Here is a 64,571-nt window from a genome sequence, read left to right as displayed (position 1 = left end):
TATGTTTTATTATTAAACCATGATAATGTCACATGGGCCAAGTGGGAGAATGTTACGTTTTTTTTTTAATGTAGCCTACATGCCTTATTTTACTATTAATTATCTTTTATTTAATTTAAAATATAATTATCGTTAGTAATATTATGTGCTAAAATCCTATTGATTAGTCAAGGATATGTTTTCTAAATAATCATTCACGTTGATGGAACATGATAAGATTTAGATTTGGTCCTCTCTTTACCCAATATATATATAGATATACAATTTTCTCTCCATCAAGAAATATACATCCAACTAAAGGGGTCAAGAGAAAGAAACCAAGTTTTCTCGAATTTTTTCTTCTCTGCAAAGAAGTTCTCTTTAAGATCAAGGTATGTTTTATTGATTATATACTTTATCTGTCAAAATCACAAAATTTTAAGACTTGGGAATTAGGGTTATGAATAATTGTTCAGCATAAATTAATGAAACCCTAACAACTCTTATAATCAAGAGTCAATTCTCAATTGTTTAATGTTTCTATTTTATACTTGTATCTTTTTGTGTATGTATCTTTATTTATCTTAAAGGCATCTACACAAAAGTATTTGTAAAATTAAATTCTTATCGCAAAAATAAAACCAAGCCTCCACATTGACCAATTCCTCTCCATACACATAACATCTACTACACATTGTGTTGCTACATAGGCACACAAAAGAGCAGTGCCAAAATATAGTGGGTACACCTTACTCATCTTCACCTATGGGAAAGAGGAGAAAACAAAATATTAGTTCTTAGTGGAGCATATAAAATTTAAAGATTTGGAGATAAAAAGAGAGACATATTGGGTGTTTGATAAACCAAATTAATAACTTAAAGTGACATAATAACTTAATTTAGGTAATTAAGTAAATTAAGTATATTTGGTAAAATAACTTAATGGTGTGACTTAAAGTTAAAAACAACTTTAAGCAATAAGTAAAAACAATTAACTTATCCTTAAGTCCACATCTTTATTTTATTCTACCTTGCTATTCAACAACCTCCATTGTTATTCGACTTCCTTTCCCTTAATTATAATTTATGAGGATAAATATGTCAATTCGATGATTTAAATTAATAAGTTTTAAGTTAATTTTATTAAACAACCTTGATACTAAAATTAAGAATTATGTAATAGGTTTTTAAGTCAAAAACTTAAATATAATTTAACTTAAAGTCAACTTAAGTCATGAAGTAATTAGTATTAAGTTTTACCTAACACCCTATAATCATCACCTGAATTATCAATCAAATTGTATTTGACAAGCCACCAACTGTAGCTAGTAGAGCATCTAATCCTTGATTAACAGAGGTGTGCTATCATGCTGCTACCTTTCCACCATCTTTTAGCACATTGATGTTTGTTGTCCAGACCTTGATTTCTATTCCTTTGTAAAATGTAAGAATTGTGGCAACGCTTATGCTCAATATCAAACCCAACACCTTAACTTTTCCTCCACTTGTTTGAACTGCCAACTTCTCCATCCTAAGATAAGGTTGTTAGGATTAATGATAAATTCCTAGATACATAACATAAATAATTTATACATATATTTTATGGTGTTATTTTATAAAATTAAGTTTTCCTACTAGAAAGTCAAATTTTCAATACATTGATTGATAAAACGAGAGGAACGTTGTTAGAATTGCACCAAAGATAGAGGCTCTCAATAATTGAGTACTGCCCACGTAAGTTATGAAATAAAAATATTACCTCAAGATAATGGTAATTAAGGATAAATGTCATAGTTAGAATAAGGTAAGCCATTGCAGACACACAAATGTTGTGGATCTTAAAGCCATGCTTTCCACATAGAGATTTTGCGTTAATGATCCTCCGAAATCAAATTTTAAATGAGAAATTTTTGTGAACCATATTAAATGTTTTGTAAATGCATGTCACAAGGAGGGTAGAGAGATTGTTTACTAATAATTTGAAACTTAAAAATTAATGAAAGATTTGCTAGTTTAGCTACCTAAAAAGACATTTTCAACAAGAAACAATGAAATGATGTGAAGTGAAAGAAAAACATCACTATTGTTGGCATCTTAGTTCTAAGCAATGGAAGCAATACCATTTTTTTTAATTGATCTTTTAGGGTTAAAGTACTAACCTTTAGGTTTAGATGTTCCCAAACCTTAAAGTCCAAGTGTTGAAAATGACCTTGAAGTTGGAAATCTTGTAAACCCACTTTCGGTAGGGAGAAAAAGAGGGTGAAGGGTGGAGGCTAAGACTCTCTTTCTCTTTGGATGGTAGAAGACAAAAATGATGGAAACCTTAACCCTTATGGGGTATTTATAGGGTTCCTAACTAGGTTTAAGTGACTGGAGCCCATATGGGCTTAGGTCACTTAATCTAATCCAAATTGGGTCCTAATTGATTAATTAACTGTTAGGAAAATTAGGCTAATCCAACCTATGGTAATCACCCTAGGGGGGGGGGGGGGGGGTGAATAGGGTGATGGTCTCTTTTTTCAAATTTAAACTATGTGAATGTAAGAGACAATTATATGCAAGTATATAATAAGCAATATAAAGACAATTGCATATAAATTAAAGAGTAGGGAAGAGAGAATGCAAACACAAGAGTTTATAGTGGTTCGGCGCAACCCGGCCTACATCCACTCTCCTCTAGCTTCAATCCCAAGCTTGAGGTTCCACTAATTCCAGGCTTCCAAACCAAGCCTTCAAGTAATACAATTGGATTATGGTTCCAATTCACCTTCTTGGACTTTTGGCTCCAAGCACCCTTTACACTTCTCAAGAGATACCACACTCTTGAGAAACTTCTTCTCAAAGGTTTACAAATGAATGATCTCACAAAAATCCTAGCACAAGAACTTTAAGCTCAAATGATACAAGAAAACTAGGATTGAAAGGTGTATTAAAGATATGCAAGTTTTAGAACAATGGTGCACTAAAAAATACTATTCCAAGGCTCAAATATATTCAAGAAAGGTTTGGGAAGGTTAAGCTTTTAAAAAAAATGAAGATTGGAGCCTTTTTATAGAAGAGAAAAGCCAAACTAGCCGTTTGGGCGTTCGACTGGTCAAGCTAGGGGTCGACCAGTTGACTAGCCGTTAGCATTAAATGCTTGGCAGGTGACCGTTGGACCTCAACCGGACCTCGACCGGTCCTCGACCGGTCCTCGACCGAACCTCGACCAGGAAGAGAATCACCTCGACCGGGAAGAGAAGGCCATTGGGAGAGAGAGAAACTTTTTGGCCTCCCTCGATCTGACCTCGATCGGACGAGCACAACCGGTCGACCGGTTGTGCCATTTTTTGGCTCAACACCCAACTTTTTCAACTTAAAACCTTTTAAAACAAGTTTGAAAAATATTTAATACAACGTTTTAGTTGAAAACATGAAATCATCCAATTCTTAAGATATTTAAAACAAAATAACTATTGGATGATTTTGGTGCATAAGTAAAGAATGTAATGCATGAAAATCCTAGTGCACCAACAACCTTACAAAGAGATCTTATGAAGCTTGGATCTTGAAAAACACTTCTCTTTGAGGTGGTCTTCTTCTTCATGATTTCTCCTTGGCTTGATTTGTCTTTGTGATTGCCACTTTGGAAATCATCTTGCCTAAACACACTTGAAATATGATCATTAGTTCTAAACCTTGTTTTGTTATCATCAAAATCAATATTAACCAAACCTTGGTTTCACATTAACCTAACAAGGCTTACTAATTAATCAATTAGCACAATCTAGGAGCCTTGTTCACTTACCCCTGTGCAACCTACGTAATTACTAAAACGCCTTTATGCACAAAAGTGAACCTAGAGCTAAATTGATCTTCATAACTCGTGCTAACAAGGTATATGAGCTCAGAGTAGGGACCAATGGGACACATAGGTGTATTAGCTTCCTCAAAATCCAATTCTGAAGTTGATTCAATATCTCACTATAGAGAATCAATTGAACTCCAATATCGTATGTAAATAACAATGAGACATTATGTGCTCAAGTTCGTGACCTACTATTCATTCAATCTCCCTATGAATTGGTGTCTATAGTCTAATAAGGTGAAAACTATCAGTTTTTCAAAACTATGTCTATTATCCTTGAGTTACAAATCATCCTATTGTATGTTCAACTGACATGTCTTAGCTCTCAAAGAACTTATGTCAAATTTCACTTAAAGAACAACTATGACCATAGTTTTCATGAACACACCACCTTAGGATCACCTAAGGGGACACGTTATTTCAATCCCATGAGATATCATAATGCCTCTATTGAAAATACCTATTGTTATTGGATTTCATCAATAGTAACCCAATCCATAGGGAATATATGATTAACTTATGATCTCACCCATAAGTCAAAACCATTGCTAATTTTAGCACAAACTCAATATTCTCTCAAGGTTGATAGACAACATAATGGAGCAGCTTGGTGAGACAATAACCACTTGATAGCCTTAAGTCATGACTCACTATAGATCTTGTCCAATGTGTAACCATACACACTAGTGCACTCATTATGGAAAACTCATCCTGATAGCCAAGACTAATTGTCCCTTTAATTAGGTGGTGCACTACAACTTCTAATGGGTTATCTAGACCCACAAATCGGCTATGAACAAATCATCTATTTGTAAGGAACTCGTGACTTGAATCTTCCATGTAACTCCTAATGCACCTAAGTTAAGTACAATGCAAAAGATGTAGGCAAAAATGGTCATAAAGTATAATACATGGAATAAGGATAGATAAAAATGAAATTGAAACATTATTAAATAAATAACGAATTCGAAATTTATTACATCATGTCATACATGCTTTTAAGGGTTCTATCCTAATAATTATTTCTTCATAAACTCTTTAAATCGTTCTTAGGACAAATCCACCACTTTAATGTCATCACTAAACAAAATAAATAAATAAATAAATAAATAATTGGCATGTTTGGTTAGTGAGATATAACATGAGATAAGATAAGATATGAGATAATATATATTTTATCTCAAGTTTAGTTGGTACATATCCTATTGCCAACCAAATGTAGAATATGAATTAAATGGTGGGATAGATTATTCCCTTATCCATGGAATATAGAAACCTTAAGTTGAGACATAAAATATACATATCCCAAGAATCATAACACTTCTTATTAGTTTTCTTCAATTTTATTTTTATAAATTTTTTGTATTGCTCATTTTTTAAAACAAATAATTTTAATTTAAAAAATTGAATTTATAGTTTAAAAAAAAAGAACTAAAAAATATGTAAAAATATATAGTTAAATAATTCTAATGTATGTATTATTTAATATAATATTAATATTTACAAATTATTTTTTATTTTTAACTATATAATAATATTTTATTTATAAATTTTAAATATTTTACTCATAAATATCACCAATAAAGAAATAAAAAATTACTTACTAAACTATAAATTATAGAATAGTTTTCAAATAATACTAATTATATAAGAGATTTCGTATTTTCTTAATATCAAATACTGGGATGCAATAATTTTCATTTGATATAAATATCAAACATAGAAATAAATATGTTTTCCATTTTTTATTTTTTATTTTTATAAATCAAATATAAATATGACATAATATATTCCATTCAATATAATAGTTGGAATATAACTCAGATATAATATTTAAAGATTCCATTGAAAATAATAAGAAGGATATACATATCTAGCAAACCAAATATAGCTAAAATGTTAATCAATTCCTACCCAATCACCTGGAACAAGAGCATCCATGTCATCCTTGGTCTACTATTCCTGTTCAAAAAAGGAAGAGAAAAGACAATATTACAATGCTATTGGTGAAGGGTATTTTTCTGGTCACACAGAAGAAATTAAAAGCCCAGAAATTTTCAAAGAAAATTTGAATTTAATTTATATCACATAATTTCATGTAGCAATCTCTCATAATAAAAATTCAAACCCCATTTGGTAGTATTTTTGGCCAAGAAAAAACTAATGGCTACTTTGATACAATAAATCAAATGGGAACATTTTCTCTAAAATACAAAAAGGAAGATGCATGACCAGAAAAAAAATGTATATATCTTTGCTATGCACTTTAACAGAGAAATATCAATTTTTTGTTCTCTAACATTTTAGAACAGAGATAGCTTCAAGACTTCAGTTACAAAAAAGGAAAATACTTAAGTTACAACCTTATACTACAGATATCTAATTGTATCTACACTGAAGACATCGAATGTTCGAAAGAAACACCAGCTTTAGCCCTCAAACAGAAGCAAATAATAAGATATACCGTTCAAGGATTAGAGCATGAGGAACCACAACAGCTACAGCAAAGATATATCTGTAAGCCACCATAATCACGGTGTTCATGCCATCATTCTTAGCTAGTTTATAAAAAGCATTAACTCCTGAAATCATTGCCTGAAGCATCACCATTACTATGGCTGGCTTTAGACCTTCAACAACGTGGCTCAACTTCCCATCCATTTAGAAGTGATGTCTGGATATTACAGCCTTTTCAGAATGACTCTGATTTGTAAGCATTGAGGAAAAAAAAAAAAGGGGAATCCATCCACCTTCTCTATTTAAAAGAACCCATTATTGCTTTTTCTCGAACATCTGATCTTACGCGATTATCAGGATCCAGCATGATTTGAGTAGATTGCGAACCTCATCATAATGGATTTAAGGGCAATAGGATGATAAATGATAACATACGCATGTCTCTAGTCGTGTGTGAGTAAATTACATAAAAAAAAAGGAATTAAAGTTTGACTGGTTTTTTTTTTTTTTTTTAAACATTCTTAAGGTCAAATCTTTTTATTTTGGGTTAACTAAAAAAGGAAATTATATATATAAAATTAGAATTTTAAAAGACAATATTAATATTATAGAAGTTTGATGACTGATCTAAGTGTGGATTTTTTTTTCTCAAATTAGCGTTGTAATGTCTTTGGAATCTTTCTCCCATATGCATCATGAATTGGTTTTCCAAAGCTTGTGGCTCGATAAATAAGTCTAAATCCTTTCACTAAAGAGATAGAGTGGTTTTAGGCAATTTAGTGTGGAGAAAACTCTTTCAACTAATAGCCTCCTGGTTTGAATTTGTAATTTTTTATTTATTTGAAGATTAGTAGATTGATCATCATTGCTCATGGATGCAAGTAAGACATTTTTACCGAATTTTGTAAGTATAATGTCCCCTCTTTTATCTCTATTAATCTTTCTATTTCTCAAGGTTAGTTTAATTTCTATATATATATATATATAAAACCAATTATGCAAAGTTCAACTAAACAGGGTCAAATGATCCAAATAGTGGTATGAGACACCAATGACCTTTTGTATTTCCTTACAAGGAATCCGTATGTTATAGATGTGGAGTTCGAAGTTGTCACTTCCTCTTCAAGATCAATCTTTGCTTGATAAGCCAACTCCATGATCTTATCCTTTAACACAAAGCATTGTTTAATAGGGTGATTAACCAGTTGGTGGTATTTGCAATACTTTGGATCATCAACTTGTCTTGCCTCCTCAGTGCATGTGCTTCATTTTTTGGAGCTCAAGTAGCTCCATTTTGAGAAAATCACCAAGCATCTTGGGAATGTCAAAGTCAAGAAACAAATACTTCTTATCTTGTAAACTCTTTCAAGTTAGGCTTTATTTTTCCTTTGTCTTGTGAGGTGTCAATCTTTTTGAACTCTTTCTTGTTTCTCGTACTTGGGAGTCTGGCAAGAACAATATTAGTAGTCATAATGACCTTATTACTTGTCTTGAAAGAAAATTTGACTCCTTTGCAAGCATGTTGCTTACACTTTCCTAAGTTCCATGTCATGAGCTCATGTTGCTAATCCTTCAAAGGCTCTTGGATTTATTCCTTGTAGAATGTGGTATAGGTTCTAATGCATTTTTTTTGTGCACACATCTCAATAGCTGAAGCTTCAGTTAATTTGTCTTTGCATTCAAGACTTAAGTTTGTCCATCTATTGATGTAGTCAATGACAGGTTCATCGTTTCATTGGTAAGTACTTGTGAGTTTTATCATGCTTATGGTGCATTAAGTATGTGCGAGTTTTAATGGAATGTAATTTAGAATATTAACAAAAAAAGCCTACAAATGCCTCAAATTTGTTCTAAAAAATATCATGATTTTAGGTTAATTTATCATAAAAATATTTTGTTAGCTTACGAGTTCTCCTAATCAAGTTTTGATGATTTAAAAACAAGGTTAAGTCTATTAGCAAGTTAAATCAAGTGAAGTTTTCAATTTTAAATGAAAAAAATCTAAAGAAAGCTTAAACAAATATGGAAGAAAGTCAGTATTATAAAGACCTGGATATTTTAAATACTTGAACTGACCTTAGACAATTTGTAAGATGATATTTGTTGGCGCACTTAGGTTTAAAACTTTTCTCATGCACTTAAAGGTTGGATTTCATCTTTTCTTAAGCTTAAAAAATGTTGTTTTTATCATAAAAAGGATGAATCTTTGTTTTAATTCAAAACCTTGAGTCAAATTCTTTTTAAGAAGGGTTACACAAGTTGTTAGAAGTTTTAGATCTTAAACCATGTTTTTTAGGGCACTTTTTAGCACAACTAGTTGAGGAAGCTAGAAATTGGCTGAATCACTTCAAGAACCAACTCAACAAGTCGGGCTTGGCCAACTAAGGCCGATAATGGGTGCTAAAAATCTTCTTCCTCTTCTAGTGGTTGGTGTATAGCTGGTTGAGGTTTTGCCTTAATTGGTTAAAGGTCGATTGAACCTCTAGCTTAGCTTAGAAACCCTAAGGGTCATCTATAAAGCATTTAAATGCTCAATGACCAGTCAACCAATTGAGCTTGAGCTCAATGATTGAGTTGAAAACCTACAAGTTGAAAAACTCCATTGCATTTGTGAATATGAGAACAACTGTATGCAATTAGAAAAATCCACTTTCTTTCATTCAAAGCTCTTCATCTAAGTGCGTTGATTTCTAACTTACGAATTCCATTAAGTGCATTGTTCAAATCCACCCTACCTTCCTTTGTGTTATGAGTCAAACTTGTATCTAGGATTAGAAGCATTAAACCTTCATCATCTACTTATTTTGTGTTTAGAGACTTCAAGTGGAGTACTTGAAGAGATTGTGAGTGCCTATTGAAACTTGTGAATCCAATTATAAAGCTAGAAAGCTTATGTTGGAAGCCTTTAAAGTAGACCCCTCACTTGGTCACTTGGTCAGGAAGTTGAGGAAAGTGAAGGTAAGCGGATTGTCAAACCACTATAAAAAAGTTTGTACATTTATTCTCCTTATGCTTTAATTTTTATCTTGCTAATTATTTCTTGTATTTTTGTTTTTGGTTGATTATAATCTAAGTAGTTATTTTTCACATATTTTTTGCTAAAAAATTGTCAAACATATTTTTTAAGGTAGAAAACTACTTTTTTTTTTACTTTAAAGAATAGAAATATATATTTTTTTAAAAATAGTTTCATATAACATTTTTACCCTTAAATTATGAAATTTTGGTCTTTACATATTTATTTCCCCCTTTTAAATTTGAGAAGTTTTGATTCACTAATATGAAAATATATTTAAAAAGGAACCTCAAATTTTTTAAATCAGTATTATCTTCATCTATTTAAAAATAATTTGAAATACATATATTTTTTTTTATGAGTCATCTAATTATTCCCTAAAATGCCCCTTTTACTTGTCATGTCATCAACATCAATTGAACACTAGACTCCTTTACATAAATATTTTCTTTCCTTCTAGATTTATTATTATTATTTTATTCAATTTTTTTTAATACTTCTAATGTCCACACTCTTCAAATTACCTCACTTTTGCTATGAGATGTTTGTTCATGGAGAAAAAAATGTCTAAACTTTTCTTCTTCTTCTTCTAATAGTAATCATAATAATAATAATAATAATATGAATGGTCTACCTTGTATTTTAATACTTTAACTTTATTATATCATGTCTTGCTTTTGGATATACATACCAAGTTACTTTAATTAGATCAAGGTGATATGTCTAGTAAGTTTGATTCTTTTCATTGGAGCACAGGATTATTCCTCAATTATGTGCACTAGGGCCTCTATTGCAAAATGGAGAGGTGGAAAGAAGATATCAAACTTGGATGGATTTAGTAAGATCGTGGATAGGTTTCTTATCTTTTCCTAGATTCTTTTGGGGATATGCCTAATAGATTATGTAATACCTCTTTTTCTTAAGAGGTATATCAGTTTAAAAAATATATGAGAGGATTTTTGGGTTATTACCTTTATAGTTAAGATCATTAGAAGATATTTGTTGACACAAATATCAGTTTTTTTTTTAAGAATATATAAGGAATATGATAAAGAGTGATATTCATTGGAGGATATATTAGAAGATAGTCCCACATTGCATAGGATATTATGGATCCAAAGGGTTAAAGACATACCATTCTTATAATTTCTGGCACACTAGTGCCTCATCATAGTGAGAGGTTTATATCTCATAGATTATGATGAAGCGGTGAGTAATGTTTAAGCTCACTTAAGGCAAGGAGCTATGAAAAAGTAGTTAGAATATTTGTATTCTAACATAGTTTAGGTTCCTGTAGAAGCACTTAAAGGGATAAAACCCATAGGTATAAGTTGGTCTACAAGAGGAACACATGAGTAGTTGGAAAGTTTGAGTTTTATGTGGCTAAAACTATAGCTAAAGGTTATAATTTGAAACTTTATTTCAACTATGAAAACATTTTCAATAGTGGTCATACTCAAATTCATTAGATTACTTCTATTTATTGCAGTATGTCTTATTTATGATATATAGCAACCAAACATTTTTATAGCAAAAGGGCTTGTGTGTACAAGAAGGCATAGGGAAGCATGGTGATGCTCTAAGATCCTGTAGGCAGATGACAATCTACTCATTGGATATGATTTAGGGATATTGTCATCAATCAAGATCTAGTAGCCTACTTAGCTCTAGATGAAAATATAAAGGAAGGTGTAATATATTCTTGGGATTAAGGTCCTTTAAGACTGCAAAAATATGAAAATTGTGCCATGTCACCTACATTGATGATCATTTGGTCAAGTACATGATGCAAAACTCCAAGAAAGGTTTATTACTCTTTGGATTTGGAGTTGTCTTTCTTAGGATCAATTTTCTTGGACATCTGTGGAGAGAGATCACATTAAGGTGGTACCTCTGCAATGGATAGTCTTAAGTATGTGATGCTATGTGCTAGACTAGTTGTAGGGATCCTTAGATCACTATGGTCCCATGCCCTGGATCTCATAGGATGTATGAAAATCTGTCATAGGCTCTCTAAATCTATCATAGTGGAAAACCAGGTATTCAAAAATCACTATTGATACCATAGAAATCATAGATCTAGAGAGTAAAGCCACATACCTTTAATCTGGATGTTCCTGAATTCCAATCGATGTAGATAACTCCAAAGTCATAACGGATGTCGTAAACACCATGATCTTCCACCCAATGACTCTTCCTTATGTCTTGGCATTGAGATGATGAAGATCTCAAAGGTGGAGACTAGGATTCTTTCTATGGACTATAGGGAAAAAATGACAAGACATGGAAACCCTAACCCCTAAAAGGGTATTTATAGGCTTCTTACCGGGCTTAAGTCACTTATGCCCACCATGGGCTTGGGTCACTTAATTTAGCCTAAAACGGTTACTAATGGATTAACTATACGGAGCTCTAATTAATCAATTAACCTAATCCAAAGATACCACTCACTTATCCTTGTGCAACCTTGCGTAATTATCAAAATGTCATTATGCACAAAAGTGAACTAAAAACTCATCCAACCCTCATAAGTCATGTTATAAAAGAATATGAACTCAAAGTGAGGACCATTGGGACTCATAGGAGTATTGGCTCTTTCAGAATCAAAATTTGAAAATGTCTCAATATCTTACTACAAAGAGTCAATTGCACTCCAGTACCCTATGTATATTACAATGAGATACAAAGTGTTCGAGCCCATGACCTACTATCCACTATATGCAGACTCTCCATGAACTGGTATCTGTAATATAATAAGGTAGTGCTATCACCTATCAAGATTACCTTTCCAATTGGATACATATTATTGTCTACTTGTGTTTGTAAATGTTTCAATTGGTATGTACACCCAACTATACCCTTTTTATTATATACTATTATTACTATTTTATTTTTGTTGTTGTTGTTCCTTTAGATCTTCAAAATCCTTAGGTAATGAAGTATAATCATAGAAAGCTACAAAAACATGGCTTAATAACAACATTATGACTTTATTAACTCCACATATCAAATTGCTCGTACCGTATATCAAGAGATTACTAAGGTTGATATATGTTGGGTAATAATGAGAAATAAGGAAAGAGAAGGAAATAACAAATGAAAGATGTACAAATAAGTAATATTATGTGTTGTCATTGTGAGAAGTTCATCAAGAAAAATAACATTAGATACAAAGTTTGAGAAATTATTAAAGAGATAAAAGAATAAAGAGGTTTACAATTGGTGTAGTTGGATATGTTTAGGATGCAGTTAGGGTTACTATTTCTCACCCAAAGAAGCCTTGGAAAAAACCTTGGAAGAAGATCATCCATGTCAATGTTGGTCTAGTTTTCCTGTTTTACAAAAAAACAAAACAAACAAGATTTCATATATATATATATATATATATATATTGGAACAATGCATTTGATTTAAAATTTTAAAAAAAAATCAAGACAAAAAGCATGATTATTTAACATATTTGGATTAGAAAATATATATGGGGATAAAGAGAAAAAATAATAAAACAAACTAATTTATATTATTTGGTTGTTATGGAACATCAAGTGAGAAAAGAAGCCCCATGATGGAACATGAGGAAAAGATTATAAAGTTTAGCATCTTCGTATACAAATTCTCTCTACTCGTGAATTATTGATGTTTTTATTTTCTTAGAATGATCAGTTGGGTACGTGGGTGTTTACATGTGGTGTGATATCATATTTTTCTTTGTGAATTAGGTTATTTCCATTTGTTTGTGGAACCATGCATCAAAGCTGCAGCAAACATAAATCTATAGGCGATCATAATCTTGAGACTCATACCACCAATGTTTTTACATATGCTTAAAAGATAGATTTTTCCAAAGCTTTGAGTACAATCATTACCATTGAACTTAAATAGATGCTAAGTTCTAAAACAAGTATTAACGTGTCTACCTAGTGAAAATACAACTAAAAGAAGAGAAAAAGAACACACTATGCAAGTCTAAAAGGGAAGACGAAGAAGCTGACTCATGAATTGGAGGTTGAGATGGTTGGAAAAGGTCCTAGGAAAGTTGAAGGAAGGTTCAAGATTAGAGAACTAGGCACGGAGAGATGCAAAAATAAGGGAAAGGAAGAAAAAACTCATTTTGACATAGAAAAGGATGTCTCCAAATGATATTCGATACCAGGTGGTAATCGATAAATGAGGACTTTGTCCAAGCTATTGTCTACAAATTTTGATATTGCTTAGGGCTTATGAATGTTATAATTTTGAAGTCTGAAGCCCTTTATCAAAACAAATTGATACCAGAAACAAGTTTATTGAAATTGTGATAGAGCACCTAGAGAAGTCAAACCCCAGTTCTGTGTATCAATTACAGTCAACAGTCTTTAATAGGGAATTGATACCAGAAAGACTCGGTATAAAAATTTTTGACACTGAAGCAACAGCATATCTCCTTATTGATTTTTGGTAGAGAACTCCTCAAATGAAGATTCCATTATATAAATGGATCGATACCAATCCGATATCTCACTTAGTTTTCAATAAATACCTTTAAGAATTCATTTTCAGTTCCATTTCATGAAAATGGTATTTGTGGGGATCGATTTGTGTTCATTTGGATGTGTTTGAGGTCATCACAAATGGGGAAGAACAAGAGGAATGGTGTTTTTGAAGAGGCAAATTTTCGATAGGAGGAAGGATCTTGATATCAGTTTTGAGAGCAACCCAATGGATTTTGTTAATTACTTGAAGAGAGGTCCTTTGTCGAATTTTCGATTCCACAGTGATTAATCTACATAAAAATTAATATTTCTGTTAATGTCTTGTAAATTACGTTCCTTTCATGGTTAAATTCAATTTTTGGAATCTCACTTTAGAAATTTGTTGTGATGAAATTTCAACCCATCAACTTTTGACAAATTTTACTAAAATGTGCCCTACTGCCTAGTGACATGTCAGATTTTGAGTAATCAACTGACAGTTTAGTGAAAATTTCATAGTGACATGTCAGATTTTGAGTAATCAATTGAAGGTTTACTGAAAATTTCTGATATAGAAAATTTGAAATGGCATGAATGAACTGGATGTTACAACAGGTCAATATGCTGTAAAGTATGGCACTCATTTTAATTTGGAGACCTATTTTTGTAGATAGTTTATATGGATATAATCAGAAAACTAGGACAACAATTGGATGAAACATTTGCAATGTCCTCCTGAAAAATATATAGGCAAAAGAAGTTCATGACATCGTCCACAAGAAACTTATCATAAAAATAACTTTGAACATAATTGAAAAGTTCATAAGAAAGAAGCAACATTAGACGCATATTATCTTAATTTCTGTGACACAAAATCTAGCTATTGCATCCAGTGTGGTTGCTTTATCTACATATTGTGCTAAACATATCAATATAACACTGTCTATGTACCATGATAGTTGTAGACAGCACATGCACCAGGTCCTTGGCTATCCTATTGGCTGAAAAAATAAAGGTAGCGGCCTAGGATCACCAAATTAAGGTTCTACAGCAGCAATATCTCTGGATTCTGATTCTTTAGAGCTTTTAAATGCATTGAGTTGGGTCGTTGTCATCATCTCCTTGCTTTTTCCCCATAGCACGCTGTATAAGCCCAGGATGATAAACACAGCTCCTAACATGCTATTGCATGTGCATACAATGAATTAATATAAAAACAGACAAAATTTTCGTTAACGGTAAAATTGAGTAGGTATTTATTCAAACCTTCCCACATGTAGCTTCTCATCTAGCATCAGTGAGCCAGCAATGGCGACTACAACAAGCAATAATGGGTAAAAAGAAGATATAAACAATGCTCCCCTTCTGCGTGCAACCCAGGTCATTAGTGCAACCATCAACCCAGAGCCTACCACTCCCTGTAATATAACCACTAGTTACATCTCAGAAACATCTGCTTAAAATCAGCATGTGATGGGGACCATATTAGAATGAGATTTTGGTTTTTATATTAATATTTGTTCTCAAATATTAGAGCACAACATATCAACTTAATCTTGCTTTTCATAATTCGAATATAAATGCTTCCTTAATAAAATTAAAAATTATATATAAGCATTTCATACAGTTAACGAATGTGTATAATTTATTTGAAAAACTTATGCTAATATATGTATAGATATGATAAGTTCGATGAATTGCTTAGTTGAAATAGTGTTGGGGTATACACAATGCTATGTCAAGTAATATATATGAATTATTTGCTTTGAAGAAGCCATTGAAGAGGGGTCTGACCACAAAATCTTTATTCCTCTAGTGATCCGCATTCCTTAAATTTTAAAACATAGCATTAACTTAACATAATCGATATGTTTAAATTGCTTATTTTCATTCTTTGTGCATGTGAACCTATCTCATCTATACTATTTATAAGCAAACATGTATTCTTCAACTCTATCTCATACTTTAAAACTAATGCAACATCTTGCATGAATAACCTTATTCAGGATTAAAATTTTGAAATTTCTCATGAAGTGTAGGCATAAACAACCTTCTACTTTTCACCTAAGAATCAATACGTTTTATAATGTTTTATGTTAGTAAATACCTATTTACTTGTATTACCTTACAAATTAATAATATTTGAAGGAAGGATCTTACAGTATAAACAACAGTGACAAGTCTGATATTCCAACCAAGCTTCCATGCAGACCAATCCCTTTCAGTGCAAAGGGCATATACAACTGATTGGATGGACGCACAAATGGACATAAGAGCAGTAGCAGAGTAAGATGGATATACCATACTCAACTTAGCCTGTTAAGATACAAAAGACAAAAAGGAAAAATAAAAATGGTCTTTCTAAGTGGGTAAAGGGTAATTTTAGTGTTTAAAGATTAAAATTAATCTCAAAACAAGATCACCTGAAGTATCATCCAGATTGCCATAGACACAGCACTGGCAACACCTAAAAATCCGCCCAATGCTTGATTGCCAGAAGACGACTGCTGTGAAACTGTCATGTCATGATGATGATGATGCAGCAAGTTGATGTTTGTTGACCATATATTCATCTCTACTCCTTTGTAAAATGTGAGAATCATTGCACCACCTATGCTTAATATCGTGCCCAACACCTTAGCTTTTCCTACATTTGTTCTAATTGCCAAACTCTCCATCCTAAAAATAAGATTGTCATAACTTAGGCTTTATTTCTTAGTAAGCACTAAGACAAACTTGTACGTGAAGCCAATATTTAATAAAATTAAAATCTTGATATCAAAAATTAAAAATTTTTAAAAAACATTAACAAAGTCACTAAAGTTGCATCCAAACAATAGAGTTTTTATTCCAAAATCTACAAGTTCTTTTATTTTGAAACCCAATAGGGGAAAATTAACATAGAAATTTTAGTAAACTCTTACACCTTTAAAATACGTTTACATGGTTAACAAAAATCCTTACATATGTAGTGTGAAGAACTTTTTCTTGATTAAGGAAACTCATCCATATATAGTGTCAAAAACTTTTTCCTTTATTTCCTTCCCCTCATAGAGACACGACATCCTCATTGTATTCCACAATAACAGACAAAAACACACATTAAGGTCGGAGATTGACTTTGATATCGTTTGTAACAATTCATTCCCCCCCATGTATATATTATTCGTCCTAAGCTTAACATGCCATTACAACTTAAAATTATGTCTACAAGGTTGAGAGAAATCCATGTATATATACTTTTCCTCTTATTTGATGTAGGATATCGAATTATATCAAAAGGGAAAAATGTTGAAGTTTTTAATACTAGTTTTTAGTATTCGATTAATATTTATTTATTTTGGATATGACCAAGTAATCAATCTATGATAATTGCAAATATGTTTTTACACATCATCTCCAAGATATCAAAGATTTAGTCATTGCAATATAGACTCTCCTTATGGTTATGGGAATTAGTGTTACAACCATGATTCATTCTTCTTATGGTTACATTTGGTTGACAAGATATGATGAAATAAAATATGTATACCCTACAATATCATATCTCATTGGATAGAAAATGCATATCATTAGATATTATATCTAATACACATAATATTTTAAGATATCATATCAAATGAGATATGTTATGTTATATTTATATTTAGTTTATAAAACAAACAAAATAAAAGATGTATTATTTTTCAATATTTAAAATAAATATTATATTGAATTCTAACATTTTCTATTTAAAAAAATAAAAAAATTGCTTCCATTTAACAATATTCATGATTAAAATATTTAAACTTTATAAATAATTTTTTTATATTATGTTATTTAATATATATATATATATATATATATATATATATCCTATATGATACACATATTAATATTATTTTATAATATATTTTTTAGTTCTTCTTTTTAAAACTATAAATTTAATTTTATAATAAAAATTTGTATTTTACAAAATAAGTAATAAAAATTGATAAAAGAAAATAAACTTAAGATACATGAGATATGTATATTCTATCTCTTAGCTTAAGATTAACATATTCAATACAAAAAAAATGATGGATAATACATTCTACCACTTATTTTATCTCATATTTGGTTAAACATCAAATAAGATTAGTAATGAAATAACTTATCCTATTCCATAATTACCCAAACATGAGATATGATATTTTATTTCATTTCTTATTGTATACCATACTATATCCAACCAACCAGACATAGCCTATGATAAATATTAGGGAGAGCCCTTTATTGAGAAATGGATTTAATTGATTCCTCAAATCAATAATAATTTTTATACTAGATTTTGATGGATGAAGGATTAGGCCAGTTATTATTCTTCTCAATCTAATACTAGCTGTAGGTGGTCTTAATTTTTTCCCTATCTTATTGATCCATAACCAATTTTTCTTGGCACAACTGTATAGTAATTTTTCTTTCATTCATAACCAATTTCTCATTCCCATAACAAGTGTTGTCTATATATATATATATATATATATATATATGATGAAGAAAGGGAAGAGATGGAAAGGGAAGTAAAGACAAGGAAAAAGTATATTTCATACATAGATGACTTAGGCTCTTGGTCAAAACATTTGCCTTCCCATCAAACTACAAGTGGTTGAGGTTGTTGCCTATGAATGTATGTACTTATTAAGTCATTATTGATTTTGCTTATAAAAAGCACACTAATCTTCTTTTAAGTAATATGTAAAAATTAGTTCAAATTAATTATGCTAATTTTTAAAATTTTAAATAAAAACATGAAAGAATATTTGTTAGAACAAAGAAAAAAAGAAAAGAAAATACCTTAAGATAATAGCCATAACAAATGTCATAGCAGGAATAAGATTACTCATTGCTGCTACAAATGTTGCAGATGTTAAAGCCAAACTCTCAGCATATAAATTGTGGCTTAATGATCCTCTGAAAAGTAAAATAATAAATTGTAAGTAATGTTTTTATACATCCCAAGCAGTAAAATATAATAAATTAAAGAATACTCTGGTATGGAAATTATTATTCTATGCTTGATTGCCATAAGAAAGAGATCATAGTAAAAGAGATAGCCACTCTATATGTTATCATTATTTAAATTTTATTTGATATCTAGAATCATTCTTTAGATTTAGAAGAAGTTTCATAATATATATATAGGCAAATTGAGCATATGCATGTAAATTATTATTTCTTACCCAAATATGCCTAAGAAGAAACTTAGAATGAAAATCCTTCTTGTCAATTTCGGTCTACTCTTCCTGTTAAAGAAAAATAAATAAAAAATATATCAGAAATAGAATACATATCCATCACCCAAAATTGTGATGATCCTGAGAATTTTTAATTCTAACCTCTTAGGTCTTACTTTTAATTTATAAATATGTTGCTCTTGGTCCTTTTGAAGACATCCAGTAAGTTATAACCATTCTAAAGGAAGAGGGAAATAAAAACTTTAAAGTAAATTTAAATTTATGAACCCTGATGAAAAATGTTAAAATAAAGAAAAACATTAAAATATATATATAATAAAAGTTAATTACCATTCTAATATTAGAGCAAGGGGAACCATTGAAGCGGCAGCAAACATCATTCGATAGGCGACCATAATCTTCACGCTCATGCCATCATTCGTAGCCAATTTATAGAAAATATTTATTCCACCAAATGCGATCTGAATTATCACCATTACCATGACTGGTTTCAGCCCTTCCAAAAGGTTACTGAACGTCCCGGCCATGCAATATCTCAACACTGGGTACTTGTGTATTGCAAGAGCTTTAGATAGTTGGGTTGTCTATAACTGAAGCCAAATGACTCTATTTATAGACGGAGACTCTTTGTTTAGAGTGGTGGAACAGAACATGGAATCACTCATGCTGCTTGTGGACTAGATATAGACATGGCACAATAAAGTATTGAGTAGCTGACATGGAGTGAAGTGGAGAGTTATATATTTTGATATTTCGGAGAACATTCCAAATTGTTAGATTATAGGGAATCAACCCAGATGCTTTAGGATTTGCTTCATCACTCCTTCCCTCACATGTAACACAGATGTGTTCAATTGAGTAAGATAAGTGACACATGTTGAAGTCCTTACTAGTCACGCCACCAATTACGAAATCATGAAAGGCAATCACTTTGGCCTCTGAAGTTACTTAGAACATGCCTTCGTTTCAGACGGCAATAACCACACTTTCATGGGTTGGATTGCCAATTCGATTACGGGCCTTAGAGGTGACAAAAAGGAGGTGGGCAAAAAAGAAGGAGAAAAAGCGGTTTGATGTTAGGAAATTATTAAATGAACCTAGCCCATCAAGTGAAGGTGGCTTCAAATTTCCAATCTCCTTTTAGACCTAATTGCATCATATGCCCACGTGCTATTGTGGAACTTCTTTGGGCGTAACGTTGCTTGATGGAGAGATGGGTAGGATGGTAGGTCCAAATAGCTTTGTTTGGTGGGAGACATGGGCAGGGGGAGTAGGTCCAATATGCAATGGAGTACCCAATCCATTTTGATCTTGTGCTTTCTAACATAAACCCATAAAATTGGTTTTATTTATTTATTTGTTTATTTGTTTTTGTATATATGGTGGGACATTGTCAAATAATTTTTTATTAAATTGTCTAGTATTTTGAATTACCGCCAAATTCCCCCAACTAGTATTAATGAATCACACTAATGAGAAAAGTATAACCATCATATAAGACCCTTCTTTCAATGAATAAAACGCTTCATTTGAATGTGAAGCAAACCCAACCTTGTAGCAGTAGTCACCTATTCACTCACAACTCCCTCTCAAATCCATTCTTTGAATGTCAAATGCTGCCAACATCCTAGCGCCTATTCACTCGCACCGTTAAAAACCACACCATTCTTATGGTAGTCAGTCAAATACATTGTTGTCAGCGAGGACAAAAAAGAGCCCGACCATCAGGTTGGGCTGGGGGGCCACTTCACTAGCCAAGAATGCATTTGAACTCTTTCGGGTCTTTCAACTGCACCTACCTTTTAGATCACTACCAGCGCCTGAATAAAGGAGGCTTCTGTACATCCTTGGACCTATCTATCACCCAAATACAATACTAATGCAGCACTCAGGTTTATAACACAAGACCACTATAACTATGGGAGATAAAAACTAAAAATTTTGGTCAGTTCTCCATAGCTGGCTGGTCTCTTTCCATTAATTCTCTCTTGCTCAATTCTATTAACTTGAGCTAATTAAGCCTTTGGAATACTCACCCCAACTACATTTATGGTTCTATTTTTGTAGGCCCTCAAACCTCGCATCCCGAGGGCTGAACCCATCAATTTTGGCTTTTTCATTAGGGAACCCAAGAAAAAAAGTTGGTATCTTAATGGTCCTTATAGTCCACCACCAATGCTCTAGGTCATTTCTTGATGAATTGCATCCTCCCCCCCTTCTCTGTCTTAAATACCTTTCTGGGTAACCAAACAAATGTGAAAACCATCTACCAGTCAGTCCTTGCCATCAACTAGCTATTGTTAGCCCTGCTCCCGAATCCAAAAATGAGTTCAGCCTCCTTGCATCATCTTTCTAATCTTGGTAATTGAAGACAACTATGAAAATAGCACATAAGATGTTATCCCAAACTAAACCCCTAGAAGCCACTTCATTACCAAGATGCATGGCAAGATGTGACACGACAAACTCACATAATGTGCAATCCCTACTTAACCACAAAAAGCTAAAATGAATTTTTGACACTTGAGAATAGATTTTTCCTTTTTCCTTTAATTTTATTTTTGTGGTTTACCAAAAATAGATTGACAAATATTCCTTGTTTTATTTTTTTTTTGGGTGATGTGAGAAGGTAGAATTTGGTCCAAGGCATCTTGACGATTATCATGAACAAGGCTTGTCATTGATAAAGTAACAATGACTTATGAGCAGGTTCTTCATACGCTTCCAAATGCCTAAGAATCTCTTTCCTTGGATCATCTTCTAAACTTGAAATTGAGAAGAATCCAGAAAAGTAAAAGCATAGGGTAGGTTAAAAGAATACTACAAAGAAAGGAGAGTCATCCACCACCTTCCTCCTTTCTCCCCACCTTTATTATTGCTGCGCTTTTTCTACTTAAACCTCTCTATCAACTTTCTTTTTTACAAAGTTTCCATCAACTCTCTTAGGATTGTCCCACACGCCACTGTTGTGGGTTTTCATTGGTCCAAGATTTTTAATTTCCATGATGAATAAGAGGAAATTAACTTATTTCGGGAAAGCACAGACACATCTGAAAAGAAATATTAAGTTGATATGTGACTTCAAGGAGCATCTTTAACCTTCTAAAGTCTTCAAACTTGAAAAACTTTATAGAAATATCATCATTTTGATCATGAGACTTTACAAATTTTTTAATTACACTTTCTTTTTTTGTAATGAACTATCTAATAAAATGTTATCTTATATGATGAACTTATTTCAATCACTGAAAACTAAAGTTTTTTGACAGTGCAATTGTTGAGTTATTGTAACATAGATTTCTGTTGGTCCCTTCTATGGTAAATTAATTAATCTCTTTCAACAAAATTTTGAGCCAAATTGCATCCTAATTAGCACTGAAAATCAGTGATTTTCCATATATTAAACCAGGTTTTGGAAAAGATTTTGAGTGCAAATGATATAATTTTCAACTTTAAAATATGCTTAGACCATATTCGACTAACAAGATTATTTAGTGAAGATTGCAGCAAAAAAAAAAAAAAAGAGTAAGAAGCATAAGTAAATGAAGTTTCCAAGGATGTCAAAGTCCCGGGAATGTGGGGGAATGAGAGAAGAAACTTAGAGATGCAAAGCAAAGTTGAAAAGGGAAGAACAATGAATGTATCAAAATTGGAGAACTAAATTTGATAATTGGAAATGAAAGGGAGTTTAAATCCATTTCGATTCATCATGACTTGTATTGGAAATTGCCATGCCCAATCCAACAGAAGGACCGACACAAAAATTTCAGCAGGAAAAAGCAACCTTTGTCAAAATGCATTTTGATTCAGGCAGGTTAAGGGGAAACTCAAATGAATACAGGATTCAATATGGATTCCGGACAGAAGAAAAGAGCTTTGTCAGAATGCATTCTGATAGAAGACTATGCAGTTTGATAAACAATTTGAGACACGAAGGAACTGTTGAGAAATTCGACACCAAGGCGCAGAGGTATTGAAATCATCCATGTGAAATTTCGATACACCTCTAATGCAATGAACACTGCAAAATTCAAGCCCAACACCCTTTGTCAAAATCAACCTGATACAAGCAAAGGGGTATCAAATTTTCGATACATGACTGTAACATGAAGCTCTTGGTCCCTTCTTTCGAAATCCTTTTCAACATAAATTTGACAGATCAACTATAGCTAAGACAAACACAAAAGGAATTGATATTTAATCTTATACATTCCGATACATGAAGCAATCCATTCCCACAGACAAGGTAGAGGAGTTTAAAAAGCTACCAAAAGTTTTAAGACTTTGTTAAAATTGAATTCAATACAATTCCATACACAAGGTAAAGGGCATTACAAAGGTGCAGAAAGGATAAGCCTTTGTCAAAATCCAATTCAACACAACAAACGATGTATTGAATTTTTTATATGATCTGTGCAATTCAGAATTTCATTCTAAGACTTACCCCATTCAGTTCTTTAGCATATTTTAGGTATTTCAATTATGCTTTTAGGTGATTGAAATTAATGCCTAGACTGGGGGGTGTGATATAGTGATACAAAGAGAGATAGAGAGAGAGAGGGAGAGAAACATCTTGTGTTATTTTGAATTTTCTCAATGGGATCAATCAAGATTCAGTTTAATTTAATGCATGACATTAATATGAACATGAATGACTAAACCCTCTCATTGGAGATGTAGCGATAAAGGTGGAAGAACTAGGAGAATGGAAGAACAAAGAAAAGGTGACATCTTTTGATGGTAACCAAATTTTAATCTTTATTATTCATGTGCAAGTTAAGTTATTTGCTAGTTTATCCCTATAAGAGATACATAGGATTCATGTTAGGGTTCATTGATGTGTAAAGGTTATGATCAATGAATTGCCCAATGAGTGTGATCTTATATGATTAACAACTAAGGAATGCTTGTGATGCTATAAATTTTGGGAAAAGAATGAAAAGGTAAAAATTGTAATCACACTAATAAATAGGAATGTGATGTCCCACATTGGATAGGGGAAAAAGTTTCTAACACTATATAAGTATGAACTCTTCTTAATCATATAGACGCGTTTTAAAGCCGTGAGGACCCTTTGGATCCAAAGCGGACAATATCTACACGATTGGGTGTGGGTCATTATAGAATGGTATCAGAATCAATCATCGACCCTGGTGTGGGGGTTTGTTTAGCTTTGTGAAGGGTGTCTATTTATTTGAGCCCATAATCCTATAAGACATAATGAGGACATTGTGTTTGCATGGTGGGGTGATTGTGATATCCCACATCAAATTGGGGAGAAAATTTCTGGCACTATATAAGTATGAACTCTTAACTATGTAGATGAGTTTTAAAGTCGTAAAGACCTCTTTGGGTCCAAAGTAGACTATCTACACAATTGGGTGCGGGTTGTTATAGGAAAGGAGCTAGAAGCACCAAAACCAAAGGATGATGATAAAGCTAAACAAAAAAATGATTCAATTATTCAATACCCAATTCAATCTAATTTAATAGAAACGAAACCAAGTATGAAAGAAGAGAAATGGTTGAAGCCCAAAGGAGAAGATGTGAATTAAAGTCACCTCCCTTCCCTTTAGCATTCAAAAACCCAAGATTAATGAACAAATTTCTGACATCATTGAAGTGCTAATAGTTAAGGTGAATAAGTACCTAGCTTAGACATGATCAAGCATGAACCAACTTATGCGAAGTTTTTGAAGGATCTTTCCACACTCAAAAGGAAGATGAATATCAATACAAAGGCTTTCCTAACAACATAGGTGAGTATGATAATAGAAAATAAGGCCATGGTAAAGTATAAAGATCCTAGCCACCACACTATCTTTTTGCAAATTGGACATTCTTAAGTGGAGTAGGCATTGCTTAACTCGAGAGCAAGTAATAACCTCTTGCCTCACTCTATTTATCAGAAATTGGGAATGAGAAAACTAAAAACCGCAGCTATCACTTTATCTATGGCTAATAGATCCATCAAGGTACCTAGAGGATTGCTAGAGGAAATGTTAGTACAAGTGGCTAAGTTTTACTACCAATTCAGTTACAAAACCTTTGAGAAAAAAAGGCAATTTCAGTTCCAATTATTTTGGGATGACAATTCTTAGCTACTACCAATGCACCCCTTAATTTCTAGAACAAAGCGATGCAATTTTCATTTGGGAACATGACCTTGGAGCTGAATGTGTTTCACCTATGCAAGAAACTAGTTAATTATGAAGAGTTTAAACCTAAAGAGGTATGCTTGAATGACACTTTAGTTCAAGAACATGTTGATCAACTCATGTAGAGTGAGTTGGAGGAACAAGTAGCTAACTTTCCAATGGGAGAAGATTATGTGCATGCCCTTGAAAAGGAAGGTATGTTGAAGGAAAATGCTTGTTGGAATAAGAATGAAGTTTTAATTATTGATAATATTGGAAGAGAAAATAATAAGCAAGAAGAATTAGAAATATTTTTAGAGAAGCGACAAATAAACTACACAACAACTGCTTCAATCCAAAATGCTTTAGACATTTTTGCCATTTTCAACTTATTATGGGCAATATTAAGATTAGCTCTAATTTTTCTTTTAACTACTCCATATTTTGTTATGGAGAATGTAAAATCGCTAAGGGCCAATTACTACCATGGTTTTCACAATCTTTGTCAAATTCTTTTGATGTGAATTCATTTTTTTTCCTTAAAAAAATACACTTTAGTTTTTCTACTAAAATCATCAATAAAAAGTAAATAAATATTTATTCTTACTAAGAGAATTTGAATGAATTGGGTTGCTTACACCCACATGAAAAAACTCTAGAGACTTCTTTACTCTTGTAGTTGTTTCATTAAAAACTTTTTCAGACATGTTTTTGAAGTAAGAATCATTCACATAATCAATGGGGTTGATCTATACAGAGTAATCTTTCCACCTTTTTTTTTCTTGCTCAATAATTTCAATCTTTTAAAATAAAAATGTTCAAATCTTAACTGTCAAATCCAAGAGGAATCATTGATACAAGATTTAGTCATTTTACAACAATTATTTTGAATATTCTACAAAATCAATCTATTTATTATCATGACCATATTTGCAATCAATTGATATATTTATCTTTTATTGAGCAACTTAGATTTTTCATGTGGCTCCTCGTAGCCTTTTTCCACAACCTCCCATGCATCTTGTGAGCCAACCAATGCGTTCATCATAATACTTCAGTTTTTCTTGTGACTCTCATACCAATTTCTTGAAGTCTAGTCTCACTATGGAGGTACATGAAGATCACCACTGTACATTCATTTTTCCAAGAAGAACACACCAATTACTTTTACTAAAGAAGGTAAAGCAAAAGCAAGAGTCAAACTAAGAGCTAAAAGTATGTATACCATAAGTTAAGATCTACTGACAATCATTTAAGAGGAAAGAAAAGATGCATAGAATGAGACAAAAAAAAAAAAAAAAAAACTTCTAATAAAAAAATATAAAAATCTTGTAGGACGCAACTACTTAAATATAGAAACTAAATTAATCACTCTAAAAATACATTCTAATTGACTTTTAGAATCCAAATGAAATTCCAATTTTTGAAAACTTTCTAAAATCAGGTTTATTTTCCAACTTTAAGAATATACAACATAATTCACCTTTGAAGTTCTCTATTTGAAACTTCTTGTGATTTTTCAATTGTGCCGCAATATTGAACCTACAAAAGCATACATTGTTTTCCACATCCCGAAGCCAAAAGCCAATTTCAATGTGGACAGTGAGTAGTAAATGGTACATACTAGTGATATAACCTAAATAACATGTGTGTGCTGATTCCACTCTAAGAAAGAACTCAATTTATTGAGGCTCGAAAATAATTCTTTTCAAAGTTTATATCAAACTAAAGACTACCAGATTCATTTGCTGATAAAATATATATATATATATATATATATATATATATATATATATATATATATAGGTGTCTTTATATGCCCTAGACTTATTGATAATTCATTCACATTTATCTAAGCACCTCTGACCCCTCTTGAAATAAATATTTCAAACCAATAGTTTTATCAATACGTTCATGAGTATACTGTAATCCTTAGGATGTGATAAAGACCATCAAGAGTGATGGAACAGAACTAATTATGATGTATAATCATTGTATTTCTTTTGCCCTCTTCACTATGTACTTTTGGTCTAAATACTTTCCCAATAATGTTCCTTTAGGTTACGTCATCCATACATAAAACTTGTGTTTCATAATGTACTGAAATATCGCATAGGTAAAATATAGGATTAAATGTGATGATAGACAAGAATTCACATAGTAAGGAAGTATTATTTGTTTACGTACCTTCTTATCTGATCGTCAAGCACATCTAGTATAAAAAAAATCTTATGATATACTTTTATGTCATGAGCTTTATATGTGTCTATATCCAACACCATATAAATTTTAGTCTAATTGCTTCAAGCTTCTAACTTGTGTAAGATTGGAGTGTGTGTCATGGTGAAACCCCAAGATAATTGACTTGATGGAATTTGAACTAAAGTTAGATTGTTGGAAGATATCTTAAATTCATATTTAGTATATATTCTTTTTAGTGAAGAATATTGTATAGAATTTTTTCTATGTTAATAAGTTTTTGCAATACTAGATACCCTTGTATAATGAGGAAAGAGATTAAAATATGTTTATTAATATTCTAAGTCATGAGAGATCAAAAGTTACAAGATCAAGATAGACATATAAAGCCTATATTGAGTAGATAGAAATGTAAAGAATAGTGAAAACACCTAATAGAATGAGAGCTTGTCATTTAAGGTTTAGAAAATTGAAGTACAAAAACATGAAATTGTTTCAAGAAGCATGAGTTGTATCTATTTTACCGTTCTTGTATAATTTCTTTATAGTATAGTGAATTGATGATCTTTCATTCATAGATATATTTATAATTGATCCTATAACTTGTTGAAAAGCATCTCAAATTTCTAATTGGTATATATTCCTTTTTTTATAACAAATATTGTGTCAAATATTTCATAAATTGATATATTAATTATATATTTGATGATTTTCTTATAGAATAGGAAAAGTTATTAGAAATCTTTATAAATATTTTAAATTGTGAGGAAAAAACACATTATGAGATGAAGATAAATTTGTAAAGACTATACGTTTAAGAGCTTAATATTGTATCTTTTTTTGTCCCTTGTCATATTTTCTATGGTATTGTAGAGTAGTTTTCTTCCATCCATTGATGTAGACATAGTTGACAAAATCGCATTAAAATCTCATATATATTTAGGTGTGGATTATTTAATCTTTGTGTTCTTTTTTTAATATGTTAGTATTAAAGCTTATGTTTTTACAACCATAGGTACCAAAGTTGGTGGTTCAAGGTGTGTATACAAGAAATGGGAACACATAGGATATTTTATTGTATATAATTTTTCATCCTATTTTCATTTACTCTCATTTGTGGATGTAGGTATAGTTGATCAAATTGCATTAAAACGTCATATATCTTTGTGTATGAATTATTTTATTTTTATTTTCTTTTTTCTAATATGTTCACACTAAATCTTTTGTTTACACAAGGTGTATGAGAGTCTCCGCTGGTATACCTTACCTTTACCCGTAAATGATTTCATGATCAATAGATTATTGTATCAACTTATGGTGTCATAACTTCTGGTGCACAATTGAGAGATTTCTAAAAGTGGCCTACGCAGTAGTGGAGTACAGTACGAAAGAGGAACCCATTGAAATTGAGCATTTGTAGACTTTCTTGAGGTCTGAAAAGGCACTTTGGGCGTCTAAAAGTTTCCTCCAAACCCCACCTTGGTTTAGATGAGCTTGACTTGCCAATTGTATTACGGGAACCTTGCCCATCAGCCCATTGGCTAGCCTCATGCATACTAGTGGAGGAACTAGCTAGATTAATGCATGATTAGGAAGTTTCACTGGTCGTGGATTGGCTTAGTGGATGATAGCTTTTAATTTTGTGCTTTTTAACACGCGTAAAGAAAAAGCCGCCCTGTGCCATGAATATAATTTTTCAAAATATCAATTATTTGAAGATAAAAATAGGAAGACGATGGAAAAAGTTAATATTAGGTCACTAGCATCATATACCCATATGCTAATGGACAAAATTCATGAGGAAGTTCCATCACTAATTGCCTTCCTTACTGAGAAGAGACATGGGCAGTAGGGCGCGTCTAATATGCCAAAAACTACAAACTTTAGTTACGAAGCGCCTCAGTATATTTTACATACTGCTGGAACCCAAAAGTTTGCCTTTTCAATAGTGTACTATGTAAAATTTGATCATTGTGCTTCAATTAGGGCACTTGCATTAAGGGAAAGATAACCCAAAAGATAAGAATTAATTTTCACTAAATACAATTTACAGATGATTGGACAAATCAAGAAAAGAAGATAACTTAAATATGATATATCCAATTAATCAGAGCTCTAACATGTTGATTTCTTAATTTTTTCTTGAAAGCTTAAACTCATTGGATGAGGGATATGTTAGAACATAACGTAAATATATTGTAGGCCAAAATCCGAAGAGCTTAAGTTTTTAAGTGAAACCGAACTTTTTTCTCAAACTTTTTGAAATTCAAATTAATTTTACAAGGCTGGAGTTTACAACTAATTAAATAGATTGCTAGAGAATAGCTAACAATTCTGCTGCCTAAAAACTAGGAGACTTATTCAAACTCAGCTAACAACCTAACTCCTAAAAATGATTATAAAAAAAAATAAAAAATAAAAAATTAAATTCTAAACAATAATCTTAAAAAACAACAACTAACTCCTAGACTCTAATAGAATTCTATTTATTATTTAAATGAAATAACAATATTTGAATAGCAGAAAATATCTTCTAGATTTCCTACACTCCCTCTCAAGGGTGCATAAATGTTTGTCATGCCCAACTTGTCTATGTTTGTCTTAAAGTTGACTTTCGACAATCCTTTGGTCAAGACATTAGCTACTTGGCTTTTGGTTGGACATAAGTCATGCAAATCTCTCCTTGCTCAATCTTCTCTTTAATGAAGTGACCATCAACCTCGACATGCTTTGTTCTATCATGGTGAACTAGATTATGCAAGATGCTAACCATGGTCTTGTTATCACAGTACATCATAGCGATCTTCAATTCTTTCAAAACCCTTTTGATCCACAAGATTTCGCACATTCCATGAGCTACTGTTCTGAATTTTGCCTCTATGCTACTCCTTGCCACCACATTTTTCTTTTTATTCTTCCAAGTGACTAAAAATTTCCCCAAACAAATGAACAATATCTAGATGTGGATTGCCTATCTTCTACTAAACTAGTCAAGTTCATATCTATATATGCTTCGATTCTTCTTTCATCATTCTTCCCAAAGTAAATTCCATTTCTAGGAGTTCCTTTTAAGTACTTTAGAATTCTATATGCAACCTCTAAGTGAGCTTCATGAGGTGAATGCATATATTGACTAACAATACAAACGGAAAAAGCAATATTAAGTCATGTGTGTGAACGATATATTAACTTCCCTACCAATCGTTGGAAGCTTCCCTTATCGATTGGATCTCCTTTGTCTATCACTCCTAGCTTCTGATTTGAGTCCATTGGGGTTTCACAAGGTTTACATCCAAGCATTCTGGTCTCCTTCAATAGGTCAAGCGCGTACTTCTTTTGTGACATCAAAATGCCATTGTTATTTCTAGCAACTTCATTCCCAAAAAATACCTCAAGAATCAGAGATATTTGACTTTCTTTTGCAAGAATCTTCTTTAGTGCCTCCATTTCAGCTACATCATCACCTATTAGAATCATGTCATCTACACACACTATCAGAATTGTTACATTTCCATCTTTTGATCTAAGTCTTTGTAGAACACTATGTGATTCGATTGGCTTTGCAAGAAGGTACATCGTTTTAGAACTTTGGAAAGTCTATCAAATCACACTCTAGGAGACTAATTAAGACTAAGCAGTCTATAGAGAGCCTTCTTAAACCTGCACACTAGGTTTGCGTTTTTTCCTTTGAAACCAGAGGTAGAACCATATACACTTCTTCCTCTAAATCCCCATTTAAGAATTTATTTTTAATGTCTAGCTACTATAATGACAAATCCAAATTGGCTAGTAATGAGAAAAAAATGAAGATAGTGTTCAACTTTGTGACAAGTGCAAAGGTCTCCAAGGAGTCTATGCCATAGGTTGGAGTGAAACCTTTTGCCATGAGACGCGCCTTATATAGATCAATCGAACCATCAGACTTATACTTGATTGTAAACACCTATCTACACCCCCACAGACCTCTTTTCACTCAGCAAATCTTCTAGTTCCCATGTTCCATTTTGATTCAAAGCTCATGTTTCTTCAAAGACAGCATTCTTCCATTCTAGGATAGTCAGAACCTCTTGGATATTCTTTAGAACACTATCATAGGAAAGGTGAGAAGTAAAAACATGAAATGAAGGTGACAATCGGTGAAGTGAAACAAAATCGAAAATAGGATGGGAAGCACAACTTCTAACTCCTTTTCGAAGTGCAATCGGAAGATTCAAATCACTAGTTTTTTTAAAATCAAATTTACCTAGGTTTGAGACAACCAACAGTTCCGTTGTTTAAAGTGTCGTAAGTGTGAGGGCTGTTGGGACGTCATTTGTTTGTTTGGCCCTGGTGCCTAGGCTAGAGCCTGCGCGGCCCCCAGAGTGGCCTCCCCAGGATTCGAACTTGGGTCCATGCCTTAAGGACCTTTAGTGTGCCCTCCTGGTACCATCTGGGCTACTAGCGCAGATGGTACCAGGAGGGCACACTAAAGGTCCTTAAGGCATGGACCCAAGTTCGAATCCTGGGGAGGCCACTCTGGGCGCCGCGCAGGCTCTAGCCTAGGCACCAGGGCCAAACAAACAAATGACGTCCCAACAAAAACGTCGGCCTTTTTTGCTCTGGTGCCCGGGGTTCGCCACCAGGGTGGGCCGGACAGCGCAGAGTCTTATGAGGGGCCATTTGTTTATTTGGCCCTTGGGGTGACGTCCCCAGGATTCGAACTCAAGACCAAGCCTTAAGGTGCTTGAGTGTGCCCTCCTGGTACCATCTGCGCTAGTAGCGCAGATGGTACCAGGAGGGCACACTCAAGCACCTTAAGGCTTGGTCTTGAGTTCGAATCCTGGGGACGTCACCCCAAGGGCCAAATAAACAAATGGCCCCATAAGCCTCTGCGCTGCTGGCCCATTCCGGCTGTGATGCCCCTGACTGGCACAGTTCAGTGGTATGGTTGGCACCAGAGCAAAAAAGGCCGACGTTTATGTTGGGACGTCATTTGTTTGTTTGGCCCTGGTCAGCCGTACCACCGGGACTAGCCGGAATGGGCCGGACCAGGGTGGCCTCCCCAGGATTCGAACCCAAGTCCAAGACTTAAGGACGTTGAGGTTGCCCTCCTGGTAGCATCTGTGCTGCAGCAGCACAGATGGTACCAGGAGGGCAACCTCAACGTCCTTAAGTCTTGGACTTGGGTTCGAATCCTGGGGAGGCCACCCTGGTCCGGCCCATTCCGGCTAGTCCCGGTGGTACGGCTGACCAGGGCCAAACAAACAAATGACGTCCCAACAAGGGCATCTACTTCTTCATGCCTCCTAGAGCAGGCACGAAGCTCGGTTGATTGTTGAGGTTTGTGTTGCTTCCGTTGGTGATTCGTTATCACCCACTGAGATGGGATGTGTTGGAATTATCAGAAATTGCTCATATATTTTTCCATATGTTTCTGTACAGAGACGAGGATGGTTATATATCAATACAAAGAGAAAAAATAGAAGCTAAATTAGGCTATACACAAATTACGCCTATTATAATAGTTGACCCTTAACAGAAGGGATTCTAACAAATCTGGCTACAATATTTTTAATCACGGACAGCTCACGCCAACAGGAACTATTGGCAAGGATGGTGGTTGTAGTTGTATACTAATGGGCAGAACTAGTGGTTGAGTGGACAGAACTAGTGGCTGAACAAAATTGGGCATTTGTGGGTTTTTTTCTAGAGTTTCTGGTAGAACTGAAATGGGTAGAATTGGTGGCTGAACAAAACTAGGCATTTGTGGGTTATTTTTTGGTGTTTCTAGCATAACTAAAATGGGCAGAACCGGAAATGGTGGTGTTGTTTGATCCTCATTTTCATTCTTTCCCTGAAGCGAAGATTGGGTGAAATATGGATGGTTTTCAAAAAAGGTTACATCCATGGGCACATAAAATTTATGAGAAACAGGATCATAACACTTGTAACCACGTTGTGAAGGAGCATACCCAAGAAAAATACATGTATGAGCACAAGGTTCTAATTTACTTTTGTGGGGTTCATGAGCATGTACAAACGCCGTGCATCCGAAGATTTGTGCAAAGTCGTGATTCAGGAAAAGACTCAAGAAAAACATTGATTGGGATTTTGAAATTTAAAACTTTGGAAGACATTCCATTTATAAGTTGAGAAGCTGTAAGAATGGCATCAACCCAAAAAATTTTCTTTACTCCCGAACATCAATGATTGAGCTACTTTTAATAGATGCCTATCTTTCCATTCAACAATCCCATTTTGTTGTGGAGTATTGACACAAGTGCTTTGACGGACAATCCCTTTTTCAAGGAAAAAATCTCTAAGGATAGTATTAAAATATTCTGTCATTATCAGTTTGAAATATATTCACAGAGGTTTGAAATTGGTTTTGAATCATAAAGTAAATTCTTTTAAGGATTTGGGCAGCTTCAAATTTCTCTTTTAATAAATAAACCTAACCAGCTTTGGAGTAATCATCAACAAAGGTTATGAACAATGTTTTCAGAACCGGTCAAAGTTGTTGCCTCTTATCACACCAGTCATGGTTGTCTTAGCCATCATTAGACATTACTCAGATCAAGTATCCAAGCTCTGATTCCATGAAACCGAACTAGTTTCTCAACTTTTTGAAATTCAAATTAATTACAAGGTTGGAGATTACAACTAATTAAATAGATAGCTAGAGAATAATTAACAATCTTTCTGCCTAGAAACTAGGAGACTTATTCAAAGTCAGCTAAAAACCTGACTCCTAAAAAACAGGATAAAAAAATTTAAATTTAAACTCTAAATAATAATTTTTAAAAATAACAACTAACTCCTAGAAGTTGATATATAATCAGATTTATTATTTAAACAAAACAACAATATTTGAATAGCAGAAAATATCTCCCAGATTTCCCACATCAAGAAAATTGGATAGGAACCAAATTGCTTTTGAGGGTTTAGCATATATATCCCACTCTGTAAACACATTTTAAGCCCTTATACCAAGAAACCCTTAGGTTTGTACCCATATTCTTGACTCAAGCATTGTATTCAAGATTTGATGATGTTTTCTCTTCGTCATTGAAATTCTTGCATTATTTCCTAGCATTTGTGATTCACGATTCCAAGACTTTGTACCAATGGTAGAACCTCATAACACCATAGGAGTTAGTTTGAGAAATTTAGCTTAATAGAAACAAGGCTAATGCATCAATTGATCAAGAATTGAATCATCCTAAGAGTAGGTTTTGTTTGAGAGGCCATATCTATTTGATTAATAACTTTGTGAGGAAGGTACGAACATGGTTATGTCACCATAGACAATAAATGCAGGATCAATGTGGAAAACAAAATCGATAGTAAGAAGACCTCAAATTTGAAGATCAAGGTTGAACTTTGAGAAATTCTCCCAGTTAAATCTAAAGGAGACACAAGTGACCTCAAATTTGAAGATCAAGGTTGAACTTTGAAGAATTCTCTCAGTTAAATCTAAAGGAGACACAAGTGGTCTTGCTTAAAACCCAGACAACTAGATAGTGAATCAAGAGAGTTCATCTTCTTCAAACAAGATCTTAAAAATAAAATGCATAAAAGAAGACATAACTAAATTTGAAATTTAAACTTTATTTGAAACGACTTACAAACTTTGAATTTGAAGATTAAACTTACAAACTTTGAATTTGAAGATTACAAAGGAGAACTTTGAAGAGAGGTTCTCAAAGCTGAACTCATTACAAGGCTTTGTTTTCACAATAGGGGGGTTTTTCTTTCTAAAGTTTTTCTCTCTATTGTACCTAAGATTTGATTAGTAAAATTATTTTTTTGTTGAATGCTTTTATAGTCTTTCAAGGTTACTATTCTTCCTTCAATATCCTTTGGTCCTATTGTTTTGAAAGGAGAAGCAACTATTTCACTGTTTTGAGTTGTTATTTTTATTTCTTTTAAAGGAGGATGATTTGAAATAACAGTTTTGTTTGGTGTAGTTTTCCAAGTTTATCCTTTCTGAAACATATCAACTTCCCTAAATGGAAATTCAATATTGTTGTTTGAAGCATAGATTTCAAAGCACGTAAACATGGGAATATCTATTCTATTCCTTTCCATGTATGTGTACCAATCATCTCTAAAGGTTTCTCTAGTTTGAGTTGTAAGGGCTTTAGAGAAAAAACCATTTTCTCTTTTGATCATGTTTTGAAAGTTTAACCTCTTTCCTTAGATAATCCTTATCTATTTCAAAAGGTTCTAGACTATCTATCATCAAGCATCATTTGAGAGTCTATTGGAGAAGTTGGAGGTGACTCCTAGGTAACATACCTAGGTTAAGGAATGTTAGGAGTAAAGTCAACATCTTCTAATTTGAGAGAAGCTTTTTCGGGTTTGTACTCAAAAGAGGGTCGAAGAGAAGAAGAAATTCTACTACTTGGAGTAGAAATTCTATTGTTTGATCCTTCTCTTTTGGAAAAATATAATCTAACATTTCCTTTATCATCTTGCATGATAGGATTCCCAAGGAATTTTTTCAGGAATCATGGTTGAGGAATGTTCCTCATTGGATTGGAATAGAAAGGTTTTCCCTTTTGGAGATGTTAGTTAACATTTTGCATTTACTGATGTGGTCATCGCCTGATAATATATCATGTATACTATAAGGATATTCTTGGCTCTAGGGCCCATGTCATAACCTTTGGTTTGAACGTTTAGGGTTAAAGGTGAATAGACATATCATCTATACAATTTAGCTCTAAGTTTGGAAAATAATTGAAATAAACAAGGTCATGTGTCATGTTTGATTCTATAACTCCTAGCAAGGAGTCATCAAAGTTGTTGTGTCTTACATCTCTGAGGCAAACACAAATTGGTTTGTTTAACCAAATTCGGGTTTAAGGTTTGACTGCTACTTGGATAATTTTAAACGAGTCATTTCTTATGGGTTCTATATCTTTTGAACTAAGAAGTTCAATAGTTTCAGTTTCTAATCACAATATGGATATATCAATAGTTATATTTTACGAATATATAAAAAAATATCGATGAAAATTTTGACAAAAATTATAGTGAAATGAAAATCGATTGAAACTCATAAATGTTAAAAAAAAAAACACTTAAAAGAAAAATTATAAAAACAATAATACGTGTATTGAAATTATTATAACGAAGAAATTAATATATGTATAATAAACTTATAACCTTAAACCAATAAACTCGATAAATAATAATATGATGAATTTGAAACACATTAATTTAAGATGATAATATATTTAATTCGGATGTAAAAGAAATGATAATTTTTTTTTAATTAAAAATATTTATAATTTTATTTATAAATTTATATTTGGCTTATAAGAGGATATATATATACATAAAGGCAATCCCGCATTGGCAACACAAAGAACACAAACGCCTATTTATTAGATGAAGCGCGCGTAAAGCTACAGTTCTTTCGTATGCGGGTTGTCAGTTGGGGCTGGGCTCTGCACTTCCACAATAAGGTTTTGTTGTGGGCTCCTGCTACTTGCATAACAAATGCAAGAAAAATAAGTGGGGAGATGTGATGAATAATGGTGGGTACGGGTGGTCCTTTTCTTTTTTTCTTTTTCTTTTTTTCTTTTTTTGTTTTTTTTATTTAGAGTGGGGTGGGGGGTTCAAGGTTAGGAAAGGAAAGTGTAATTGCTGTCCTAAATAATACCATTGGAAGTAACCATGTCCAAATGAAATAAAACTGAATTCCTTCTTATAATTGAGGGTTTTTTTTTTTTTTTTTTTTGTGGTCTAAAAAGTTGTAGTTTTACATTTGCAAAGATTTTGGTTAAAATTTTGTAAGTGATTTTCTACATATGTTTCATGTCTCTTATTATAGCTTGAGTTTATTTATATATTTATTATTATTATTTTTTTGAGTTTTTGTTATTTGTGGTTAATTAAATTGATCTTGAATTAATGTGCAATTAAAAGAAATTGAAAAATATTAAAATTAGAGAAAAGAAGCTTGGACTTTCCATTCAAAAATACTTTCGAGTTTTTTTCCATTTAAACAATTTACCTTACAATTATGATATATGTTTGAATATTCACCGAATAAAGCATCAGCATTTCATGTACGGATACTAATATCCAACCAAGTCAATAACCAACATACATCACCACAAAACCATGCACCCTATTAATCTATAGCGCCCTCATGAAGTAGCTGGGATCACCAAATTAATCTTCTACAGCAACAGTCTTCAGCTCCTTGCTTTTGCCCCATAACACCACGTATAAGCCGACAATGATGAACACGGCTCCTAGCAGACTATTGCACATATACACCATGAATTAATACAAAAGCAGAGATAACATTTTCTTTTAAGGTAAAATGGAATAAGTATCAAACCTTCCCAAGTGTAGCTTCTCGTCTAGCATCAACGAACCAGCTAGGGCCACAACAATAAGCAATAAGGGGTGGAAAGAAGCTATATATAATGCTCCCCTTCTCCGGGCAACCCAGGCCATTAGTGCAACCATCAACCCAGAGGCTACAACTCCCTGCAAACCAAACTCCTAGTCAAATCTTAGAATTTTAAAATAGTGTTGTATCTTCATTCCTAAAATTTTGAAAGATGACATCAATTTAACATAAATGATATGTAATATCTCATATTGAATAAGGGAAAAAGTTTTTAACACTGTATAAGTTTAAACTCCTCTTACCTTTGTAAACACTTTTTAAAACTGTGAAGACCCTTTTGAGCCTAGAGCAGACAATAACTATACAGTTGGGTGCGAGTTTTTATAAATGGTATCAAAGCCAATCTTCGATCTCGATGTAGGGATTTGTTTAGCCCCGTATGGGGTATTTGTCTGTTTGGCCCCGCAATCCCATTAGACACAATGAGGATGTTGTGTCTGCATGAGGGTGTTCATGATATCTCATATCGGATAGGAGAGGTGATTATATAAGTATGAGTTCCTCTTAACTCTGTACACGTATTTTAAAGCCGTGAGGACCCCTTTAGGCCCAGAGCGAACAATATCTACAAGATTTGGTGCAGGTTGTTACATGATATTGCTTATTCTTATTCACCATGCATGTGAGCCTATCTCATATATACTATTTATTAGAAAAAAACCATTCTTCTAACTCCATCTCAAACTTTAAAAATAGTGCAACATCTATAAACTGCTGTAGAGATAAGGTTAACAACAATATACTTTTAACATACGGATAATGTTATCTTAGCAAGTCCTTCTTATAAATTCATGATATTTGAAGGAAGCATCTTACACCATAAACAACCGTGAGAAGTCTGACATTCCAACCAAGCTTCCATGCAGACCAATGCCTTTCAGTGCAAAGGGCATATACAACTGATTGGATGGATGCACAAAGAGACATAAGAGCAGTAGCAGAGTAAGGTGGATATTCCATACTCAGCTTTGCCTGTCAGGATAAAAAAGACAGAAGAAAAATTCAATCTGAGTTAAAATATCCTAATAGAAGCAAGTAGCAACCGAATGTTACGTCCAAACAAATCCCATATCTTTCATGGTTGGACAAGCCCAAGTGGTGATTGTAGACAAGTCTGTCTTTTTTTGGAAGCAAGAACAAAGCAAAGTGGCCTGTCATGAAGAAAAAATGGCTGGTACTTTGTGGGAATCCAACAAAATATATAGTTAAGCGGTTGCAAAGTTTGCCAAAACGAACCTCCTCAGTCATTAAAGCGAGCACAGATTAGTTCTTCTGCTGAAGGAACTGTCTGAGTGTTTCAAGGTGAAGGTTTTGCAATAATTTAGTGTTTAAAATTTAAATTAATCTCAAGACAAGGTCACCTGAAGTATCATCCAGACTGCCATAGACACAGCACTAGCCACACCTAGAAATCCACCCAGTGCTTGATTTCTAGAAGACTGCTCTGACATGTCATGATGATCTTGATGTAGCAAATTGATGTTTGTAGACCATAGCTTGATCTCTCTTCCCTTGTAAAAGGTGAGAACCATTGCACCAGCTATGCTCAATATAGTGCCCAACACCTTAGCTTTTCCTATATTTGTTTTAATTGACAGACTCTCCATCCTAAAAAAATAAGGCTTTATTTATAGGTAAGTAAAGAAAATTTGTATGTAAATGCAATATTTAATAAAATTAAAATCCTAATACCAAAAATTCAGAAAAAAAAAAAAGAAACAAATTAAAAAGCATCAATGTGGGGTAAGTTAATTGATTGAAAAATGGAAAGGTACCTAAAGTTACATCAACATAAAAGAGTCTTATACATAAATTTTAATGATTGTACCTTAATATAATAGCCATAACAAATGTCATAGCAGGGATAAGATTCGTCATTGCTGCTACAAATGTTGCAGATGTTAAAGCCAAACTCTCACCATATAAATTTTGGCTTAATGATCCTCTGAAAAGAGAAGTTAAATAATAAATTGTAATAATTATTGTCATACATCCCAAGTAGTAAAACAGAATAAAACAATACTCCAAGATGATTCTTTGAAGAACTACCCAAATATGCTTAAGAAGAAACCAAGAAAGAAAATCCTTTTTGTCAATTTGGGTCTACTATTCCTGTTAAGAAAAATAAATCCAAATATTTAGAAACATAATATATATAGATCACCCAAAATGAAAACTATTAAATAAAAACAATAAAAGTTAATTACCATTCTCCTATTAGGGCGAGAGGAACCATTGAAACTGCAGCAAACAGCATTCGATAAGCTATCATGATCTTCACGATCATGCCATCTTTGGTAGCTAATTTGTAAAGAATATTTACTCCTCCAATTGCTATCTCAAACACTGCCATTGCCATGACCGGTTTCAGCCATTCCAACAGTTGCTCCAACTTCCCAACCATGAATACCTCCTCACCTGTTACGAGCTTAGATGGTTGGGATGTGTACCACTGAAACCAAATGATAGAGACAAAGGCAAAGTTAGAAAAAGGAGAGTAAAGGAGACAAGCTGACATGGAAACCAAATGACATATATTTATAGGCAGAGGCAAAGTTAGGAAAAGGAGAGTAAAGGAGAGTGGGTGGCATGGGATATTTTAGAGAAAATTCGAAATTATCCGATTAGAGGTAATCAAAACCCAGATGCATTATGATTTGCTACATGCAGACGTCTCCAATTGCGTTAAGATAAGTGAAAATTTATGATTTGCTACGTAAAATAATATATATAATGTAAAATATGCACACTTACAATAATTCATAGTCTAACAAATAATAAAAAATATTTATATTATAGTTTTAACATAATATTTCATTTTAGATAATATTTTATTCATATTTGTGTTTATAATATTTATATTTCTTTGATCTTATAGAATCCACAAGGTCTTTAATTTGATTTTATTCCTTTTATGTTTTCAACCTTTTTGAAAACAATTTTCACTTTTTCTTAAGTAAATTTTGAATACACCAAATTGTGATTCACTTTTTCTATTTTTGTATCTCAATTACTAGAAAATAAAAATGGAACCATAACATCCAAATCTCTTTTCAACCATAATTTTGTTTTCTTTGAAAGTAAAATTAAAAAAAGTCAACACACAATATCCAAAGTTTTATACCATGATATTAAAAACAAACCTTTTACTTTAAAGAGTTTAATCATCGTCATCATCATAAAAAACAAACCTTTTACTCTGAAAAGTTTAATCATCATCATCATAAAAGTCTAAAAAATCATCATCATCATATAAGTTGCAAAAATCGTAAAAATTTTAATTTTTTATATTTTAAACTATGAAACTTTATAGTATCCTAGTAAGCAATTAAAAAAAATTTGTTTTTAAATGCCACAGCTCTCATGTGTAATTAAAAAATTTAAAATAATAAGTTATTAGAATTAATTTTCAAATTTTAAAATAGGGGAAAAAAAAAAGAAATATTATTTTTCTTAATAAAACTAATTTTACTATATATTTTAAAGAATTTAATTGTAAGAAATGTGTAAAGTGCTTAACAAGATTTGCGTAATTATATTTTTTTAATAATATATCTTATTATATAAAATGTTAATTATATTTATTTTCACTATTTTTTCGTTAGTGAAAACCCAAAATCAAACAAGAATTTGCATCATTTTTTAAAAACACTTTTTCATTTTTCTTAATCAAATGCACTTTCAAGAAAAGAAAAAATCGAAAACAGAAAATAGTTTTTAGAAATTGAAAACTAGAAAAACGTTTTCTAAAGCTAAGGGAACCAAAAATTTTGTATTTTGAGAAACAAATTATTATTTATGTGAGATTATTTCTTTCAATTTGTTCTTATTTTCAACTAATCTCTTGTCAACGGTGATACAATCATAGAAATTGGGAAACTTATGTTTTGGGCCGGCCATTAGGACTAACTGGGTTTTTGAAACCCAAGAATTGCAAATTTAAGATTCTCCCATTTATGTGCAAAATAATATAATTTTTGTGCACTTTGTGTTGAGTAGCCTTTTTATACCCATTTTGCCCTCACCCAGTCTCCATGTCAGCATTCACGTTGCTGGGAAGGTTTAAGAAAGAAAAAAAAAAAAGGAAATCTTATGTTTTGATTACATTTCTATCTCTCTTCACTTACTACTTGAACCCGAGAACCATCTGAAATTTCTCACTTTCTCAAAAATTCTTCCTCTCATTTTGCTCTAATCCCACATATGAAATTTTCCTCAAAATTTTGCTCCAGAAACCTCAAAGCCAAACCCTGACAGTTTGTTTTCTTCTTATTCATAGTTACCGAAAAAAAACTCGAAAAACCCTAACTTTTGCCCCATTTTCCTCTCATCTCAGAAACCCAAATCTCATGATGCTAACCTCTTATTTTCCCATAAACCCTCAAGAATCTCAAGATTCATGTGACCAAAATGGAGAAAATTGTCAACTCACAACTTCACGGTGTAGATTCAGGGACATGGGGAGTTGTAGGTGCTCTGTCGTTCTCTCTCTAAGGCTCTAGTTGTTAGTCTCTCTCTTCGTTGCCATCAACAGGTGAATATCTTTTTTCATAGCTATTCTAATCATGCTTGTATCGTTCATTTTGTGATTTTGTTTTGTTGTTGTTATTTTGATTTGTGTTTTTATATGTTGATGAAATTGGATGTAGTTGGATAATGATGGATGGAGTGTGTTAAGAATGTGTCGCTAGTTGTTTGGTGGATGAGGGAAGAAGGGAAAAAGAGGGAAAATTTTTGGCATTTCTATTTTTAGATTTATTATTGAAAAATTAGGGCTTAGTAAATTAAAAGAAGGTTTTTTTTTTTTTTTTGTGGATGGTTATTCTTTTTTGCACTCTTATTGTTTATTTTGGATATGCTTAATTGAAGCCATGGATTGTTAGAACTTCTGGTTACTACTAATTTTTTTAGTTAATTTTCTGATGCAATGATCATGCACTGTTATTTAAGCTTGGTGAATGGGTTTATATGGCCTTGGATCTTCCACTGTGCTCATTCTCATATATTTTTAATAGGAATCTGGGACCATGCTATTTGATTTGCTTATTTGCTTGATTTTTATGGATGATTCGCAATATGTAGTTACTAGAGGCAATGAGATCCCTAAAACTATTTTTTGAAGGATGCTAGAGTGGCTTTGTCAAATTTATGATGTCACTAGATATTTAGGATGCTATTCTTTTAAGGCTTCAAGCATACTTAATAAGTTCATGCTTCAATTTGCTAAGTGAGAAGAAAAATATTTGTTAAGAAAAAGTTTTAAACTTTTGTAGCATTTGCCATCTGATAAATTATTAAGAAAATAAATGAAAAGGTTATGGTTGAATTAGCCATTGTATGTAGGGACAAATGTCTTTTTTTTAAAAAAAAAAAAAAAAAAAAAACTTTTAAGTTTTCAATTTAGATTATCCGTTATTTATATGAATCAATATTTGATATTGTCTTTTATTTATCCATGATATTGTTTTCTTGTAGGAAAATAATTTGCATAAGAATTTTTATAGCAGTTTTACCCATTCATTCTACACTTAATATTGATCTTGATGATCCTACACTATCAAGGCCAAAAGATTTGCATGTTTTGATTTTGATATTAGAATTGTTAGATGAACATGATGTTAAGTAGAAGCAAAGCCCTAAATTTACTTCTAGCTCCTTGGAACATAGCAGGAAGTGATAAGTTTTTGGGATTGGTTCCTTGAGTTTCCAAGTTTAGGTTTTCTTGGGAAGAACTTATTGTTAATGTATAAATTCATTCAAGCTAATTAGTGTAAAATTTTCTAGATTTTGCAAGTGAAAACACCTTAGCTTTTCTTATTGCGTTTGTGTTTTTGTAGGTTGATTATTTTGTTGATTGTCATTTTTCAATGAATGGAAGCAATAGGGTCACCCTTGAAGGTGGGCATACAGGTGTTTGGTTCATCCCCATTGTAGTCATGCCATTTGATTCTGGCTCAGACGAGTGTTATCAACAAAATTTATAAAACCTAAATCACCTCACACTAGGGTAGCATAGCTAACATAGTATAGTGGCTCTAGGATCGTCCACAGGGATAAGTTTTCATTGTACAGTTGACTTTAGTGAAGGAAATAAAATGGTGCTTTTCCTTATGAAAATTAGCTTTTAAAGAAAATGGAATTGTGGTTGCAAAGATTGATTTTAAGTTAAGAAAAAATAATAAGTGAAATTAACTACAAATAAAAGGTCTCTTGGAGCTTTAGGTCACTAGGATCGGGTTCCTTAGACAAAGGGGGGGATTTCAGATCTTCTCCTCGCGTTGGGGACAATAACATAAAGGATGGTTATCTCCCAAACCGGTTTTGTATTTAGCAATTAAGATTTTGTTCAAAGGGTTCATGGAAAATGGTAATTGCTTCCCATTAATGTCTTTAAACACTAAAGACCATCACCTTGAACCACCTTCCAATGGCTCGTAAATGATAACTAATAGACATCCATGGATCTAGCAATAAGCATCCATAGAATATGAAAAGCTTACCAAGTATTGGCCATTCAAGATGATTTTAAGGGATTTAAGGCTAAACCTTGAAATAAAAACCATTGATGGTTAACAACTACTGTCATTTAAAGCAAGGACAACTCCCACCTTTGCATTCAGGTCCTTCACCTAGCTTCCATCGCTCCAAGAAACGTAAAACCTAGCCACTCATCCCCTGAGAATTCATCCTTAGAGGTTGTTTGGCCAGAAAGAAAAGTGAAAACAAAATGAGAAGGAAAGACAGAGCAAAAGTTCTGTATATTTCTTACTACCGGGAATTCACAAGTGTTTTATGAAAAATAACATATATCTCTCCCTCTATCTCTCTCCTTATATATGATGTTACCTAAAAAATATACAAAAAGATATAAAAAAAATATCTAGGTTGGTTACAAGGAGAAACTAGGAAATTACACAAAATATCTGAAGATAAAAATCTAACGGAGTCGGTGCACAAGAAGATTTCGCATACCATGCGAAATTTGTCATGGTGTGCGAAATCCTTTGGATGCCTCAAGTGGTTTTGCATGGTGTGCGAAATTTCGCACAACCATGCGAAAATGCTGGTTGTTGGATTTCTTCCTCTGGTTTTCTTCCTTGCATCTCTGATTGGCTTGGCAAAGGGCTATGAAGTGCTCCAAAGCTTGGATTCTTCATGTATTTGAGCTTTAACTTGCATTGCCATGGATTTCACCAAATTCTCTTTCATTCTTGGCTTGTTTCAATGATCGAATAGCTACCAAAAACACCAAAACTTGCCAAAAACTGATTAGTAACCCTTGCTAGGTTCTTTAATGTGCCAATTGAGTTAAAAGGTATTAACTACTACTCAAAAGTATTTAAAACAGTTAGTTTCAAGCTATAAAAGAGTACTTTTTGAGTAGTAATCAGTGTTGTTAAGGGTGTGTTTCCTATGTCCAGCAAGCAGATTGGCATCACCCAAAGCCAAGGCATCTTTGGATGCATCCATTTTAATTTTTTTTTTCCATAAAATTTTCATTTCTTTTGAGTGGAGAGTGAAATTTTCCATTAGTGGTGGTGTGAATTTTCTGCACCATTTTTGTATCCCTTTTAATTTAAGATTAGATCGAAACTTTCATCAAGTACTATTAGAATATATATATATATATATATATATATATTGATAAATTGTGTTACAATTTATATAAAGTTATTCAAGATTTACATTCCAATTAATTGTTGCCAAGAATATATATATATATACTTGTCACTATATTAAGCAAGAAATTGGTGTAGGTGATGATAGCAGCAAAGATGGGTCTTCCTGAACAGTTAAAATCCAGATTATATGGTCCAACTGGATATCAAGCAAATGAAAAGAGCTCAAGGAGATAAAAACTTAATTACCTACAATGAAAATGCATTCATGGGTACCTATATTATATGATGGGTTTTGTTTTTGTAGTTTGATGATTTTGAGTAAATAGCAATGGTCCATATAATTTGTTTCAATGCCATAAACCAAAACCTTGCTAACCTTGGTAAAGAAAACTCAAGTTAGCCAAAATCTTAGTGTGCCCAGACTCTATGTAGGTTATTGCAAAATTTCTTGTTTTGGCCATATTAACTTCTTTCTGTCTTATTGAAAACAATGATTTAAATTCTAACTGAAGCAACAGAGAGTTTTATAAATATGACCAAAACAAAGAAGATAAAATCACTACACTTTGTGCATTAGAAAACATGAGGGCAAAGAGGAACTTTCTCGAAACAGTGATAAAATATTAGATATATATGTATTCAAATAGTTTTTAAACCAGGGAAAGCCAACACAGTTAAGGGTTCTTATATACAATAAATATTCCCCAAGAACTTGATTTTCTATTTCACTAAAAATTCAAATAAATATTAGCAGAAAGTCCTTATCACCCATATGGAAACTGGGGAACATGCCATGCCCAAGTTGGACATTGAAATAATACATTACAAAATTCAAAAATCAATTTCACTTTTTGCATACATGTACAAAGAGGAATGACAGTCCTTTTGATGGATTCTAAGTACAGGTCCAATTGGCTTCTTTTTCATTTTTTTTTCTTCTTGCTTCTAAGTGCACATTATATATACAGGGTTGACTTAATTTGTACTACCAATGAGACCTAAATGACTAATGGAAGTGATACTGTCCTTGTCTTGTGCCTCTTGCAAGAGTAAATTAGCAGCCACAAAAGCCTTCTGTGATTTTTTTCAAGCCTCAGATAGCAAAATTTACATCTTATATCTGCACCACAACCACATATAAATTCAAAGAGTTGAGAAAAAACACATAAATTCATATCAAAAGTAAATACATAGAATTGAGGAAAAAAAAAATATAAATTCCTCCCACGACAAAACTATCATAAGTCAATGAGAAAGAGAGTTGAGATAGAGCATACAAAATGCTTTATAGAGTATTTATCCAAGAAAAAAATAAGAATAAAAAAATGTGGGAAGGAATATGATGCAGACAATATGATGCAAAAATTCTTAAGTCCATCACTTTGTCATAAAATTTTTTAGTTTAATCCAAAAACATGGTATGCTAAAATATTTTTTGATAAAAAAACACTCTATTAAAAGAGCATAACAAAAAGGGCTCAACCAAAGTATACAAGTAGTGTAAGACAACCATTAAACAACCAAGAAAAAAAATGGTAAAACAAATAAACCCTTTAAAAAGCACAAACGAGGCAGATGCATATTCACCTATCCATTCTCTCTCATTAAGCAGTTTGAGTCATCTTTGCTTGACTTAAGCTTTGAAGGGGCTAGCCCGGACCACTCGTCTGGACATCCTTTTGCGCAGGAAAGGAGTTCATCCAGTCTCATTACTACTGGGTGGATTCTCTGAGAGGCACAAAGAAGGGAGGAAAGTTGTCTAACTTTCATTAAGTTGGACGAACCTGACTTTAGTTGGCTCAGAACCAACAACAAGGATGACATATTTGTCAAAGCAAACAAAAAATGATATACAAACCAATTAAGAAGGCAAGAAAAAGAAAAAGCCTAATGTACTTTCAAACTATTTGTGAAATCAAATCAATCATTTTAGCTAATTTCTAGTAATCGTAACAAAGAATCTTGGATGGTTCAGGATAAAAGCTTATGCTTTAGACAGCTGCATTGATTTGATCAGCTTACTTTTTTTTTTCTGGCTTATATTATTGGCTGTTGGGATAAGTACTAGGTGTTGCCTGCTTGTGTACCATCTGGGGCCTTCTTTCTATTCATAACCTGGGAGTTGCAACCTTCAATTTCATTTGCAATTCTTATTTTAACCTTCTAGCTAGACAGATATTTCTAGATTGGAAAATGGGGTCTCTAAATTTAGTTAATCAAAACCCTAATCAAGAGTTGTACTTTTCTTCAGCTGCTCAACAAGAGAAAAGGCCTAAAAGAGGTCATTATGATATTGTAACTATTCATTCTTTAACGTATCATATCACAGACTAATTTAGGTTTCTTTAATAAATCTGTCCCAATGAATATAGCATAGACTCATTTACATTTTTTTTTATATATATTATTATATTTCCTATTCTTTTCTTTCATTTTATTTCTTTGTTTTTGTTTTTATTTTTATTCTCTTCCATTATTATTATTATTATTTTTATTATTATTATTATTATTGTATTTAGTCAGCTCTCATGTTTCCATTGTTTCTCTCTCATTTCTTTCATCATGGTTCCATTAGCCTTATCTCATTTCCCACTTTAGCTTTTTCTGTGTCTTATTTTACTGCTCACATCAGTTCTCTCTTTTTTTCTTTTTTCTTTTTTCTACTTTACACGTGGCCATACACCCTGCCCTTCCAAAACTCTCACCACAGTTTATTTAACTCTCAAAATACCCATCTATCCAAACAATGGAGCCATATTGTTAGATTTGCAAATGCATTGTTGTAATGGATTGACAAGGAAGTCCAATATTGAACTTTCCTTTAGACCATGAAATTCAAGATACTGGCCAACTGGTTTCAGAGACAGCTCAAATTAATCAAAGATTTCCAAGAGTAACTAGCTTGTAGTAGTGGAGTACGGCACAAAAGAGGAATCCATTGAAGTTGAGCATGTTTGTGAACATTCTTGTAGACGTGTTGAGGTCTGAATAGGCACTTGGGGCGTCTAAAAGTTTCCTCCAAAGGGCAACCTTGGCTTCAATGGGCTCGAGTTGTCAATCCTATTGCGGGAAACTTAGCCCATTAGGTCAAATGCCCTTAATTTCTCAAATATACTTGTTAATTACATATTGGTTGGCCTCCTGCATACTAGTGGAGTCGTCAAATTAATCACTCAGGAGTTTCATTGATCATGGCTTGACTTAGTGGATGGTTGGTCTTAATTTTGTGCTTTGTAACATGCGCAAAGAAAGAGCAGGCCAATTTGATATTGATCATGAATATAATTTTAAAAAGTTAGCATTAGTTGAATTTTGCCTTAATTTTCGAGTTCCCTTTTGAAATTTAGCTTCGACGTATAAATTTTGACCTAATAACCCTCTGAGATCAAAGTTAATGTCAGAAATGATAAGAAATAATATATAATATATTTTTATGTATGAAAAGTATGATAATACAATTGTAAGTTTTTGCAAAATTCAAAACATTGAGTACTTTATAGGCATAAAGAATTATCGCTGATTAGTCAACTGCTAGAGAGAGGAATCATACTGTGAGATGATGATTTTCGTAGACGTAGTGTAGTCCTTGGTCACCAGTTTGATATTGAAGATGAAAAGGGCGCTTGGGACGTACGTATACAAGTTTTACTCGAAACCCAACCCTAATTGGCTGTGCTTGGGTTGCCTTGATGATTTTTTAATTCACTTAAGACACGTTTACTAGCCCCACATACTGACAAAGAAAGTTCAGTACAATTTGATATTGAAGATGAAAATAGTTTAATATAACAATATGGAAGACGTTCAAAAAGTATATATCAAGTGATTGTGGCCTTAATTTTTGAAGTCCTCGTTTGGACGTTTTCTAGTCATATGCCCACGTGCAAATGGAGGAAACTCAAAAGGGTAATTTCTTCGCTTATAGCTTTGCTTGGAGGAGACATGGGTGGGAGGGCAGACATCATTGACTAAAAACCTTGAATTTTCTTTCTTCATTTTCCGCTTTCTAATTGAAGAGTTTGATGAATTTTATTATTTGTTTTCAAAACAATGTATTGAGAATTATAGAAAGAAAGAAATAAAAAATATTTTAAAATAAAAAAATAAATATTATTTTTAAAATTAAGATAATAAAATATTATTAATATTTGATTGTTTTTAATTTATGAAAATATTTACTTTGATTTACTATTCATTCCGTGTATATGTCATTTTTTTGTCCTTATTTATTCTTTCCCTTAATATGCTGTTTCAAGTATTTCTTTTCTTAATATATTCTCAAGTTAGAGTGAGAATGTATATGAATATCCATCTTATCTTGAAACTTGGTGAAGGCATACCAAAGGATTGATAAAAATATCAAACAAAGACATGATATAAATATCAAATTATTATTATTTTTTATTTTTTAGTTTTTGTTAAAAATTATAATACTTAGAAATGTTCTTTTTTAGTTTTTGTTGAAAACTGTAATACGAATGAAGGGTAAAACTTTTTCCCCTCAAATTGAAAATTTTTACCTACTCAAGTATTTTGACCAATACTTTTATGACATTTAATTACTTTTAGAGAAGAATCGAGTATAAATTCTCTTCCTCTAATACCATAAAAATTTTGATAATTTTGGCAATGAAAGAGTTGAATTTTATTATTTCTTTTAAAAAAAATTATACAATAGTGTATTGTAAATTATAAAAAAGAAACAAATAATAAATGTCTTAAAATTAAGGAAAATAAATATCATTTCCTAAATTAAGATCATAAAATATTATTAATATTTAATTACTCTTTATAGAAATATTGGTTGAAGTTGATTCTTATCCTTCTTTTGTGCATTACTTTTACCATTTTCATTGTGTCCTATCATTCTATCTAACATGTAAGTTAAGGTAATCTTGCACCTCGTAGAGGAAATTAAAATGAAGAGTTTATGTATTTTAGAATATGAAAAATAGTTTTATTTTCTTTGAGTATTATTATTATTATTATTTAAAATTTTTATTAAATTGTAAGAAATGTGATAAATTATACTTCAATTGTATAAGTATGTTCATAAAATGATGTAATCTAAAATTAATTTTTTCTTATCATTAACTCAAAAATTAATTGATGGTGAAGTTGTTTGTAGAGAGGATATGCCAATATGCAAATGGTAAAAACTCATGAGATATTTCATTTGGAAGCATGAGTAGGTTTAGGATGATTTCAGAATGATTTTGGTAAAAATGTTTTTAATTTGTAATGTTTTTATTGGCATAACTTCCATAGTAAATATTTTAGTACTATATTTTTATGAAGAAACTTATAATGCTTTTGTTGATAACACTTTTATGATAAATCTTTTTATGATATAGAAGAAAATATTCCTATATAATTAAGTATTTTTGGATAATGTATTATATAATAAAAAAAAATGATTTTTAGATGAAGTAGCACATATCAAAGTGCTAATTCAAGAATCACTTGAAGTGATTTTCTTGATTTACAAATATAATTTTTAAATATTTGTCAAACCTCAAGGTTATGTTTTATTATCGGAAAGTTTGAAGGAAAATGCAAGGAAAATGGAACAAAGAAAAAATAGAAGTAAAGAGAAAATATAAGAAAATGAAAAAATAGATTTAAAGATAATAAATTATTTTTATGCATCATTTCAAACTTTTTTCACTTATTCATCTCTTCTATATAAAGATTAAATAATTTTAAAATATATAAATTTTTAATAATTTTAAATATATTTGACTTTCTTTACTATTTTTCATAGTAAAACTAACCCATAAAAAGTCATTTTTTTACACCAGCATCCAATGTTAGTTCAAAACTTATAGAAGTGATTAGCTAGACTTTTAAAATTCATTTATAATACTGTGTCATGCCTCCTAACTTTCTAAGAAAAATCATTTTTACTATTGCCAAACACTTCTAACTTCCAACAATCATTCCCACATTGACTCTTAATCAATCAATATATGTTTGAAAATATGTATGTAAGATGGAGACCGCAGATGTATGACCAAAACATGCATTGTTAGTTTATATGATGATTATATTAATTTGTAATTCTAATGCCAATGTAGGTATCAATTTTCTATAATTTGGAATTCCAATTTCATAGAAAACGATACACATAAGATAGGGTAAGAAGATAGAGCTATTCTCATGCATAGCAGCAGTTGTACACCACCAGAATTCGTACGATTTTCTTATGATAGATTTTGTGGATGAGCATCTCTAAAAGAGTCCAACCAAGAATGTGAGGGTTCTAATATGAACTCTATTTTTCAACCAAGAGGATTGTTATTCACCATAAGATATGTTGTGAGGAATTAGAGTAAATATTTTTAATGGATTTACCTATAAATAAATATGGTGGGAAGATATTCCAAATAGCCTATTTTGAAAACTTTTATATTTTTGGGGTGTTTTGTGGACATGGACAGCAATTATGTTGAAGAACAATCATGGGACGTTGGTTTAATTAGGAGTAGATTAGTTGTAGTCAGAAAATAATGGAGATTACTTTCTTAGGTATGGTAACGTCTATAATCTTAATAAATGAATTTGTTTTTGGTAAACAAGTAAATTTTACTGGAATATGTCCAGGAAAGGGGAGGTGTTACGGTGGGATATCGAAGAATATTATGACATATTTGCTTTTAAAAATACGGGCGGGTACACTGTTTTTAAGATATTTGGTTGCGTAGAAATGAATTTTGTATATACATACAAGAATTTCTTGAAAATTTCTTCCAAATAAAAGATATCAGTATGATATATTGTTGCTATTCATGCACCACTGCAGCAGGAGAAACCGCTCCAGATCCTCGGTCAGCAGCTTGGATGGGACAAATAGTACTAGTTGCGGTCGGTTTACCCTCAGTACTAGACGAGGTTTCTATGACAATGCCTCTCAATTCTGGCTCCGTAGAGCTTTTTGCTCCATCTACTTGGGCGCTCTGCTTCATCTCCTTGCCTTTTCCCCACAAAACACCATACAAGCCCACTAGGATCAACACTACTGCTATTATGCTGTTCCATAAATGAATAATGAATTAATATGAGAATAAATGAAACTTTTTAAGTTGAAGTAGAAGAGTAGTTCAAACCTTCCCAAGTATAGCTGCTCGTCGAGTAAGAGAGACCCCAGTATTGCAACAGTTACAAGTATTAAGGGATAGAAAGAAGATACAAACAATGGCCCCCTCAGCCTTGCAGCCCAGCTCATTATTGCAACCATCAATCCAGTGGCCCACACTCCCTGCAACACAGCAAAACTTTGTTATAACTCAACACCATTTATTGATTGAAACTGAATACGATTTTTAATATTGAATGTCTTTCATATGTTAATTAGCAGTTATGCTTTCCAACTAAGACTTGTTTGATTGGATGTCGAACTTCATATGGTAGCATCCTTTTTGGAGAAAATTTTGAAAAAGTCAACCTAATTTATAAAATCAAGATGTGTGTTGTTCAATTTGTGCACAATTTTGAAATAATGCAATATATACTTTATAAAAAATAAGAATATGGTTAAAATAATATTTATGACATTTTATTAATAAAACCATTCCAAACAAATCTTAAATATTCCCCAAATTCAATGAATTATACACAAATTTCAAGAAATATCTTACCGTGTAAACAACAGTGAGAAGTCTTATGTCCCAACCAAGTTTCCATGCTGACCATTTCTTCTCAGCACACATGGCATATACAACTGACTGAATCGCTGCAGAGACACAAGTAAGAGCAGTTCCAGAGTAGCTTGGATACACCATACTAATCTTGGCCTGTCCATATAAAAGAGGAAATAGGAAAACACAAAAGCAATTATGAGATTAGTGAAAGGTGTATACTTAATTAATTTCTGTATCTGAAGAGAAAATAAATAAATAAATAAGCAAAATCACCTGGATTATCAACCAAACTGCAAAGCACATACAAGCAACAACAGCTAAGATTGAGCCCAAGACTTGATCATTAGATGATTGCTGTGAGGTTGCTGCACCATGATGCAGCAAGTTGATGTTAGTTGACCACAAATTGAGCTCTACTCCTTTGTAAAATGTGAGAACCAATGCACCACTTATGCTTAATAGAGTGCCCAACACCTTAGCCTTTCCAGCAACCGTGCCAATTGCTAATCTTTCCATCCTATGAGATAAGATGGCTAGGATTTAGGATTTATTTTTCATTAAACTGGAACTTTAACATACATTGAAACCATGTTAATTTGATAGGATTAAAATTTTGGTAAGAAAAGGAGGATTACCTCAAGACAATTGCCAGGACAAATGCCATGGCTGGAATAATGTTAGTCATTGCTGCTGCAAAAGTTGCGGACGTTAGAGTCAAGCTCTGAGCATATAAGTTTTGACCTAATGACCCCCTGAAATCAAACTTTAGGTTAGAAGTTGTTCTTATGTGTTACAAATACTGTTATTGTAACTAGATGAAGGGCAAACAAAATACTGAATGGAAGAAAATAAAATTTGTAGTAACTAAGCTAGATTCTCAACAGTGTATGTCTTGCAGAAAATGACATCTTTTAGTCATAGATCCTTTCAACTGTTTATATGACAACTACCATGGCATCACCCGGCCTATCTAAGCTTTGGCAAAATTGAGAATACTATTCATCATGTGTACGAAAGAGTTCATTGAGAAAGTATAGATTCATTACAGGAAAACTCACCTATCTAAACCATTTTTGGCCAAAATTGAACACCTTTGATATAAAATACAAGAATAAAATATTTTTTGAAACTTACCCAAATAAACCACATAAGGAACCTTGCAAGAAGATCATCCATGTCATTTTTTGCCTACTCTTCCTGTTTACCATACATGAGGCAAATATTAGTAAATGCTCTCTGTGCAATTGAGAAAGAGAAACGGAGATAAAACCATGATAATTTATTTCTTATTTGTAAGAAATGTCAGTAAAGAAAGCATCACCATATACTCCCATTTTTAAAAATGAAATTTAGGATAACAGATATAATAATTTTTCTTTAGCCCAGTTGTGATACAGGCCACACAAGGGACAAGCTCACCCATACAAAAAGGAAAGAGAGAAAGCAAGAAAGAGAAGGGAGAGAGAAGAAACACTGAAATTAAATAAACACAAGCTACAAAACAAAACTAAGAAATAATGAAAGTTACCGATCAAATATCAAAGCAAGTGGAACCGTAAAAGCTGCAGCGAATATATATCTGCAGGCGATTAAAACCTTCATGCTCATGCCGTCACTCTTAGCCAACTTGTACATAATATTAATTCCTCCCAGTGACACTTGAACCACCACCATTGCCAGGACTGGCTTCAGCCCTGTCATGACATTCCAAAACTTCCCACTAGCCATGTAATATACCAACTGAAAAGCTGTTTATTGCTCAAGCCAATGACTATATATGAAGCAAATGAAGCTGTTGGGGAGGCTGTTTGGATACTCTCTGGTTCAAACCATATGAGTATTTATAGACAAAAAGGGATTTCTGAGAGAGGCGCCCTCATAATAGTGGAGCTGCCGGCTGTTGGAATCATGTCAGATAGAGCAATCCAGAATCCACACTTAGATCATGCTTTCCAAAGTGATGTGTGGGGGTCCTTTTGCTGACTTCCTTGCAGGCGTATTGCGGTCTATCGTAGGCAAAACTCTTAAAAGGACAAACTCTTAAAAAGGCAGCTTGGCTGGCGAAAAGTTTCCACTAAGTCCAAGCCCAAATCATGTCTGCAACCACCATGTATGGTCTTGGATTGCCAATTCGATTACGGGAACCTCATACACGCAAGTGCAGAAAAGTCATGGGCATGTTGCTTTGGTCATGGTGAATTCACTAATTTCAACGATGGTGGGAGGAGGCCATGTCTAATATGGCATACAATTTTATCTCTGTGCTTTAGGACAACCAAGTATACTTATTATTTATACATCAAATCTATTTACGCCTGTATAACTTAATCTTATTTATTTATGTGCTCATTTATATTCAAAGTTCCCGATTTAGATTTCGATATCACTTCAATATCTTCGCATTTTCCTCTAATGTAAATGAACATGATTTTGAACCATGACTTTTGTTGTTTTTTCAAAAAATTTAAAAATAATTTATATATATACATTTGATATCGTAACAGTGATATTTAAAATATTATTGTTTTCATAATACCCCAGTTGTACAGGTTTATAAACCAAGGAAAAACACTACTTTTAGCTTGGAAGTCCCTTGAAAGCTAATGACTTATAAACTGAGCTACCATTGAAGACTAGAATGAATTGCATGAAATCTTGGGAGTGCTAAAATAAAGTAGAATTTAGGAAAAAATTTGATCAAAGATATATATATATAACTTATTTGAGTGGTCAAACATTTGACTTTGAGATTCTGCAAAGATTTTCAGATTTGGGGAATAATGGATATAAAATAAAAGAGTGAACGATATCTGGTTGTCCTTTTCGAGTGAAACAAATATTATTGATATCCTATACCATTTTCTTGTTTGATTAATCAAATGTTACCTTATTTGAGGAGAGTATCATTTTCTATATATACAAAATGTTACCTTGTTTATTTTCAAATTTTAAAGCTTGATGCATGAGACCTTGTCCCAATGCCATCAGACAGAGATGGTATTTTCATAATTACGACTCACGCTACAGCCCATGATTCCATTTAAAACAATTTTATTTTAATTATATAAGACTCAACATTATCAATTGCATCGGAACATTTAATGCAATGAAATGAGAACTGGATTTTCCTAATTAAGATGATCACACATGCAATAAAGTCTTAAGAGAGAACAGAGAAAGGAATTGTTCCAAAATGTTGCTAGAGTAGTAATTTATATTGTCATATGGAGCTTGAACTGCCCTTTTCTAATTTCAAGCTTGCCTCATTTTCGAAAATGTCCTCAAGACATCTTAATGATCAGGATGAACAGCTAGGCTACTTGGAGGGCCATCTGCATGCAGTCTAAGCCCTAAGTTGCTTTTGGAAACATGCATAAAACAGGAGAATAATTCTTAATACAACTAATCTTGTTAGAAAAAGAAAGAAAAAGATGTAATTATGAGTTATAGAACTCAATTTCATCTCTAGCCACCAAGTATTTTAATAACCTTAAGATCATTGAAAATAAGAAACTTTTGTTCACTGTAAATATCTACTTGTAAAATTGGATTATGGAGCCCCCAACTTTGAATCAACTGAGTTAGAAATCAATATTTAATTTTATTAGTAATTAGGTTTATTCTAACTACTTTTAATTTACTTAAATTAATTCTCAACATTTTTACTTTACAATTTAGGTAATAGTAAATCTCCTTGACCTAACATCATTGTTATCCATATTTTAGTTTTTAAAGATGATGCCTAAAGTACTACAAGATACTAGAGACTCTTAGCTACCCTTGATCCTTTGTTATCATGATTATCTTTATAGCTATCCACCTTAATACAAATCTATAAGTAGTAAGTGATAAAAAGTTGTGACTTGAACCTGAAGTAGATATCATTCATCATATGGGAATTAGAAATATGAATTGAAAAGGAAAATGATGCAAGACATTTACACTCCCAAAAACCTAAGATAATGGAAAGAAAAGGTAACCCCATGTATAAAGCCCAACCAATGTTGGTAATCAGCTGATTTGGGTCATTGTTTGTCCCTCCTATGTACTTCAAACACCCCCCTACTCAATGTTAACGCCCATGTTAACGAGCACAAGGTGAGCCAGGCCAAACCTCACCATGATACAAAATGATGCGATACAACATACGCTCTTAAAAGCTTAAGCTTGTGGGGAGTAGAGGCTACATATAAGGCCCAACCAATGTTGGTAATAAACTAATGTGAGACATGGGACATGTATTCATCCTAAGCCAAAGAATTAGGTTTAAGTTATAACTATAAGTTATAGAAGTTAAGTTGATCTTGAGTGACCAAGTATCCTAATAACCTTAAGATCATTGAAGATAACAAACTTTTGTTCTCTTCAAAGCTCTACTCCTAAAATTGGATTACGGAGCCTCCAAATTTGATCAATTGAGTTAGAAATTAACATTCAATTTTATTAGTAATTAGGATTATTCCAACTGCCCTTAATTTAAGTAAATCAATTCTCAATTTTTTTACTTTACAATTTAGGTAATAGTAAATCTCCTTGACCTAACATCATTATCATCCATAATTTAGTCCTTAAGGATAATACCTAGAGTACCATACAAGTGGTAGTGATACTTTTTTTAGTTTTTGTCGGCTAGAGTTGCTTTGAATTTAAACTTATTATTTTGAACAACAAACAATTATGGACAATCATCAATACATAAAACTTGTCTTTCATGATGTGGCGAATATCACAAAGGTATATTATAGGATTAAATGCAATGATATAAAAGAATTCACAGATTGAGGAAGTAAGGATTATCCATTTACCTTCTTACTTGGTTGTTAAGCACTTGAAGTATGAAATATATGTTGTGCTATACTTTTATGTTTTAAGCTTATCTCTATTTCCAACACCATATAAATCTTAGTCTAGTTGCTTTAAAATTCTAACTTGTGTACAATTGAGGTGTTTGTCATGAAGAGATAGAAGATTGACTTAATATTTCTTTGTTATACTAGATATCTTTGTATAATAAGAAAGAGATTAGGAATATATCTATAAGTACTTTAAGTCATGGAGACAAAAAGTTAATTACAAGATCAGGATAAGACCTATAAAGCATATACCGAGTGGGTCAAGATGTAAAGAAGAGTGAAAACACCTAATAGAGTGAGGGCTTGTCATTCAAGGTGTAGATATTGGGGGTAAGAAAACATGAAATTGTTTCAAGATCTATAACTTGTGTCTATTTTATCATTTCTCTATAATTTCTTTATAATGTAGAGAATTGATGTTCTTTCATTTGTGGTTCTATATGGTATATATCCCTTTTTGTTGCAAATATTATATAGAATATTTCCTATATTGATATATCATTGTATTATTTGATTTTTTTTTATGTAGAATTAGTACATTAGAAATATCTCTATAAATATTATAATTCATGATGAGAAAACAGTAATGAGGTAAAGATGAATGGGAGACATGGTATGTTTCAAGGTTTTATTCTTTTGTCTTCTATAATATTTTCTATGATATAATAGAATGATTTTCTATCACTTATGGGTGTAAGCATGGTTGCTTAAATCACATTAAAATCTCAATTATCTTTGTGTAGATTGTTTTATCTTTGTGTTCTTTTTATACAATGTTAGTATTAAAAGATTTTGCCTACACAACAAATTCTATTATAGCTCGTGATTCATGATATAGACACAATAGTGTAAAAACATTGGATGTTTGAAGGCTTAATAATTATGTGTTTTTTTGTCTTATAAAATATTCTCTAACAAATTTAGGTATGATATTGAATCATGCTAAAACCTCATATATCTTTGTATATAGATTATTTTATTTGCGTTTTCCTTTTCTAATGTGTTAGTATTAAAACTTTTGCCTACACAATAAGTTATCAAGGCTTCATCCGTTATGAGTAAATGATTTCATCTTTAAATTATTGTATTAATATATGGTATAAAAACTTCGGTGCAACTCAAAGATTTCTAAGAGTAGCCTAAGCAGACGTTGAGTATAGTACGAAAGAGGAATCCATTGAAGTTGAGCATGCCTACAAACGTTCTTGCATGAGGTCTGAAAAGGAAAGTTTCCTCCCAAGGGCCACCTTAGTTTCGATGGTCTGGAGTAGTTGTCAATCCCATTACGGGAACTTAGTCCATTAGGTCAAAATTGGCATTAATTTGTCAAACACATTTGTTACAGGTTGGTTGGCCTCATGCATACTAGTGGAGGAACTGGATTAATGACTGGGGAGTTTCATTGGCCATGGCTTGGCTTAGTGGATGGTAGGTGTTAGTTTTGTGCTTTCTAACATGCGCAAAGAAAGAGCAGGCCAATTTGATATTGAGCATGAATATAATTTTTTAAAACATCAATTATTTGAAGAATAAAAAACTAAGGAACACTTTAAAAAAGTCGGCAGTGTGAATGTGGTCTTAATTTTTCTAGTTCCCTTTCGAAATTTACTGGCATAATATACCCATATGCTAATGGACAGAACACACGAGGAAGTTCCATCACTTATTGCTTTGCTCAGTCAGAAAAGTGTCATTGAGAATGTGGATGAAGATTGTTTTCTAGATGGGTTTCAGACCATTACTACAGGTCATTCGAATTGAATTTTTAGGAGTATCAAGCATGTTGAACTTGCTTGCAATATTAAGACTGTCCATCGGGTTGAAACGTCCATTGGAATTCTTGATACTTTGCCTCCAGTGCTCTAGCAAATTGACTTACTTTATCAAGCTCGAATGTTGGCTTGTCGATGGCTACAAGGTTGTCATAAATCTGTTTGAATTTTCTTGAGTACTTTTCTCTACTACAAAGATATTCCCTTTTAAGAGAGGTAAATCACTACAAGATATTCTTCTTGTTGGAACTCTCAACAACTATTACATGTGGCCTAGATAGTAATAGCTGTGCACTGGCGGCTAACAGTAGTAAGGTGTTGCTTTGCTTTTTTTCACTCAATTCTTAAATAGAATTTAAAACTAAATAATATTTAATAATGTTAATAATTAAGTTATTTATTTTTTTTAATATTTTATTTCTATTAAATATGAAACGGTGAAAAAAATCAACATATTTTTCTTAATATTTAGAAAAAGTTAAATATTTTATCTTTTTCTATTCAATAAAAAAAATCTGAAATAAGTATTAAGTCAACAAAAAGTAAGAGAATAAACAATATAAAATCTAAAAGTAAATTGCTTTTAAAAAAAAAGTTTTAAAAAATAAACACCACCTAAATCACACATTTGTGATCACAAATAATTAGGCATATTCACCTTCTTTCATGTGCGACTCTATATCCATTGTACAGATGTGATTAAAGATAATTACTCACTATACAAATCACATGTTTAATTATAGATAATTAGATATGAGCATTAAAAAAGCTACATAAAAATTGTACATTTATAATCACAAATAATTGGACAAATAAATAGATTGAGATAATAACTTCAATATGATATATCTAATTAATTAGAGCACCGATACCATGTTGAGTTTCAATTTTCTTAAAAACTTAAAATCATAGAAAGAGGGGAATGGTGGAGAAGCATAATATAAATACATTGTACGCCAAAATCCGAAAAGTTTAAGCTTTTAAGAAAATCGGTGGCCGAAAATAACCAACTAGCTTTTGAAGATAAGCATATTCCACCCTTTAAACACACTCTCCGCCATTATACCAAGGAACTGTTAGGTGTGTACCCATCATTATTGTTGACTCGACCATGTTGTCTATTAGAATTGTTTGATGATCCCGCTATTCTTAGCTTAATTTATTTTCACACATCTTTTTACGTTTTATTCATTGAAGACACTGTTAATGAATAGCGATAGTTGCATTAATATTACTCATTTGCTACCAGTAAATGTCAGAATTTAGAGAAAAAAATAGAGGAACGTTGTTTGTAAAAGATTTTAATGAACAGAAATGAATTTCTAGTATACATTGAACAACATCAACAACACAATCAATTTCCTTTTCTCTGCCAATTTTGTATAGAAGCTACGACTGCGACATTATTCAGGCACCACTGCAGCTGCAGATGCCACACCAGATCCTAGGTCAGCAGATTCAATGGGAACAATAATACCACTTGCTGCTGGTTTACACTCACTGTTAAATGAATTTTCTATGACAATATGTCTCAATTCTTGTTCGCTAAAGCTTTTTGCTCCATGGACTTGGGCGGTGTTTTTCATCTCCTTGCCTTTTCCCCATGAAACGATATACAAGCCCACTATAATCTGTTGGATTATGTTTGTCCAGCCATGAGCCCATATATTAGGCTATTTTATATTTGGGTATTCCCTAAGCCCAAATATGGATATATAAATAGCATTAGGGTTTTGGTATTATGAGAGAGAAGGGCATTTGATTGAGAAAATGAAAGAAGATCAAGGTTGTTTTTCTAGTCATTGTTCTAGGGCTCAAGGGTGAAGTTACAGGTTCCTTTCATCAAACTTTTGGGGAATTCTTGTGGTATATTTTCTCCCTGATTTTTTTTCTGTTCATGTTTCCTAGGGTGATGGATTCCCGCCTCAAGTCAGAACTTAATTATTGTATCCCCATTTATTGAAGTGGGAGAAATTTTCTCTATGGTTTTTTTACCTCTATCCAAAGGGGTTTTCCACGTTATATTTGATGTCCTCTTTTGTGGTTGAATGTTCTTGATTGTCATTCTTGATTTTTGTTGGGTTATTATTCTTGAGAGGTGGTTATTATTGTGGAGGAATCTTTTAACCTTGGCAGGTTAATACTCTAAATCTCTCCCTTTATCTTCCCAACAAGTGGTATCAAAGTCTAGTTGCGAAAGGAATGGAGATAGAAGGGAACTCAACCTCCATGATAAAACTTAATAATTCAAATTGGGCTATATGGAAGTCCATGAAGGAAGATTTTTTCACCATTAAAGATTTTTCAAATAATCTTAAGGGTGAAGAAGCCAGACCTAAAGATATTTGTGATTTGGAATGGAATAAGATGAACAAAAAGGCAATTGCCTATATTAGGCAATGGATTGACACATCCTCACATCATCATGTGGCAAATGAAACAAATGCCTATAATCTCTGGAAGAAATTGGAATTAGTGTTTGAACAAAAAACCGTTGGGAATAAAATTTTCTTATTAAAGAAGTTGACGAATATGAAGCTAAAGGAAAGAACACTAATGATAGATCACTTGAATGTTTTTCAGAGTATTGTTAATTAGTTGGCTACTATGAAAATGGTTATCGATTATAAGATGCAAGCATCTATGTTGTGTTTACTACTAGACAGTTGGGAAACTTTTGTTGTAACTATTAGCAACTTTGTTCTGAATGGTGCATTGTCTATGGAGCTTGTGAAGGGAAATTTGTTCAATGAAGAGACAAGAAGGAGGGCTTATGGGACAAAAAATGCATAGTAATAACATAGAGATGAATGGGAGACATGAAATGTTTCAATCTTTATTTTTTTGTCCTTTATAATATTTTCTATGGTATAGTATAATTATTTTCTCTCATCCATGGATTTAGACATGGTTTCTTGATCCACATTAAAACCTTACGTATCTTTATGTGTGATTGTTTCATCTTCGTGTTCTTTTTCTATTATATTAGTATTAATGATTCTACCTATAAAACTCATGACTCATGGTATAGACATAAGGAATGTAGAAACATAGGATATTTCAAGACTTAATTGTATGTGTTCTTCCATCCTATGTAATATTCTTTATGGAATATTGGAATGATTTTCTCTTATCAACAAATTTGGGCATGATATTGAATCACATTAAAACCTTGTATATCTATGTACGAGGATTATTTTATCTTTGTTTTCTTTTTCGAGTATGTTAGGATTAAAACTTTTACTTACACAATAAGTGATCAAGGCTTCATCCGTTGGTACAAACATATGGTTATGAGTAAATGATTTCATCTTTGGATTATTGTATTAATGTATAGTATTAAAACTTCCGGTGCAACTCAAAGATTCCTAAGAGTAGCCCAAGCAGATGTTGAGTACAGTACGAAAGAGGCATCCATTGAAGTTGCGAATGCTTACAAACATTAATTCAGACGTGTTGAGGTCTGAAAAGGAAAGTTTCCCCCCAAGGGCAACCTTAGTTTCGATGCGCTTGAGTAGTTGTCAATCCCACTACGGCAACCTAGTCCATTAGGTCAAAATTGGCCTTAAGATCTCACATACAATTGTCACACAGTGGTTGGCCTCATGGAGGAACTAGATTAATGATTGGGGAGTTTCATTAGTCATGGCTTGGCTTAGTGGATGGTAGGTGTTAATTCTGTGCTTCTTCCTTTCCTATATTTGATCACACCCTCTATACGGGATGAATCTGGTGGTAGAGAGACCTTGTGATATTGCCCAAAATCAACGTCAAAGGTTGCCACATCAAAACCTTTAGATATTTTCCGCATACTGTGATCCCGAAGATCTGCCGCATTATATGCGCTTCCCTTGTCAGAAACAGAGATACCAAATGTGAATGGTTTAGAGCCGGTGATTTTAGGAAATCTTTCCAACATTCATAAATTTTTATCATTGTGTTCAAAAAGTTAAAAATGTTTTCTAAAATTAGTGCCAAATGAACTCTTAGTATCACCTAAGTCTTACAAGGTTCCTTCGTCATTCTCACCATCCAGACTACATGCATGTAAGGTCTATTAGAGTTGTTTCATGATCCCACTATTCTTAGCTTTATTTTCACACATCTTTTTTACGTTTTATTCATTGAGGACACTGTAAATGGATTTCAATATTTGCAGATGGAGAAGTTGTCCTTCCATCAGCAAAATTCATTCACCAACTAGAGTGAATTAGCAAAGTAGGTGAAGAACATTGCAGTAATAGTACTCATTTGCTGCCAGCAATTGTCAGAATTTAGAGAAAAAAAATAGAGGAACATTGTTTGTAAAAGATTTTAGTTAACTGAAATGAATTTCTAATATACATTGAACAACATTAATAACACAAATCAATTTCCTTTTCTAGTTTACTGCTATCTCTTCCAATTTTATATGGAAGATATCACTATGACATTATTTGTTCACCACTGCAGCTGCAGATGGCACTCCAGATCCTAGGTCAGCAGGTTCAATGGGACCAATAATACCACTTGCTTCTGGTTTACACTCACTGTTACTTGAATTTTCTATGACAATATGTCTCAGATCTTGTTCGCTAAAGCTTTGTGCTGCATGGATTTGGGCGGTCTGCTTCATTTCCTTGCCTTTTCCCCATAAAACAATATACAAGCCCACTATGATCAACACTGCTGCAATTATGCTGTTATAAAAATAGGTACCAAGAATTAATGTCAGAGCACAAATGAAATCTTTGAAGGTGAGGTGGTTTTAATTTGAATATTCAAACCTTCCTATATGTAGCTGTTCGTGGAGTAACAGTGACCCAAGTATTGCAACGGTTACAAGCATTAAGGGAAAGAAAGAAGATACAAACAATGGGCCTCTCATCCTTGAAACCCAGGTCATTAGTGTAACCATTAATCCAGAGGCCAACACTCCCTGCAATACAACAAATTCTACTTGTTATAACTCAAAATCATCCACTAAGT

General features: G+C 32.5%; 4 protein-coding genes across 4 annotated transcripts in view; all 4 read right to left on the bottom strand.

Annotated features, from left to right (window-relative positions):
* Window positions 1-14,519: 14,519 nt before the first annotated feature.
* Window positions 14,520-19,636, bottom strand: LOC100250500 (WAT1-related protein At1g68170). Its single transcript, XM_002277111.4, has 7 exons — window positions 19,297-19,636; window positions 18,952-19,014; window positions 18,566-18,682; window positions 16,174-16,429; window positions 15,911-16,066; window positions 15,017-15,168; window positions 14,520-14,932 (listed from the first exon to the last, which is right to left on the bottom strand). The coding sequence occupies exons 1-7, from the start codon at window positions 19,491-19,493 to the stop codon at window positions 14,788-14,790; spliced, it is 1,086 nt and encodes a 361-aa protein (XP_002277147.1). The 5' UTR covers window positions 19,494-19,636; the 3' UTR covers window positions 14,520-14,787.
* A 17,647-nt stretch (window positions 19,637-37,283) lies between these two features.
* LOC100267684 (WAT1-related protein At1g68170) lies at window positions 37,284-40,203 on the bottom strand. The gene is made up of 7 exons (XM_010651126.3): window positions 39,924-40,203; window positions 39,766-39,828; window positions 39,545-39,661; window positions 39,078-39,324; window positions 38,533-38,688; window positions 37,642-37,793; window positions 37,284-37,560 (listed from the first exon to the last, which is right to left on the bottom strand). Exons 1-7 carry the CDS (start codon window positions 40,118-40,120, stop codon window positions 37,470-37,472), a joined length of 1,023 nt encoding a protein of 340 aa, XP_010649428.1. The 5' UTR covers window positions 40,121-40,203; the 3' UTR covers window positions 37,284-37,469.
* Window positions 40,204-52,120: 11,917 nt separating this feature from the next.
* Window positions 52,121-54,867, bottom strand: LOC100262524 (WAT1-related protein At1g68170). Its single transcript, XM_002277172.4, has 7 exons — window positions 54,507-54,867; window positions 54,113-54,175; window positions 53,614-53,730; window positions 53,252-53,495; window positions 52,976-53,131; window positions 52,445-52,596; window positions 52,121-52,367 (listed from the first exon to the last, which is right to left on the bottom strand). Exons 1-7 carry the CDS (start codon window positions 54,704-54,706, stop codon window positions 52,121-52,123), a joined length of 1,179 nt encoding a protein of 392 aa, XP_002277208.1. The 5' UTR covers window positions 54,707-54,867.
* A 6,139-nt stretch (window positions 54,868-61,006) lies between these two features.
* The window catches only part of LOC100264216 (WAT1-related protein At1g68170), a 5,069-nt gene continuing 1,504 nt past the window's right edge, over window positions 61,007-64,571 (bottom strand). Inside the window, exons 6-9 of the mRNA XM_010651169.3 lie at window positions 64,370-64,521; window positions 64,048-64,282; window positions 63,349-63,453; window positions 61,007-61,234 (exon numbers count right to left, since the gene is read on the bottom strand). Coding sequence (XP_010649471.3) covers window positions 61,007-61,234; window positions 63,349-63,453; window positions 64,048-64,282; window positions 64,370-64,521 — 720 coding nt within the window. The remainder of the gene's footprint in view (window positions 61,235-63,348; window positions 63,454-64,047; window positions 64,283-64,369; window positions 64,522-64,571) is intronic.

This window comes from Vitis vinifera, chromosome 4 (genome assembly GCF_030704535.1).
Source record: "Vitis vinifera cultivar Pinot Noir 40024 chromosome 4, ASM3070453v1".
In the NCBI taxonomy this organism is placed as follows: domain Eukaryota; kingdom Viridiplantae; phylum Streptophyta; class Magnoliopsida; order Vitales; family Vitaceae; genus Vitis; species Vitis vinifera.
The sequence above is the reverse complement of the archived record's forward strand: the minus strand, read 5'-3'. Positions and strand labels throughout refer to the sequence as shown.

Coding starts and splice junctions, on each gene's coding strand:
- LOC100250500 (XM_002277111.4), bottom strand. CDS start 19,493: ATGGCCGGGACGTTCAGTAACCTTTTGGAAGGGCTGAAACCAGTCATG. Junction 19,015..19,296: donor CTTGCTCTAATATTAGAATG/GTAATTAACTTT, acceptor TTTCTTTAACAG/GAAGAGTAGACCGAAATTGA. Junction 18,683..18,951: donor TTCTTCTTAGGCATATTTGG/GTAAGAAATAAT, acceptor TTTACTTTTCAG/AGGATCATTAAGCCACAATT.
- LOC100262524 (XM_002277172.4), bottom strand. CDS start 54,706: ATGGCTAGTGGGAAGTTTTGGAATGTCATGACAGGGCTGAAGCCAGTC. Junction 53,496..53,613: donor GTCCTGGCAATTGTCTTGAG/GTAATCCTCCTT, acceptor CTTATCTCATAG/GATGGAAAGATTAGCAATTG. Junction 53,132..53,251: donor CAGTTTGGTTGATAATCCAG/GTGATTTTGCTT, acceptor TTATATGGACAG/GCCAAGATTAGTATGGTGTA.
- LOC100267684 (XM_010651126.3), bottom strand. CDS start 40,120: ATGGTTGGGAAGTTGGAGCAACTGTTGGAATGGCTGAAACCGGTCATG. Junction 39,662..39,765: donor TTCTTCTTAAGCATATTTGG/GTAGTTCTTCAA, acceptor TTCTCTTTTCAG/AGGATCATTAAGCCAAAATT. Junction 39,325..39,544: donor GTTATGGCTATTATATTAAG/GTACAATCATTA, acceptor TTATTTTTTTAG/GATGGAGAGTCTGTCAATTA.